This window comes from Haliotis cracherodii, unplaced genomic scaffold, assembly GCF_022045235.1.
Source record: "Haliotis cracherodii isolate W230 unplaced genomic scaffold, xgHalCrac1.p SCAF_9, whole genome shotgun sequence".
Classification (NCBI taxonomy): domain Eukaryota; kingdom Metazoa; phylum Mollusca; class Gastropoda; order Lepetellida; family Haliotidae; genus Haliotis; species Haliotis cracherodii.
Genome location: NW_027266343.1, coordinates 18,724,571 through 18,796,659, shown reverse-complemented (window position 1 = coordinate 18,796,659; position 72,089 = coordinate 18,724,571). Strand labels below are relative to the sequence as shown.

Here is a 72,089-nt window from a genome sequence, read left to right as displayed (position 1 = left end):
CAAGGTATTGTATTAACTCACTCAGTCCCTCACTCTGGCGTTGACAAGTTATTGTATTAACTCACTCAGTCCCTCACTCTGGCGTTGACAAGTTATTGTATTAACTCACTCAGTCCCTCACTCTGACGTTGACAAGGTATTGTAATAACTCACCAAGTCCCTCACTCTGGCGTTGACGTTTTATGTAAACAGGCTGCTGATATTGGGTCTAGTGATATATCTGTCTCTAGTTTTCACAGAAGAGTTTTTGAGAATCCATAGTGAAATCCGTGCCAAGTATTTGACCTTCAAACAATCGTCGATTCAGAGAGAGTTTCACTTGGCAAAAACTTGGCAAAACGAGAGAAACCTCTTTTCCAACGCGCGTCTTGAAATGTCATACATTATTGATAAGTTAATGTGTAAAGGAACAGAAACGTATATAAAAACTTTGCGGCTGCTTATATGGTTTTGAGTGATTGAGTGGATTATTATTGCTTAGCTCTGCATCAACAATCTTGCAGATATTGGCGGCGAGAAGGGTCACTACAATCTCAGTCAAATATCCCATCCAAAGGTAATTAACTGATAAATTAAGATCTACATTTTATCACACAGATTGATTTCTTATCAAATATGTTGAATTAGGTTGTTAGAAACTGTTTCAAAAAGGCCAGATAAGGCACGAAGGTATAAAGGCAGTATCACACTCAGCAAAATGTGCTTGATAGTAATTGGAGTATTTCAAGGGATACATGTATTCAGGTGGATCCTCTCGATATAAATGAATGTGTGTTATAAACTGTATTCAATACGGCATCGCCGCAGGACTTCTTCATGACGAGCTGGTCGAGAACATTCACAATGATGTAGTTACGGTTTAATGCCACGAATCTCAAGGGCCACCTGTTTATTCCAGTTATGCTGTCATTGATCTTTTATATGTTGTCTAATTGCAGATTTAGTGTCAGTGAATGGTAGTCGTTCATGTGGTTGTTACTGACGTTTCAAGAAATTATTTTAACAAACCATTATATTCAGGTGATAATTAATTCATAATGATGGTTTTCATTTGATCTAACAGATACATTCGAAAGATACAAAAATCACATTCAACTTTCTGAACCAATTACAGGATGAAAGGAAAACAAATCTTATTATGTTAATGGATTGACAATGTGAACTGGTAAAACATTCCTATACACAACATGAAACGTTCGAATCCTTAGGAATAATAATAATAATAATGATAATAATAATAATAATAATAATAATGTTTATCCCTCTCCTACGAAAAGCAAAGGTTGATAAATCTCTCAGATGAGTTGCAAGCTTCTCAACAGAAGGCTACATTGCATTGTATTTAAAAGGTCGTTGTGGTGTCAACTATTTATATTTAGGTTAAACCTTTCGCTCGGTCAGATACCATAGAAAGTCCACTTGTTTCGTAGAATGGTATGTAACAAGAGTGAGTGTGGTATTTTATTTATTATCCATGTTAGAAATGTATCTAAGTGTAAATACATAACAACTTTCGTTCATTGGCAGACCAAACTGAAACCGATTGCTGGTTGCGGGTGAATTTTGATGTGCCCAAATATGGGCATTGTTGACATTTCTATGCATATGCATTAACAACATGCGCCTGCAGTTGTGTTTGCAAACATAACAGCACCGACGCTCAAGATCTTTTTAGAAAGATTTCTTCAACTTATGGTAATTCAAGCGCCATATTGTTAGTACGCAGGACACCAATATGAAAATTTAAAAGACACATTAGCGCCGCTTTGAATGTCGGACAAACCGTCGGGGGGTCCCGTCTGTGCATTCAAAATGGTTCGGTTTCCTTGGTCTATCAGCTGAATTTATATCATGTCCGTACCATTTTTTGGAAGAGACAAACGTGATCTTCTCACAGCGTTTTACGCAAGAGATAGGGAATGTTATTGTTCACATTGGCATATTTTGGTCCACATAAGCTGAAATCAGGCAAACTTTTACGGAGTTTTCGAATGATTTGTATCGGAAATACTTTGAGTGATCTGGTTGTGCAGTCGTGAACAAACAAAGGTGCTACAAAATACGCTTCGAAAGGGACACTGATGGCACAACCGGATCATTCCTATACTTATACGTTAAATCAAATTGAAAGTTGCGAAAGTGGTCGGGTGCGTCTCTCTCCTGGAGGCCATCGATCTATTGATCGGTAGTCGTACATTGTAAATGGATATAGCTCGATTATAAAATGTCTGTAGAAGCTCAATGCATAACTTATATAGAGTGCAAACCGAATTTGATGCGTGTGACTATCTTGTTTGCTTTAACAAAGTGTTTGTAAATATATCTCGCACTCGTGAGATTGCTTCAGGCCAGCCTAGTAGTTGCTAAATGAACAAGGTGTTTATGAATGAAAAAAGTAGTCCCGGTGAAACAGAGGTCACGGTTATCCAATCAAAACAAATAAAACAAGGTCAACCTTGTACGACACACTTGTGGCGTACGGATTTAGTATCTTACCACCTTTATCTTCACCACTTGGGTAATAAAGTGCAAATACATTTGTATGTACGGTAAAACCCCGTAAGCTGAATCGCTCAATTGCAAGATAGCGAAGGAATGAATCAATCTTATTTATCACTATTGTCGTAATGGTAACAGGAATTGTTGTCCATGTCAATATTACGACATCCACCTGACTTAATCAGTCACAACGGTCACTGATACTGATAAAGTTTTGAAAATATCCATCATATCAAGAGAACTAATTTTATTTTTCGAGCTTTCTCGTAAACAGAATGTACCAAAACATGAATTGTGCACGAGCATTTCCCTTTGAATAATTCTTTTGCACTTTTTCCTTTTTTATCTTTAAGATTAATCATTAGTTTTGTCCATCTGTGTTGTTTCTGTCGTGACATCCAATTCAGTTAGCTGGTTGCATTGTTCTTCGCTTCTCGTCATTTATACACAGGAACAGTGTCACTCACACTTTATCTTGGCCGATTATCAGTGTTTCCTGGTAATTTCGATGGAAAAATTTGCTATAATTTTTCCATGATCGGAAATACTTCCTCACAAGAATAGCTCCAAATGTGGATTGCTTTCGTTACTAGGACTGTTTGATTGGTTGGTTTGTTTGTTGTATAACGCCGCATTCAGCAATACTCCAGGCTCAGTGACTTGGTTGATAATATGGTATTGATCTCATTTGAGAACAAATGTATATGTAATTGTTCGTTATCCGTGTTGTTTATGAATAAAGCATAAAATGTTGCAATGTCGTCAATTGTTATTGAAGAACAAACCCCAATGTCCACACAGCGATATTTATTAACATGAGTTAATCCTTGTGTTGACGTGTCTTTCCATATCAAAATATTTCCATCAACCACAAAACACTTCGCCCGTTAGAATATGTCATGATCTGGTTGGTTGCGTGTCATTGCGATCGTGGATTGTGGATCGTGGCTCACAATATCAATCACTAGATTGTCTGGCCCAGACAGGCCGCCGTTATATTAAATGGATATTACTGAATGCGACGCTACAAACAAACGATGCATCTAATGTCACCTCCTCCGAAAAGGGAAAAGTAGCTTGGAAATAGTATTTGTGTACCTCTCTCTCTCGCTGACTTGGTTGATGCATGTCATCGATCCCAATTGCGTGGATCGATGCTCATGTTGTCAATCACTGGATCGTCTGGTCCAGACTCGATTACTTACATACCGCCGTCATATAGCAGAAATATTGCTGAGTGCGGCGTTAAACAACAAACAAACAAACTCTCTCTCTCTCTCACTCTCTTTCTCTCTCTCTAACCTTTTTTTAACATTCACTGTCTTGTGTTTCGTGTTTGAATAGGCAGACATCTATGCGATCCACAGCATTATCCATTATACGTAAACAATTGTAACGTTTAATTCAATACAATACAACGGCCCACCTTTAGAATTCAGGGGTCTGTTCCACAAAGCTATCGTAGCGGAAAGGTGATTGTAACTTTAATACTTTAACATAATGTGTAATACGAGCTTTTTAATATTAAACGGGTGATCTCTTCAAGGGCGAGTAATAAATTGTGGTATACAGTCTTCAAACAAAAGAGATACGCACAGGTAGTATGTAGTTCACTGATATCCGGTGTGTATAAATTGGATATATGTTATTGGAAAATGTTGGTGGCCTGATTTTCGACAAACGGTGCGTCAAAACTTGTTCAAAAATGTCATGGAGGAAAACAGTAAAGCAAAATGCACGTGCAAGTTATGGCGTTCGTAACTCGTGGTTGTGGCTAATAAAAGGCAACTTCAAGCATAAGCCATTAATTTGTCATTCAATTGCCATCATGTTTCAAGTTCAAAAATGCCGAGACTCAACGCTGCCGATCGGAAGAAAGAGGGGTATCGCAGTCTTCTGTTGCATGCCACACCACATCGCCATTCGCCGCCTTTGTGACCGATACACACAGTTCAATTCTACTGCAGACCGTCCGAGAACCGGCCGACCAAGAATTACCACCCCTGCACAGGATCGCTACATCGACTGTTCCACCTACGTCATCACAATGCCACAGCTACGGAGACTGTGGGACGCATCCCTGGTGTTAGGCGGACATTGGACCAGACTGTCAGGAACCATCTTCGCGAGGCTGGAATCCGACCCAGACGACCACTTATCGTCCCTGTTTTGCAACAGATCAATCGACAGCGACGCTTGCGTTGGTGCCATACCTTACAGCCGGTGTGGTTTTAGCGATGAATAACGATTTCTTCACTGGTGAGATGGAAGACAACATGTATGGGCATTTTGCCACACATTGTGTACCTGAATTCGACAAATTCGGTGGTGATAGTGTCATGGTGTGTTTGACAGAAAATCGCTACATGAATCAAATTCTTCAACCTCACTTTCTTCCAATCATTGACGACCAGAGGGAGCTGTTTCAGCAGGACAACGCTCCACCACACACAGCTCGTGTCACGGTAGACTACCATTCGTAATACCAACATCAACCCCCTGCCCTGGCCGTCGAGAACTCCAGATCTCAACCCAATCGAACACCTCAGGGATGAACTCGATCGACGTGTACCTCCACGTCAACACGCCGCAGACACTCCCACAACCGGCCAACGCGTTGCAAGCAGAATGGCTCAGAATGTCGCAGGACAGAATTCGTACACTTATCCAGTCAGTGCCGAGGAGATGCAGAGCCGTGATTGCTGCCCGGGGCGGTCACACGAGATACCGAGTTAAGCGCCACCTTGTGGCCTTATGTGATATGACAATGAACAGTTTTCAATGCCGTTGTACAACGGCATTATGTGACTATCGAGCTCCAAAATTTCATACTTGTACATATGAAATTACATTAAATATATCAACTTTATTGGGTACAATAAATTTACTAAAAATCTACCTGTGCGTTTCTTTTTTGAAGAGTGTATATTAAAAAGGGGGTGGTAGAAGTTCCAGTTGCTAATGTACGGGAAACGTATTTGGTACATGTCTAAATGAAAGGTTTTGCATTTAACCCTAAATACGGAAGCCTTGTAGGGCCACGGTGAATTTTTGAGGATTATCTCCTATGTAGGAATTAGTATCTCCTACGTAGGACTTAGTATCTCCTCCGTAGGACTTAGTATGGCCTAGAATCACTATCTTCTACGCAGGAATTAGTCCTGCGTAGGAGATAGTAAGTCCTACGTAGGAGATAGTAAGTCCTACGTAGGAGATAGTAAGTCCTTCGTAGGAGACAGTAAGTCCTACGTAGGAGATACTAAGTTCTACGTAGAAGATAATAAGCCCCACGTAGGAGATACTTAGACAAAAACAAATGTCACCGTGGCCCTACTACGCTTCCGTACCTAACCTATAAGCTTCTACACATTTCATGAAATTATCTTGCTCACAATTTGAATTGACCAGTTGCCCTACCAAGAGAAATTATTTTCGAAAGGTCACGTCGATTGGAAATGGTGTCTCCTGACACTTGATTGAAGTCAGCCCAGGAGATTTCAATGAAATACAATTGATCCGAGCCCAGATTTGACATGTATTGTACAGAGGGCCGCAACTTGACATGAGTCCTCTTGCAGAGTAATGTCCGCGTTTGACAAAGTGTGTCGAACTAAGTCAAATTAGAGGAGAACATTCACTATTAACAAAATAGCTTGGAACAGACAAATACTAATCTATCACTGATCGTGTACATACTAAGATTATGAATACAGATTTTAATTGTTACACCCCCGTGGTTTATTTATGAGGAGAGGACACAGGAAGGCCCACTGTGCAAAATGTGTCTAGAAGACAGAACCATCCTACTTTTTAGGTTTAGTTTGCTGTGTTAACCTTTACTATGATATTTGTTGATTATTGATTGAGGAGACAGGGTAGTATTTACCCTTCATTGATTGGAACTCGGCCTTGGTGTAGGTCAAATGGATGAAATCCCTTTGATTATCAGCTTGTCGACCCACACGTGTGTATTCCGTACACTGGGATACGAGTGTTTGGTTGCACTATTAATTTACTGTAAGCGTGGTTAGGTTTCCCATATTATGAACAATGCATTTTATGTTTGCTATTGGGCTTTCCGGGAACACAGAAAGGATGATTATTTTTTATGCTCAGTCGTGGAAGTGATTTTGAGACGGTAGGCTGCCCATTGACCCGGTTTGTGAATACTGATTGACTTTTGCGTGGGATTATGTTTGTCAAGTTTGGGTTTTTGGAGTGGGTACCACGCCTACTTGACCACTTTGGTAATTTGGGTCCAGATTTGATGTCTTTGTCAGCTGTTGTAATACATTCATGAGCAATGTCGCGTTGACGTGAAGGAGAATGCGTTGTTAGTCTTCTAGATTATATTAGGTCATTGAGGGAAATAGGAGTGTGGTTGTGGTGACTCTAACACACGTGGCCAGCAAGGGCTAACGGCTTGCACTACGACACTGTGATATATTTGAAACACGATTCAAAGATCACTCTCCCACTATGGTTTGTTCGTTTGTTGTTTGTTCAAATTCCAGATATGGGCCGGCGGTCTGTAAATGATGGAATCTGGCCCTGACAATCCAGTGTTTGACATCATGACATCAATCCACGCAATTGGGATACGATGACATGCACCAACCAAGTCAGCGAGCCTGACCACCCGATCTCGCTAGTCGCCTCTGGCGACAAGCATTGTTTGCTGAAGACCACTACTAACCCGGATCTTCACGGGACAACTTAGTATTATATGGCTTCTTGAATGAAAGACATCGCCTGGTCTTGTGTCCAGTTAACGTCTAGTCTCATAGGCAGTAAAGTATATAATTACCGTTACGCGGATTGGAAGTTTAATCTTACTACACAGACCGTCATTATGTACCTTGACCATGGCTGATTACACAACATCTACTCGTACATGGTGTTCTGTTAAACTGAAGCGAGTACAGCGTTGCTTGAATGGCGTTACTTGGAACATCAAAAATGTATATTTTATTTTCAAGTGGTCGTTTAACTGGTGGTTAGTGGTAAAGACACAAGATCCTGACACAGGTATATAAAGTCCATCTATGGTCACGTAATTATCGTAAATCATGGACTAATAAGGTTTTTACACTTATCAAGTCGTGGCAACTACCTATTTTAGATATATTTAGATATATAACACCCCCTGACATGGACTACATAAAGACTTGGCTTATATCCAATGATTACCACGACTGGCTACGTCAGCTGTGGAACGATCGAGGGCTTATAAACGGTAACAAACTTAGAACATATAGACTCTTTAAGGGCTCGCTTAACACTCAACCATATGTTCAACTTATAATGGACCGATCTTATCGAAGTACACTCGCCAAAATACGTACAGGAACTTTACCTCTTGAAATAGAGACCGGTAGATTTTCACGACCGACTGTCCCCTTGGAAGAAAGGATATGTAAAATGTGTGACTCTAAAGCAATCGAAGATGAAATCCACTTTCTAACTGAATGTACCTTTTATTCTGATTTAAGATATGATTTATGGAATTATATTACCTCCTTGGAGCCCTCCTTCCCAACCTTTTCTCCACTGCAACAGACCTGTTATCTAATGAATACTACATGTATAAGTAAATCCCTAGCCTCCCTTGTCTACAGAATGTACAGGCGCCGTAAACTTTATATAAACTGTTAGCTTTTATTTTAATTACTTTTTATCCCATCCATAATGTTATGCATTGTCTTATATATGCACGTAGGTGTGTAGGCGGGTGTGTTTATGTACGTTAGTACACAGTGCCTCTCATTTATATCATCTGTTGTATTTAATGTATGTTCATACTGTATTCAGTACGACACTTGTATGGTTGTATGTGTGTATGTATATATGGATCGATATGTGTATGGATGGATAAAGGTATGGATGTATGGTTGTATGTGTGTTAGTATATTTGGATTGAGGTGTGTTTGAATGGATATAGGTATGGATGTGTGTTAGTATATTTGGATTGAGATGTGTTTGAACGGACTTAGGTATGGATGGACCTGTGTATGTATAATACGGATTGATTTATGTTTGATGGATATAGGTATGTATGTAGGTTGGTATGTTAGTATGTATGCTGGTTATACATGTAGGTGAGTATACACGATTGATGAATTAAGTTGTGTGTATATGGACGCATATGTGTATAGATGTATGACATGTATGAGATTGCCGTGAGTGTTTTGTATGAGATTGCTGCGAGTGTTCTGAATGAGATTGTTGTGAGTGTTCTGTGTGAAATTGTTGTGAGTGTTCTGAATGAGATTGCTGTGAGTGTTATGTATGAGGCTGCTGTGGGTGTCCTGTATGAGATTGCTGTGAGCGTCCTTTATGCTTACCTGTTTGTATGCTTACCTGTTTGAATGCTTTGAGCGGGATTTCAATGCGGATGTGTGTGTGGGTGTATCGGTATGGGTGTGGGTGTGGGTGTGGGTGTGGGTGTGGGTGTAGTAATATATAAAGTTGCAACTAATTTTTCCTTTCTTTTTTTATATATTTTAAATGTATCATTATGTAATTAGTGTCTCGTAGGCCAACTGCTGTTTTTTTAATGAAATGTTTATATGTTCATATATTTAGTACTGCAGCATGTGACACTTTAATAAAATAATTTTCTTCTTCTCTTCTTCTTCTATAAACTTGTGCACGGACCTTGGAGAGAACAAGCTCTCCTGGACCGCCGGGGAATGCAATAGTCTGGGGCGCATAGCCAAAGTGTGTTTCTTAACATGGGATTAGCAAACTAGGTGGGGTAAGGTGAAATGGGGTTTAACGTCGCGTTATAATGCACTTATATAGCGACGTGCATGCATGTGTGTGTGTGTGTGTGTGTGTGTGTGTGCGTGCGTGCGTGCGTGCGTGCCTGCGTGTGTGTGTGTGTGTGTGATTGTACTAGTCCGGACTGATGCCGATATATAGTGCCAGCTCACTGAGATACCATGCTGCAGTTTAACGTGATCGTGAATACCCCACTCAGACACGGTATACTGACTCCGAGCTGACCAGTTCTTGTTTTAGCCCCTTTATGCGCCGGACAGGGTAACAACAAGTACCATCTTGTAATGTCTTTTGGTGAGACGCGGCCTGGGATGAATAGCAAACTAACTACCACATCCATAAATAATAAAATAAAACTTTAAGATAATCATTTCCATGACATTTCCCCCTGATTGGGTTATTGAACATAAACGAAAACGATGTAAGTACTACTATTTACTCTAATACACATGGTCATGGAATATTATTGGCGTTCTTATCCCCGCCACGAACTGGATATTGGAAGGGAGTTCGTCCCTCCGTCCGTCCGTCCGTCCGTCCGTCCGTCCGTCCATCCGCTTCAAAATGGGGACACATTTTCTCAAAAATATTTTAGAGAAATGAAATTTTACACACTGATGTGTACTGGTCACAAACTCCGATAAGACTCTTCAACTTAGTGCATTCTGAAATTGGGAAAAGTTCTCTCAGAAACTACTGAAGTTAAATGAATGCAAACCTATCTGAGAAAAACAGTAAGATTTTCTCATGGCATAAAGCCACATTAGTGCCCATCACTACTTAAGGATACATAGGACTATTGTTTATAGCAGGCACGGGTGGACCTGTGGTCTGCAGGGTATAACCACACGTGATAAAAGCACACACAAAAATGCCACGACTGTCACAGGAGCAGAGAGAGAGAGAGAGAGAGAGAGAGAGAGCCATCGGTATTGCCGAAATGGGGGCAACACAGGTCCAAATTGCCAGAATGTTTTGGTTGTTCACCATTGACAGTAGCCAGGCTGATTCAACGGTACAGGCAGACAGGGAGGACACAGGACAGGCCTAGAACCGGACGACCCCGAGTGACAACACCACTGGAAGACGATCAGATACGGCTCATTCACCTGTGAAACAGATTCGTAACGGCGACGGCGACGGCGACAGCAGAAACAGCCTTGGGACACCGGTGCCATTAGCCAACGTACAGTACTACGACTTCGTGCTGCTGGAATCCGAGCGTATCGTCCTTTCCGAGGAATGGTACTGACTGCTCAACATCGACGCCTGAGACTGCGATGGGCGAGGCAGGTTCGACGCTGGCAAGTGATTAAATGGCGTCGAGTGCAGTTTACTGATGAAAGTCGGTTTAACTTGTTTCGAAATGACGGCAGAGAACGAGTTTATCGACGCAGAGGGGAACGTTTGGCTCCGGCGTGTATTCAAGAGGTCCATTCATTCGGCGGGGGAGGTGTCATGGTGTTTGGCGGTATTTGTGGAGATCAGAAGACTGATTTGGTGATTATACAGGGAAACCTGGACGCTGTGCAGTACAGAGACCAAGTGTTGCAGCCAGTTGTGCTTCCGTTCTTACAAAACCAACAGCAGGGGACACTGTTTCAAAACGACAATGCCAGGACCCATAATGCAAGACTGACTCGGAACTTCCTAAACCAGCAGAACGTTGACGTTTTGCCCTGGCCTGCACACTCACCCGATATGAATCCTATTAAACATCTGTGGGACCATCTTGACAGACAGATTAGAGCACGCCATCAGCCTCCTGTCAACAGACAAGAATTGCAGCAGGTCCTGAGAGACGAGTGGCAACGGATTCCAGTCCACGTCATCAGAAGACTGACGTCATCGATGAGGCGGCGTATCACAGCATGCATTGAGGCAGCTGGAGGTCATACACGCTATTGAAGGCAACTGTGTCGACAATGAACTTGTAGTGTGTCTGACAATTTTTTGGTGACATTTCAGACAACTTTTGAAAATGAAATTTCTTACCCCACCATTGTTTACCTTGAGCTTACATTACCTGTGATTGCACAATTTCATTCAAACTGTGGTTGATCAATCATTTGTTACCCCTCCCTTATATTATAATTCACAACAAAACCTCTTCTTGTTATTTTTGATAAATCATGGAACTCGACCTATAATTTCTTTTGCCGCCCAGTTTATGTTAAGAAGAAATGTTTCCAATGTGTACCACCTAATGACAAAACGAACAATCAGCCAAGTGTTACCACAGAGTGTTTGTATTTATTATTCTTATGCTGCACGTGATTTTCAAACGTATACAGTAATCCTGCACGAGGCAAATGGTGCCTCTCGAGTCATGGATCTATGACGTCATGACGTTCAGTTTGTTCATTTGTGCATCGAACCAATGTCATATCTCTGGAATATAAGCAAGTCTACATATCTTAAACACAATGTATGATATCCGCGTTTCTTTTGGCGGTGAGTATATTTTTTAGCATAATGATGGACTTCTTGATGTAATAAACTAGTGGGCAAAAGAAAGTATACACCAAGTTTGATGGTCAATACAATGAAAACAAACACGAGAATGATATCCAATGATGGTGTATTCGCTAATAGGGTCTTATGAGATAGTCCGTGCACAATTTCATTGCGAAACTCAAAACAGGTGACGCGTACAAGACGTTTACATGGACATGGGGGCAGGCAGATCACAGTTCACAGGAATGTTCAGAGTCAACCAGGTACTGTCTTTGTGGGCTTTAACGGATACCTGGTACGCTCAGAAACGAGTATGACCACCATGAGCACCACTGCACGCCCAGACTCACCGCATCATTGATGTTGTTAGCCGCCAAATGACGTAATCGGGAATCCGATTCCATTCAATTCTTAAAGCGTCGGCAAGCTGTGGCTGGTTTGCTGGTGGATGTGGACGTCTTCGGATCTGACGCTTCAGATGATCCCACAAGTGTTCAGTTGGGGCGAAGGAATGGAAGCACCATGGGTTGAAGAACATCATCTCTGCATCGCTGCCCGAAGAGGTTGCCACGGATGCTGATGAAGTCTTGTCCGTTGGATGCAACAAATTCCACCCCAAACCAACTTACCACCTCCACCATACAGATGAACTTCTTGAATGCAGTATGGCACCAAACAGAGCCCTCCCTCCCCCCCCCCCCCCCCCCCCCCTGCGACGGTATACTCATTGTGAAACAGCCGAAACCTGCTTTCGTCAGAGAAAAGCACTCTCTGCCAACCACGGACATGCCAACGCCCTACTGCCCACTGCAGTTTTCGACGTCGATGTTCCCGGGTCAGTACCATTCCACGAAAGGGACGGCGAGTTCTAATACCTGCGTCACGGAGACGTAGCATAGACGGTCCTAATGCCGTTCTGTCGATGCCGTCGCCGTGACGAACCTGTTGCTGAGATTATACGTGCACAAGTGCCGATCTTCCTGTTGCGTTGTCACCCGTGGTTTGGCCGATCTTGGCCCGTCTTGTGTCCTGCCAGTCTGTCTGAAGCGTTGAAACAGTCTGACGACCGTTGCCCGTGTACAGTTTAGGTTTCTTCAATCTGGGTGTGGTTGGCTCCCATCTGCTCCATACCCATGACACTCTCTCTTTGTTCCGCAGTTAACCATGACATCTTTGGTGGGTTTTTTTATTACATGTGATGTCTTAGCAACGGTTCTTCGCCTTTTTATACAAATTCAACACGTGCAATTTAACGAATACCTGGAAAAGCAGTTGCGTAATTTTTGGCCACTGCAGTGCATCTTTACGGCCAACGCTTTGTGTTTTGGATATTAATTTAGCAGTTCATGAGCAACTGTTTTAAGCCTCATACCATGTTGCTCACTTTGATAGTTTATTGGAAAATATCAATTTAAAAGTGTATACTTTTTTCCCATGAGTGTATTACACTGTAGCCGATACTCTGACCCAATTTAAACGCTATGCAATCATACAGAAATGCAATGGCATTTAATTTGTGATATGTTGTGAATGAGTTAGGTTCAACGCCACTTTGAAAGGTATTCCAGTTATGTAATATCACGGGGCTGTGGTGTGGCCAAATGGTTAACACGCTGGCTCGTCACACCTAAGGCCCAGATTCGATTCCTCACATGGGTACAATGTGTGAAGCCCATTTATGGTGTCTACCGCCGTGATATTGCTAGAATATTCCCAAAAGCGGCGTCAAGCCACACACACTCACGGTATCAAGGCGTGTGAAACCCACGAGAACTGCCCGGGCATGGTGCTGACAAATCTGAAGGCATAACCAGGACGAACCTGGAACTGCTGTCCGAGTATTGATGGGTGTAATCAAGCTGGAGACGTACACCAATATATGATGGCATCTAATTTAGCGTTGAATTGCTGGAACATGATTCTTCCTGCACAGCATCAGAAAAGTGCATTGGAAATGTTTGTACAGACCGAAGTTCTATTAATCCGTGTAACCTTTATGAAATACCTCGAGGTATAGAATAGTTCTCTAGGTGTGACAGACCGATAGGCAAATAACAATCCGAGAACTTTGGTCTGACTCGGCAGATCTATGGATATTTCAATTGCGATATTGCGATAACGTGATCTCGTTGACACGTCTTTAATAATATTTGTAGTTTCAAGCAAGACGAGTGGGTGACTCTGGTTCAACGCCGCTTTGAACAGTATTCCAGTTACATCATGACGTGATGTGGGAGGAGTTAAGCAGGTCGTAGATGTTTATCACTTTGGTGAATCCCACGAGCACGGGTATATTGTTGACAAATCTAGAAACATAATCGATGAACCGGGATTCGAACCCACGATCATAGGCTTGTGGCATGCCCAAGGTACGCAACTGTGCACAGCGAAACTGTTCAAGAGAATAATAATTTGGCCTCAAAATAATTGTTCAGTAACTCTGGACAATGTCTCTATCCAAGTAAAAACAATATTGCATTAATAGATGTATATCTACTTCGTTAAATGACATTATGTAGACTGGCAAGGACACAATTAGCACCACTGTCTGTGATTGATTTTCTGAACACAAAAAGCAAGACCTCGCACTGCTGGACTGGCATTAATTATATCTGGTTACTGAAGAAAATAGGTTTTTCTTTGCATCTTTCGCAATTAACTGTAGTCTTAAGTCGTTTTGTGTTCTTCGCTGTATAGGGTTTCGTTTAAAGACTTTTTCGTGATGTTGGAGATGTAACCTATGTGTATTTCAAGAACAGTCAAAGACATCAGATCCTTGATATAAACATATTTATTCACAAGGAGTGAACGGGATTGGGGGACAAGTTCTTCCAACTTAGAATGCCCTCTCCCTGGTATTTACAAAATATTCACAATTTCAAATTCAATATATATGCATAAAACATAAAACACTATAGATGAGAGAGAGAGAGAGAGAGAGAGAGAGAGAGAGAGAGAGAGAGAGAGAGAGAGAGAGAGAGAGATTGTTGAATGAACAGTTCTTTACACAAATCTTATAGTTGTACATATATAATGTTGTACTGCCTTAAATATAGCTTCATTTTCTGTAACAACGTCATGTGCAATGCCGTGCAACAGTAAGTGTACATCAATAGGTATGTTATGAACAATATTCTTAAGGCTGTTTAACATAATTTCACGCTGATAGCTAAACAATGGACATTCCATGAGATAATGATATGCATTTTCACATGTATTCGAACATGTACAGTTCGGATGATCTTTTATACCAATTCTATATAAATCATAATTCAACTGACTGCACATGTATCTCAGTTTTGTGTGTAAGATATTATATTTTCTTTTTCCATAAGCGAAGTACGCAGGTGACGTGGGGTGGTGCTTTTGTAGCGAATTTTTAAAACAAGAAATCGTAGAATTTCGGTCTGATAACGGAATAGAGTTCCACAATCGGATAGACGATGGGTAAAAGGATTCACACGAATGTCTTAGTCTTGTGAGAGGAACACTGATGTTTTCAGAGTTTCTGAGACTGTATGAGTTTTTTGCAGCAACGGTTTTGGGTAGAATATCTGTTAGATAGGAAGGGGCCATGTTATGATTAATTTTGAAGAAAAGACAAAGTTTACGTTTCTTTCTACGCTCAACTAAGGGTTCCCAACCGGTTTCGTAATGTAATGAATGCCTGGGGGCATATTTAGGTAGACCAGTTACAACGCGTGCAGCTTCTAATTGTAATTGTTCTAATTTCTCACTTTGTCCTTCGGTGCAACCATCCCAAACCTCACATGCGTATTCAAAGTGTGGTCTTATGAACATTTGATATACATTGTTAATAGTATTTCTGTGAGGTAGATGTTTGAGTTTTCTCATTGAGTAAATCATCTTGGAAGTTGTTTTAATTATGGTATCTATATGACAAGACCATTTGCCACTGGCTTCAAGTATAACACCCAAGTGCTTATGACTGTTTACAGAGCTGATTTCTTTTCCGTTGAAATATAGTTTTAGACCCCCGTTGTCTTTGCGAGAGAATAGAACCGATTTGGTCTTATCGGGATTGTAAGTTATGAGCCAAAGTTTCGCCCATTCACTTAAGATTGCTAAATTTGTGCTTAAGGAACGTTCCAGTACACTGTTACCATTGGATGACATGCCAATCGATGTATCGTCGGCAAACAGTCATACAGTCTAATTTATCAGCAATGTCATTTACATAAACAATAAAGAGTAAAGGACCAAGCACGGACCCCTGTGGCACGCCAGCCTTCATGTATCTTGGTTTGGATATTTCCCCATTCACAAATACGCTTTGGCTACGATTACTTATGTAACTGGTAATCCATTACAACAATTGGCCTTTTATACCATACCTCTCTAATTTATACACAAGCCCACTGTGCCATACACGATCAAAGGCTTTTGATACATCACAGAATACAATACAATAGTTTTCTTTGTTATCTAACGCTGTACAAATTTGGTGGTAAAATTCTATTAGTTGATGGACAGTTGAGTGACCAGCCTGAAACCCAGATTGGTACTTATACAACAATTTGTTCTCATGAAAATAATTATATAAATGTTTGAACACTACTCTCTCAAACAATTTTCCTAAACAACTAATGAGTGATATCGGTCTATAATTAGAAACGATGGTGTGATCACCTTTCTTAAATAATGGCATAACGTTTGCTTTTTTCCACACTGATGGAAATATACTTGATTGTAGTGACATATTGAACAGTAAACACAATGCTTCGCTTATAGAATATAAAGTTTTCTTTAATAATTTATGACAAATTTTATCCGGTCCGGAGGCTTTATTAAGAGGCAAACATTGTATTATGTCTTCAATTTCCTTTTTAGATATGATTATGTTGTTTATCTCTGTCTCTGTACGAAATGTGAAGTCGGGCATAGTTGTTCTTGTATCGTGGACATCAGATATAGATTGAAAATATTTATTCAGTTTCTCTGCCTTTTAAATATCAGTAAAAATTGTCGTGTGTTCGTCCGTATCATACTTTTTAAGAGCGGCTATGTTGTTAGTCAGATCCTTACTTTGTGAGAAAAAATATCTGTAATTTATTTTGATTTATTCGTGGACTTTTGTTTGAAACAAAACTTGTCTATATTCGTCTTTCTGATTGATATGTGAAGGTGGCAGTCTCTATCCAGTTCAAGTACAGTGTTGTGTACATGTGCACTTTAAAGTTGAAGAACCAGAAAAATATAAGAAGATGACATGCGAATTTCGTGAGGTTTTATGCACCTCATGGTGCTCTTACATTTGGGCAATGAGATTTTCTGATTTCTTCATATTATTCTTCGTAAAATTCTTGCAAACTATGAAATTATCTTTTTTTGTGTGTATCATTTTTAATTTGCACGATAATTAAAACAGTCTTGATCTTACAGATCTGATCCAGTAAAAAGATCGGTAAAATGAAATGAACCTCTTCGGTTCTTAATATAGTTATTCAAACTGCACCATACTCGTTTCAATTTAACACGAAACTTAGATGAATAACAGCGACTGAATGCTATATGCTATACAATGTATGAGACTCGAATTCGACTCGACACAAGGCAGAGGGACGAATCTCATTCACGATGCCATTCTATTTAGTCTCTCTTGATACCATCTCACGAATCGTTTTTTGTAAATTGTTTCACATCCTGTCAGCTTCATGTTGGAGGAACGCCCGAGGTATAGAAAGACTAAGACGTTGACAATTAAGAGCTAGAAGCATGGGTATGTTGCTGAAAAAAACATAGATTACATTAATCAAGCGGAATTTAGATTCGAATGATCAAATAAGAGGATCATGGCCTCCGACGACTGGGTTACATGGATAGTCCTATTACAGTGGTTGAAGAAATAGTAACATCCGTCTTCAAGTGTGTTTTCCTTACATGTTCTTTTAAAATCCTTTTGAAAGCGGAACAAAACTGATAATAACAGAACTTTATGAAAAGATTGGGAGAAAACAGGTCACTGTGATCTATTTTTCCTTGACGGGTCCTCGTGGTATATTATGGAGATTGACTTTTTATTGGTATTAGGAATTGTTTTGAACTGACTGAAGAAATTGTAACTTTGATTGCTCCTTGAGCTAGGGATAGTGAACATTTGTAAGGGTTGATGCCCTTGGTCAGATGAAGACTCTTAGTAATGTTGAAACTACATGTAACAGGGAGAAGGAACATACGAGGGGTGGCAGAAACATTCTGAGTCTTACTATAATTGACTGCATTGATGCAGTTGGTTGCAATTTATTTTCAACGTAATACCCTCCGAGCTCCACACACTTCGCCAACGATTCTGGAGTGTCTGGATCCCTCTGGTGGGATACGCTTTATCCTGGTGATGTAAAACATCCTCCTCAGCAGAAAAGAGAATCTTAGAAAATCGAAGTCATCACCTTGCCAGCTGATCGAACAGACTTTGCCTTCTTCGTCGGAGAAGACATTATATGTTTCCCTTGCTCTGGCCGTTGTTCTGTACCTGTTAATGTGAACCATCCATGGCTGTAAATCGTTCAACAAAATCAGTTGGGTCCGCTTCAAAACGACGTAGCTTCTTACGAGAGCGTTTCTGATTAGGAGTCAGAAGCCTTGGAACCAAGCTTGCTGGAATCTATGTCATGTCCAGCTCATTCCTTAGAATGTTCTCGTCTCTCTCAAGAGACGTCTCTCTTATGTGACGTGTAGTCAGTCGTCGATCATCCATACTCATATCATGTATTTATGAACATTTTCCTCATTGATTGCAGTGGACGGTCTTCCTGATCTAGGATAATCTTGGAGGCTCTCTTTTCCCCTTGGATGCCTACCTCTAGACATTGGCAAATGAAGGAGCAATATCCCCTAAAGGTGACATGTATGCATTGGAGTTCAGTTGGAGATACTGGATGGCATCACGGAAGGCAAATTAATTACGTTGTCCCTTTTCAACAACAACAAATAACAAGTCACTTTGATGATACCTGCGGAAATTAAAACTACTGAACACAAGTTCACAAATAAGTTCTCTATTACAATCAATAGGAGTGAATCTGTATCACATATAACAGTCATGAAGTTTGAGACAATAGATAGAATGTAATAGAAAACATTGCGACAGTAACTCTGATGATCTTAATCAACACACATGTCAATAGCACTGAAAGTCAAAGACATTCAACGTCTATTGGGCACGAACTTATTTTCGGGCAAATACAGAATTTAAACAGATATGCATTGCACGTCAAATATCAAGCATGAATATACAACAATGCATCCATGTACACTGGCCTCCTCAATACGTCACACAGACAACCAAAACAAATGTTTGGATTCAGACCCCAACACAATTAGCCCTCGCCGGAGCAAACATCATCTCAAAAGTGTAAATTCAGGAAAATGCAAAATATGACAGAGACCAAATTCCAACATAAATATCACGAAAACCCACAAACGTGCGCATACACCCACGCAAAAATATACATACGCTCAAGACAAGCAAAGACAAAATCAGAAACGCATGCGTCCGCGTTAGCACGGACATATTATCACAAACGCACACACCCGTGATTACACTTACTGACACAAACAAAAATGCATACACAACTTCATACTCATCTTAGCAGGCCAACAACTTTAAACTTTACTTTTCTCCTATTGACTGTAAAGCAACCCTTTCCATCGTCAGAAATCCGTGCCAAATGCACTCAAGTGTGCGATTCCGACTTTATCATGAGCATGTGCTGACGTATCACTGACAATTAGTGATGAAACCAGGTACTCGCGTAAAGGTGAATGTGTCCTGCCCAGGCCAAGTTGAAAAATCAAATGTTTGGACAGAAACAGGGGACGGACATCACGGTGGTCCAACTCAAAGTTTCCAAACGTATTTAATAGGCCATAATTATATTCTGTTTCTAGGGAAGGAAGACTCAAACACAGTAAGTTGTTTCACAATACATTGTATTTCACGTCCAGCAAACACATTATTTTGTTACAGTTTTTCTAGGGACAAATTACGGTCTTTTTCACCCCTGTTAGTTTGTGACTGCAGCACACTGATTATATCAAAAGAGAAACAAGCAGCATACGCTTTGGAAAATAAAAATATCGTTTTATAATTAAGATGCCATGATGGTTTCGATGTTGTATTAATGTAAACACAAACGCCCGGAGTATGATAGATTTTAAGACTACTGAAAGATCCAGACAATGGTTGTCCTACCTGTTCAGTTGTGTGTTACCTGTACTTCGAGATTTGCTGATTACTTGTTTTGAGAGGATAATATCTGGAAAACATCAGGAAACTGAATTTGCCAATAATATTTTTCACGGATTTGAACTCGGTTGGAAGCATTTAACTGAGCCGCTTGTTGACGCAAAGTTGTCCCTACCTTAGGACATGATTGTTTGGTTAGGATTAAGTTTTATGTTAAAAACCTAAAGGTTAGCTCTTTGCTGTTATTTGGAACATACATATTTAAACTGCTTGCATGCTTCTCAAGACACAATACAGATTACGATGTTTTATACTTAGACTTAGGAGTGCTTTTGGTAGAATGTCCACTGACCTGTCTGTGACTTTGCCTGAGATTGATGTTTGCTAAGTTTGGCATTTTGGAATGGATACCAAACCTGCCTAACCACTCAGAATAATTGGGATACGTTCTCCTGTTGAAACAGCTCCCTCTGACGGTCAATGATTGGAAGAAGGTGAGGTTGAAGAATTTGATTCATGTAGCGATTTGCTGTCAAATTTCCCTGAACCCCAACCAAGTCAGATTTCGTGGTGTAGGATATGGCCCTCACACCATGACACTACCGCAACCGAATTTGTCGAATTCAGGTACACAATCTGGGTCAAAACGCTCATTTCGACGACGATAAAGATGTTGTCTTCCATTTCGTCAGCGAAGAAGAACTCGTGATTCATCGATGATATTGTTTTAAAAATGTAACACTAATACACACGCATAAGGAATATACCTCCAAACGTCAATCGATTTGTTTGTTTGTTGATTAACACCGCACTAAGAAATATTCCAGCTGTATGACGACGGTCTGTAAATAATCCGAAATTGGATGAAACGTCCATATAGCTCCAAGGCATACATATTTCAGCCAATCAGATACTTGCCTGACCTTGACCAAGGTACACTAATCGCACGTTGAGCTGGCGCTACAAATGTCATTACCACATATCTCCGCGTTTAAAGATATCCCTCCAATAACTGTTGATATTGATGGAAGAGTGTCAGTGAGTTGGTGTAATGCCACCTTCAACGGTGTTTTATGTGTAACATAGCGTGTCAGCTTGACCTTGCAGGAAAGCCCGAAGTGATGCAGCTCTCAGGCGTTTACCACTGATCTTGACAAATAAGGACGATCCGGAATTCGTATTATCGATGAATGGTTTCTGGCACACCAGGGCCCACTTGCACAAAGCGATCTTAGCGCTAAGATGATCTTAACTTCCATACTTTAACAAAGGCTTACAATAGTCTTAGTGCTAAGATCGTTTTGTGCAAGTGGGCCCAGAAGTGTTAAGATTCAGATTCAGTTTGTTTCTAGGAAAAAACTTCTCAGTTCTGTACAGCAAATTGCGGTGCCTAAGACCCTTGGCCACTCGGGCCCCCTGTTGATACGAGGGCTGGTCAAAACGTTTTAAGCCTAACAACAAAACGAACAATTGTGAAAGTGTTTTCAATTTTATTTTTCGACATAATCTCCCTGCCTTTCAATACACTTCACATATCGACAGTGAAGTTTTCAAAAGCCACCCTGAAAAACCCATACGCGGCAGCTTTGAGGTCATCGTCGTCGTCATAACCCTTTCCACGAATGTGTTCTGTCAGTTTAGGAAACAGGTGGAAATCACTTGGTGACAGATGTGGCGATTATGGGGGGTGAGGAAGCTCTTCGAACCCACATTGGCGCACAACAGGCCTTGCAAGTCCAGAGGTGTGAGAAGAGGCATTGTCATGAACATGAACATGTAGAACTCCAACAGTCAGCATTCCTCGCCGCTTTTCTTTGATAGGATCTCTCAGGCGATGAAGCAAATGAACGTAGTAGCCACCGGTAATCGTCTTTTGACTTTCTACGTAATCAACAGGATTCACACCCTTTGCATCCCTGAATTCAGTGGCCATAACTTTCTTCACTGATCTTGAAGACTTGAATTTCTTTGGTGCCGGGGAACCGGGATAGTGCCATTCCATGGAATGACGTCTTGACTCGGGATCATAGTGATAGACCCATGTTTCATCACCCGTTACTAATCTCTTATTGAATTTGACGAAATCCTCCTCATTTAGCTCAAAATTGTCTCTGGTAATGTAGTTCTTTTTTCCTTAGATCAGAATTTAGAAACTTTGGCACCCATCGAGCAGATATCTTAGTCTACTGTAAATGTTCATGAATAATATTTTCAATGGATCCATGGCTTAGACCTGTGTCTTCCTCAAGTTCAACAATGGTAATACATCTATCTGATCATGACAGTATAGGTTTGTAAACCTCCTTGATTGATTAATCTTCATTGATAGAAGGGTCATAATCAAGGCTTGTTCACCCTACCTTCAACATAGCTGCCCAACGTTTAACAGTGGAATAGCGAGGGCACGTATCCCCATACACTTTTGACATGCGGTCATGAATTTCTTGGGGAGTACTTTTCTTTAAAGTCAAAAACTTCTTTTCCATTTCTGTGTATATTGGACCCCAAACAATGTACTACATTGACTAGTTCACTTTGTTATGGACCATAGATGAAGGTTAGTCAGGCTTAGAACTGTTGACCAGCCCTTGTATCACTAACGTAATACAATCAGGATAGGTCTGAATGAAAGAGTCGTTAAGTGTAATAGTAATGTAGTAAATACAAAATATGTATAGTCCAACCTTAAGAGTTAGCATGTATTACGTAAAATACAGCCCATGCTAGACTAACATCGATTCCCTGAAAAAAAATTAGACTTGCCAAACATTATAGCCTTTCATGGGCTGTATTGGATATATTTGTATCCGGGTCTGTATGACAGACCAAGCCTATGCTTACAGTCTGCTTTGGACCCAAGTACACAACCAGGAACAAAAGTGTCTCGGTATTCGCTATTGATGAAAATTGACAAAATTCGCTATTGATGAAAATGGACAAAAATTGCCTACAGCGGTGTCCTCAAGTAAATGAAATGGCTTACTCCAACCGCCATCCAAGCAAACATGATGTCAACCTCGGAGAATGATGCCCTCAGTTTGGGTTCGGTCTAAACGCCAGCGCATATATCGAAATTTAGTCATCACGTTGGGTTTAACGCCATGAACATTTTACGATATTTCAGTTATACCATGGCGTGTCTGCAAATGTGTGAGAAAAGCTCAAAGTGGAGCAGATGGTATACGTAAACGTTTACCTTTTTGGGGAAACCTACAAGCATGTTGCTAACAAATCAAGGATCATAATCGTGGCGAATGTAGTATTTGACCCTTATGGTCACTTGTGACTCTCCTAGACATGTAGTTTCACGATCAAAATAAGTAATTCTACATAAATAAGTTTCTTAATTGTACACTTGCTACGAGGGGAGGCTGAAATGTTCTGAGGCTAACGACTACGGTGTATAGTCAACCATAACAAGGTGCATGTTAAAGTGCAATAAATGTTTCCAATCCTTCACTGGCTGCATTTGATGCGGGTTTCTCTATTGATGAAAACAGACAAAGTGGCCAACCACGATATCATCAAGCATTTCCAACAGCCAAACATGCAGACATGGTGTCAACTAGGGGATAATACTCAGTTATTGCCATAGTTGAGTTAAGCATAAAAGACGACTCCGAGGGTTTGATTGAGAATGTAAACTCCACAGAGGTGAGAAAAAATTTTAATTCTCAGATTGTATATATTTGCTAGCATACATGAGGGGAAGTTATTCATCTGACTTGCGAAAGAAAAATCTTAAACAATAAATTTATGTTTTCAACACACTTTCCATGAACCAAAGGACATGTGCGTAGTATATATCTACGTTCGTGTACTTGAAAAAAGAGACACTTAAAACCACTCTCTGTTGCCTAGTGGTTCACTCCCTTGGCTACAATTACGAATATTGCAGGTTTGATCCTGATATAAGTAATATTTGCTGTTTCATATTACACTATATCGCATATTTCCTTTAGTTAGCATTATAATGTGTATAATGTAGATTGTGCTCACCAGCAAAATATTTCTAACTGGGGACATTGAAAACATGTCAAACCAACTTTACAGGTGTTACCTTCTGTAAGACCCCGAGACAGGGATATTCTGAAGAAAGTCCCTGCTTGCTGAGAGGCTATTAGACAAAAACAAGGACCCGTAGAAACAATAGGATGACATCACTCGAAGTTTATGAAAGGTATGCAGCGGAGTTCGAGAGGGGGAGTGAGAGCCTCGAAGATGAACCAAGATCAGGATGACCTTCACAACTGCTTCCACTAAGAAAAAGTTAGCTGAAATACATAATGTGAATAGGGGTGATCAACGACTCACACCATACGTTACCAACGCAGTAGAAATCTCTCATGCGAGAGTTGAGAACATTCTGAGGAATGAACAAGGCATAACAAAGGTTTCAGCACGCTGGGTCCCTAGGCTTCTCACTCTTGATCTGAAGCGCTCCAGGTCCATTGTCTCTCGCGAGAAGTTACGTGGTTTTGCAGCAAACTAGCTGGGTTTGTTAAGCGATTTGTAACAATGGATGAGTCTTGGGTTCGCCACTATCCGACAGGGGCTCAACAACAGTCAATTAACGGAAACAGCCAGCATCTCAGAAGAAGGCAAAATCTTTTTCATCCACTAGCAAAATTATGGCATCGGTTTTATGGATCTCCAAAGAAATCCTACTTGTGGACTACCCCTCGAAAGGTCAAAACATTAATGGCCAATATTATGCTAATCTGCTTAGAAAAACTGTGTGGGTTGGTTGGTTGGTTGTTTCACCAAGACAATGCACCTGTGCACAAGTGTCCGTCGTCGAATTGGCAGCGTCACATCTCCACCTCTTGCCAAACTTGAAGAACGAATTGTCTGACAAGTACACACCATCCAGGTACTCCAGCATCGTTGGCAGAAATGTGGACCTCGAAGGGAGATGATAAACGTCCGAGACCTGCATCACTTCGGGCTTTCCTCCCACATTAAGCTGACACGCTGCGATATAACTGGAATAATGTTAAAAGCGGTGTTAAACCCAACTCACTCACTCACCCACTCAGTCAACGCTGTCCATCATAGTTAGGCTCAGAACTGTCCAGCCAACCCGCTTTTTTGTACACTTCTTTAGAAAAGCATACATCATTAATGAATGTACTATGATAGAGTGAGTGAGTTTGATTTAACGTCGCTTTGAACAGTATCTATGTGATATCACTGCGTGTCAGATTAATGTAGGAGGAAGGCTCGAAGTAATGCAGGTGTCAGACGTTTACCACAAGCAATGGTATGGTGTTGACAAACCTAGAAACATAATCGGGGCGAACGGGGATTCGAGCCCACAACACCGAAGGGACGCAGCTCTACAAAAGTAATTGCGGAGTTTTAGACGACTGGGCCACAAATGCCCCCCGAGTGTATTGTGCTTTCGTCGAGCTTGTATGCAATAATACAAATGCACCACAAACCAATCGAGAACTATACTAGAGAATGGATAAGGCAAACAAATTACCGCATGCGAGTCGGAATTCATTGTGAAGGTTAGCTCATTGATGAAGTCAGAAAGTTCAAGACTATGCCATGGTGGATGATAAATGATACAGTCATGAACTAAAATTACATTTGCTATAACGTGATAACATTAGGTTCTGTGAAATGGGATGATTTCACTTTTTATAGTGACGTGCACGCACGTGTGTACTGCTGCTACTTGTCCGCTCTAATGACGGTTTTAAGGTGCTGACCCAATAGAATACCATGCCCCAGTTTAACATGGATACCCCATTCAGATTCGGATTTCTGACGAGCTCAAGGCAGGGTAACAACAAGTTATTTATTTACACGTCTTTTGGTATGGCGAAGCCGGGATCGGGGCACCGACCTTCCGCTCTTCGGGCAGACGTTATGTCCGTTACACAACGGAGGCGGCCTCACATAAGGGAACGTGGGTGTGATTGAATAAGTTAGGTGGATCTCCTCAGATTGTTAGAGAAAAGTTTTCTTTTACCGTTACGATACTAATAAATAAAGCGGATTCAGCAGGGACCATAAAAGAACTGAATTAACGAGGTCTCACTGTAAATACTCGCAGTAGTTTTAATCAAAAGATCTCTCGATAGACTGCTTTTAATTAGTTCAGCCGAGCACCTCTCGGGGTGACAAACGAATCTGTTGAATACAATGCAAATGTAGTCTTCAGTTTCGAAACTTCATTTCCGAGATTGAATGACCAATGCTTTGGTGCTAAAAACATTGGAACTTAGAACCCCATGGGGTCATACATTATTTACATGGCACATCTTATGTTGCCACTCTGCATAATATCAATGGTTTAACTTTAAAAAACTTTTATTCATCGTGTAATTGATTCGGAATGTAGGAAGTGGTGTATTGTGTATCTTATCAAATACTTTGATTCATTCAAACGAAAACCGTCATATTGAATTAATCATGATGTAGATTTTGTGGCTCGTTCAAAATGATTCAATTATTCCACTGAAAACAGCCAAGAACATTGTACATTACTTTCTTTTACTTCATCAACTTTTTAAAACCCATCGGTACAGGACATTAGCTTATCAACGAAGTGTAACCTTTCACGATGCACGCTTGAAAAGACGTTTCTCTCGTTTGGTCGCGTCTTTTCTCAAACTGAAAATGAAACTCTCTCTGAAACTATCATTCCTGTACAGCCCGAGACGCCTACTTCATTGATTCTTTAAAGCGAAAGAACTATGGATTTCTGATAATTCTTCTGTGAAAACGGGAAAGATATATAATTCAATCACGACACCCAATAACACAGCCTATTAAAACAAATGAAACGATAAACCTTAAAGGCTTTCTCTGCGGAGAGTTGCGTCCCTTAGGCGTGTCCGAATCCTATGGCCGTGGGTTGGAATGTCAGATTTGCACTGATTTAGGATCCTTGATATGTCAGCACCATACACATGATCGTGGGTATCATCAATGTGGTACAATGTGGTATCATCAAAATATTGCTTAAAGCTACGGTAAACCTTACTCATTCAACACGTTTAAATCGGCATCAGTCCGGACTAGTACAAGCAGCCACACACACACGTGCATGCACGTCGCTATATAAGTGCAATAATCTTGGATGCGACGTTAAACACCATTTCACTTTACCTCATTCGTAACATAACTTTAGCGACAAGTGACGAACACGTTGATGTGTGGGCTTTGAACCGGCTACTGTGATTACTTCACTCAGCGCATGGTTACCTATTGTATAGGGGCTCGAAGACAGGTCACGTGAGGATAGATAGATGCCTAAATTCTAATTGAACATGCTTATTGTGTGAAATGATTCACAAATAAATGACCTATACAGTATGTATGAAACTTGAAAACAGTTTCAACAATTTTTTTACGAGAAATAGAACAAGGTTTTAATCATCATACGAACTAAGATCCATATTTTGTTTGTTGCTGAAAAGTTATTTTTTAAAGCGGTAAATGCTTCCTCCTAATGTTGTATTGGTTCTTATGGTTTTGTCTGTTTTGTCTGGTTGCTGGTTTCAAAAGTTATTTATCCTTCCGATGGTGAATAAAGATTGGCAAATATCAATGAGTGAGTGAGTGAGTTTGATTTTATGCCGCTTTAAGCAATATTCTTGTCCTAGAAATGGGCTTGTCTGGAATCGAATCCGGGTCTTCGGCGTGACGAGCGAACGCTTTAACCACTAGGCTACCCGACCGTCCCTCAAATATCAGTGACATGGAACACACCAGAAGACACCAGAAATGGGCTTCACACATTGTACCCATGTCGGGAATCGAACCCGGGTCTTCGGCGTGACGAGCGAACGCTTTAACCACCAGGCTATCCGACCGCCCCTTGTCGTACTGTGAAGCTCATGTCATATTATATAAAGATAAATAAATAAAATCAACAAAACCCTTTCCATATCGCATATCCATTAAAGGCGAGTCGAAACTACGATTCCAATTATGTATTAGCATGTGTTTATGAATCACTGTAAAATAGTGATGATACCAAGTGTTCGCGAAAGTAAAGAAAATTAATATAATCAAGTGCTGAGGAGTGACGCATTTGTACACATATAAAGATGCTCTAAACAATCTGGTGTTGAGTTGTTCTGCCTGAATCCTTCAGGTAAGGGGAAGGGAACAGCCCTGCAGTCAACCCTGTCCTGTGGATTCATTAAGGTGTGTGACAAATGGGAGGATACCCTTGGGACACTCGTATGCGTCATATGCATACGGGTACTCATCTTAGCCTAGGTTTATTCATTTGCGTCCGGGAACCGATAGACACAAAAAACAAGTCACAAAACAATAAATGACAACACTATTCAATACATGAGCACAAGCGACATGAAGCCTCCGGATAAGGAACGAACAAACAAAAAAACAAATAAGTCACTGTAGCTCACCTTGATATGACGTTAAAGGTTTACATAAACGAAATATCATCGAAAGAATAAACAGCTTCCTCATTCTGGCAATTGCAGAGATGTTTACAGAGCCACAATGCATTTGGAGAGAATTTAAGAGCATGGTCAAACACAAAAGTCATCATCCGTGCACAGATCCTGCTACCCAGTCCTCAGGAAAATGTCGGCGTCCAGGAACTTATACATTGTGTACATGCTGCATCCTGGTCCTACACTGGATCATTAGTCATGCGCCGCTAAATGAGTTTCATTGGCATAATTACACGAGGCGGCGGGGAGAGTGGGTCACTATATCTAGTACTTACGCTAAATATAAACTGGTGTTGTCAACAGAGACTACGCATCGTAGATATGTCAAGTACTACCTCAACATATTTACTTAACAACAAACCAAATGTTGATTAACAGAAATCCAAATGAACTGAATCATCGACCTCAGGAAAAAAGGCGAACTGTGGGTTCTTCTTGTGGACATTTCCATCAAATGTCAAGAGATCTATATGTTTCCTCATTTGAATAACGTAACCTTTTAAACAGATTGTCTAAGTCCTACTGATGGATTAAATCTGTCCGCTGGATCAATAGCTATTTTTACCAAAACAGTTAGTACGCCCACGGGATGGAGAGGGGAAACGATTAGTTGTGTCCATCCATTGATCGACATGACATTTGTTGTATATGCCAGGACCAGTGCACTGAATGCTTTCCGATCTGTTTCATTAATATACCTCATCCCCGTTTTCATATCAAGGTGATTCATTAAGGTATGTGATGTCTTCCAGCACGAGGACAGATCGACCACGAGAACTGACAGATGTTGTCAAGAGAGGACAGAACATTCGCCCAAACACAAACATTCAGTCATTGAACATTATCCGAAACGCAACTCCTACTTTTGTACGTAGTGCAGGGAACACCCGTGATATCAGCAACGCTTGATTTCAAGTAAAGAATTCTTACTCAAACAGCCGTTGAAGGATGATGCATATGAGTTCGACGTGTTGCTGTGCACTCTGACAATCGAAGAGTGATAAGGGCTTAACTTTTGGTTTATGTCTGTTATTAAATATATCGATTTGGAATTCGGTCTTATTCTATACAATCATAACATAAACTTTTGTCATAACACACTAACAGTGTTTTTTTTCGTTTAAACAATAGTTTAGTTCAATTGTACACTTGCATCAGTGATTGAGTGTATGAGTGAATACGGTTGAACACCTCACTCATATGTATTGCGACTTTTACGATGGTCTGAAAGAACGTTTTGAAAGTCTGTCATTAAGACCCTGAAACAAATATATCCACTACAGCCCATGCAAGTCTCTAGTATTTTGCAAGTCTGGATTACTGCAGTATCAGGCTGAAAACGAAGAAAGTCTCTGGGCTCCTCTTTATCATATGTTAGAACTACAATTTAACAACTGTATATTTGTGTAAAATATTTCTTTCCAGAGACTAGATGTTAGCCTAGGACTTCATCACCAAAGCTTTATAGTTATACCATATAATAAAAAGGTGCCCAGAGATTTTCTTCATGTTCATTATATGTTATATCTATAAATTAACATCTGTTCATTTCAGAGACACGATGTTAGTCTAGGACGTCATCACAGGTAGGTAGGTGGTACATTTTTGTTATCGATTTGGACGTTGTATCCAACACTACTGAACAGTATCCCGATTTAAAGACAAATACTATCAAAACAACTTCTGACTTGCCTTTGCATGTGTTTGTGACGGGTGCCACCGATGGGCAGGATACGCTCCCCTTACATACCTGGTATCATCACAATGTGATCACATGATCATGGTATAGTAGGAATCGTACAATCGGTTTGGCAGACGCTTCTGATGAATATGGAAAGGGTTTTATTTACAGTGTTTACTAACACGTCATTCGCATCAACATTTGGCGCAGGTGGCCCTGTCGTCTGAGGCGCCACGAGAAGGTGCGGAGAGTTGTCCTCTGGCGTGTAAAGAACTAAGATCATGGTCACCCAGGGTTTCACCGTGGCGGTAAATGTACAAGATGTGCGGCACCTCGGGCTCTCCTCTCGCATTAAGCTGACATGCTAGACACAACTGAAAAACTATTCAAAGAAGCGTCTATTGACAGTCGCTTTTATTTCATCACTGTAAATTACACAACAGTTTAAACAATGTATTTTCTGAAACTATATGTGTGAAGATGAAGGACCTTCTGAAGTCACAGACTTATTGGGAGCATTCTTGCAAATGTTTGGCAAACTTTAGAGAAACGGGACACACGGTGAATATCTGGCCTATTAGAAATCCCCAATGCATTTTAAATGCTGCAGGAATGCTGGAGTGAGAATATTGATTCTACTATCGGGGGATACATTCGCCGAGGGTCCAGGTTGATCGAAGTTTCAAATCCTCTTCTTTGGAAGATTATTCAAGGTCTTCAGCCGAAGGCTCATCTCTATCCAATACCTGAACCCAAATAAATGTCTGTTATTGAAAAGCAAAGAATACTCATGCATATTTGCATCGCAAAGTTACATCTGTATTGTCATATACGCCTTAAAAACGAAAAGCATGTGAGATATTAATATACATGAGTGAAAGACTTTAGTGCATAAGCGAAATGAAGTGCATGAAAATGAAGTCATTTATGAAAATTTCAGTCCTACCAAAGCCTCATCTTTGCAGTTGAACGATTGCTTACAGACATTTGGGGTACCGAGATATTCATTTTTCGTCTTTTCTTTTTCTTTCAAATCAATCAAATATTGAGCTCTAGGCTTATGAGCACGCGTGGTCATGCACATCAATGTGTAATTCCAGTCTTATTTACTTGTACCGCTGTGTACACTGATATGACTCAAGAGTTCTTAAATTAACTGCCAAGACAAATTAAGTAGTATGCCGGATGTGTAAGATTACAAGAGGTGCCGCCAGGCAGTACTTGGTGCAACTGGTGGACACATGAGATATTGAGTTCTCATTACCTTGACCTGTGCCATTTTCAGCGTTATGTCTTTAGACACTTGTCTCCTGTTGTCCTGTTTGCAATATACCATCTCTCATGAAGCGTATAGATACATGAAGCAGGAAGTTTGTGTTACTTTAACTCCCGCACCCAACATCTGGCAAAGCCTTTCTTTCTGTGACCCGTGAAGATCCGGGGTAGAATAGGTCTTCAGCAACCTATGCTTGCCGCAAAAGGCGACTATGCTTGTCGTAAGAGGCGACTAACGGGATCGGGTGGTCAGGCTCGTTGACTTGGTTGATGGATGTCATCGATCCCAATTGCGTGGATCGGGCTCATGATGTCAGTCACTCGATTGTCTGGTCCAGCCTCGATTATTTACAGACAGACGTGCTGTTTTGGTATCAATTGAGAAGCAGTAAGAAAACAAACAAACAAACAAACCCATCTTTCTGGAGGAGGTCTAAAGTTGTAGTTCAACTGGTCACAGAAGTCATGAAAACTGGTTGCATTACCTTTTGGAAGCCTCTCTTCCAATGGGAATTGTCAACAGTTTCGACTGTGTCCTCAGACCTAAACAAGGAGTCTAGTTGTCATTTTACTTGGCGTGTTTAGCTGTCTACGCAATTGATTACAAATTGCCTCATTACCTTTGCTTACAGCGACCGCCTCCGTGGTCTAGTGGTAGAGCGTCTGACCGGGGGTTTATCCCTGGTCGCCTCATACCAAAACACGTTGAAAGACGGCACTTGTTGTAACCCTGCCTGACGCTCAGCATTAAGGTGCTAAAACAAGGCATGGTCGGCTCGGAGTCAGTATATTGTGGAATATTTATGTTAAACTGTGTCAGTGGGCCAGCACTATCAAATAGTCATTAGTCCGGACTTGTACAAGCGGACACACACACACACACACACTCTCTCTCTCTCTCTCTCTCGTACACACACACACACACACTCTCTCTCTCTCACACACACACACTATCACTCACTCACTCACACACACACTCACACACACACTCACTCTCACACACACTCACTCACTCACTCAATCACTCACTCACTCACTCACTCACACAATCACTCACACAATCACTCACACGTTGCTTTTGACAGTTTGTTTCAGTTTCATTTATTTCAAATTTAAAGCAACCGGCCTCATCAACCATCTGTTGGATATCACGTACATGTACCGTCAAATCATTGACATATACAAGCATGAGGAGTGATAGGATGTAACAGGTCATGTTCCATTCCCCCCTCCCCCCCGGCCACACACACGTGCATGCACGTCCCTATTAAAGTGCAATAATCTTGACGCGACGTTAAACCCCACTTCACCTCCCCTTGTATTATATTGCAAACGCTAAACAAATTCAACACCGGTCAGATACGGCTAACTTATGTTAATGAGGAACAGGGTACGAAAAATGGAACGATCGACAACTCATACAAAAGCTTGTCTTTGACAAAACACTTTGAAAACGCATAACAGATTTTGACTTTTGATAAGTAACAAGCGACTGGAAGCGTATGGCCAGGTTTGACAACGTGAATGAGGATTCAAACACAGACAACATTACTGAATGTTGCCAGCCATCAGACCGCGCTATCTCATACCAATTTCTTTGTTTGTTGTCGGTTCGCTGAACATTATCTTCCAAGTTCCACTATGAGTTTTCCTGGTGTGTCAGTATACAATAATTGCTCCAACAAGCATTATGTGATAGCGTACCGTCCAATGTCGTTTTACAAGGCACATCTAGAGAATTTTATGGACGCTTTAAGATAACCTACGCGCGAAGTCTAACCAGCTGTGGAATAATTCAAACATAATTTTATCCCAACTACGATAACACAATGACTCTGACACAGTAACACTCTCAGTCCATGCAACGGCTAAACAAATTAGATGTGATCTATTCATTAATCCAATACTTGGATCAGGGATTTTCACTCACTGCGTCGACGAATGCCGCATCACTAACATCGCCTTGTGTTGTTAAAGTTAAACAAATGTTATATTTGGGATAACACTTTCTGAGTAAAGTACAGATTCTATACTTTTTTGGGTTCAGTCCCATCCGGGATTCGAACTCACACTGCCAGAGTGAAGCACATAATCGCCAGCACTACAAAGTCAGCGATCTTACCCGCTCAGCCACCGATACTTCCACAAAAATGAAAGTCCGACAACTTGTAGTTGTTAAGTTGTTTAAGGGTTAAGGGGTTTACATGGTCACATCACTAAGGTCGCCTTGTGTTGTTAAAGTTGTTTTATGCTGTAGTCAACAAAATTCCATCTACATCACCAGGGCCTGTAAATATTCTCAATTGAGCAAGTCAAACGTGTGGTTGACGGCATGAGCAACGATCTATGCCGTCAGAATGCGATGACCTGCACTCAGCAATGTCACACTCTATAGTAACACGATTTACAATTAGTTAGTTGTAACTATACGTGTCGTACTCGGGGTCCATCACGACTTGGTATCAGTATGGAATCGAGAGTTAATACAAAAAGCAAACCACAGTCTCACAAATCGTGACCGCCTCCGTGGTCTGGGTGCCGTTGAACAAAGCAACCCTAGCGCTCAGGTGAGCGTAACTCCCATACCTTAACTTAGTGAGTGAGTGAGTTGGGTTAAACGCCGTTTTTAACGGTATTGCAGTTATATCACGGCGTGTCAGCTTAATGTGGGAGGAAATCCCGAAGTGAAGCAGGTCTCAGACGTTTACCACTTCGGTGAAACCCACGAGCACGGGTATGGTGCTGACAAACCTAGAAACATAATCGGGGCGAACCGAGATTCGAAACCACAATCATAGGTTTCTGGCGTGCCAAGGGGACGCAACTCTGCACAGCGAATCGCGGCGCCTTAGACGACTGGGCCACCCGTGCCCCCCCCCCCCCCCCCCCCCCCTTTCCCCTTAACTTAGACGTGTGCACACTTGAATATACGTTGTTAAATAAGCCTCTAAAAACCTTGAACGCGGCTTTAAACCCCAGTTTACTTCACCTCTTACAAACCGTAGTTGCCCAGTCGACAACATGTATAGTCGTTTTAACAAATCCTCTTAAACGCTGACGATTCAGTACGATGATTAGGACGTAAAATGCCTGGAGCAAATTGAGACGGACGTCCCGGAAGTCAGCGCGGATTCCAGGTGGTTGTAATTAAACTAATTCAGATGCCTCGAGTCAACATCGCCACAAAACACGACAATCACCTTCTATATTCACAGTGTCCTGTAATCAATATCACTCATGTTGGCAGCTGTATTGAAACATTCGTCGCATCTCTTCCGGTAACCCGGGGCACGGATGGTCAGGTCGTCTAATTCGCCACAATGCCATGTGCAGAGTTGCGTCCCTTGAGCACGCCAATGCGTAGGTCAAAATCCCGGTTCGGAAGGTATCTGACGTGAACGCAGATGATTTTGATTATTATCCAATCAGGGAATTCTAAAACATTAACCTCCTCAGCAACGAGCCCCAAGCGGTACGGTTATTCCACCAAAGAAGTTATCAATTTGCGGTGGCCTAATCCGAAACTATCACAAAACGTTAGTTCACTGGATAGGTCGGTTTACTTGAATGTCTAGGTGTGATGAGCGGGAAGTAATGTCTCTGTTTCAGTTTAAATTTCCGATGTATACAAAATGTGTGTTCAGGCACACAGACTCTAAAGTGTTAAACCTGGGCTAGAATCGAGTATTTAATTCGTTCACTAGACCAGACGCGACGCCAACGTCGGGTAATCCACTGATGATGTAATCGACTCCACTGCACCCGCTGAAGTCGATGACGTTGTGGTAAAATAACATCAGAGGAGAGCCCTCTTGCTTGGAATGTGGCAGCTCGTAAACGGATACGGACTGTGTGTGCAGACGTGGCACGTAAACCGAGAATATGTGTTGCAGTTTACGTTGCAGTGAGTGTCTTGTGTTGAAGGTGGAGGACCCGGATGTAGCGATTCTGGTGATGTGGTGATGTTGCTATGGTGCTGCACGGTCTCCTTGACGTGATCTGTAGTAGTGCCATGTTGTCGGCATCGTGCGTCCTTTGGTCTCCTTCACCAATACCAGGAACGAAGGGGGACAGAGACACACCTTCACACACTGGCTGGAACTGGCGCACTGAGCTGCACTGGCGCACTCAGCCAAGCTGATGCATTGAGCTGCACTGACGCACTGAGCTGAGCTGACGCACTGAGCATACGCATTGAGCTGCACTGAAGCACTGAGATGAACTGACGCATTGAGTTGCACTGACGCACTGAGCCGAGCTGACGCATTGGGCTGCAAGGACGCACTGAGCTGAGCTGACGCATTGAGCTGCACTGACGCACTGAGATGAACTGACGCATTGAGCTGCACTGACGCACTGAGCTGAGCTGACGCATTGAGCTGCACTGACGCACTGAGATGAACTGACGCATTGAGCTGCACTGACACACTGAGCTGAGCTGACGCATTGAGCTTCACTGACGCACTGAGATGAACTGACGCATTGAGCTGCACTGACGCATTGAGCTGAGTTGACGGATTGAACTGCACTGACGCACTGAGATGAACTGACGCATTGAGCTGCACTGACGCACTGAGCTGAGCTGACGCATTGAGCTGCACTGACGCACTGAGATGAACTGACGCATTGAGCTGCACTGACGCACTGAGCTGAGCTGACGCATTGAGCTGCACTGACGCACTGAGCTGAGCTGACGCATTGAGCTGCACTGACACACTGAGATGAACTGACGCATTGAGCTGCACTGACGCACTGAGCTGCACTGACGCATTGAGCTGCACTGACACACTTTGATGAACTGACGCATTGAGCTGCACTGACGCACTGAGCTGAGCTGACGCATTGAGCTGCACTGACGCACTGAGATGAACTGACGCATTGAGTTGCACTGACGCACTGAGCCGAGCTGACGCATTGGGCTGCAAGGACGCACTGAGCTGAGCTGACGCATTGAGTTGCACTGACGCACTGAGATGAACTGATGCATTGAGCTGAGCTGACGCACTGAGCTGAGCTGACGCATTGAGCTGCACTGACGCACTGAGATGAACTGACGCATTGAGCTGCACTGACGCACTGAGCCGAGCTGACGCATTGGGCTGCAAGGACGCACTGAGCTGAGCTGACGCATTGAGCTGCACTGACGCACTGAGATGAACTGACGCATTGGGCTGCAAGGACGCACTGAGCTGAGCTGACGCATTGAGCTGCACTGACGCACTGAGATGAACTGACGCATTGAGCTGAGCTGACGCACTGAGCTGCAAGGACGCACTGAGCTGAGCTGAGCTGACTTGTGAGATTTTGTGTTTGTAAACAAATGAAAGAAATACAGACTGAATCATGCAGAAAAAAACATATTTTGAAAAATTGAAAAAGGTCCAATGTGTGGGTTTTAAAGAGACGCGCCTATGGACAAGGGACGTAATCAACACCATAGCAACACTGATTATTTATCATTTATGGTATGACCACGTCAGTTCAAAGTTTGCAATAAGAAGCAGATAAGATGCTATTTTACATTTTTAAAAAGACACTATGAATATTTCATATAATCATGTAATCTGCATCTACATACATGTATGTGTCTTTTATATCCAAATATTATAAACAGAACTTAAATGTTTGCATACTATTATATTCGTGAGGGACCGAGAAGACAAAAAATACGTAGGTCGCGTTTCCAGGCATTTCTCTTGAAGGGGTCGAACAAACGACCGAGCCTGATGGTTAACACAAACAATATTGTTAAATTTAACAAATGAACAATATTGGGATCATTCGTCAATGCTCTGCTATGAGACCCATGAAGATCCGGGGTAGAACCTTTGGCAACCCATGCTTGCCGTAAAGGGCGACTATGCTTGTCGTAAGAGGCGACTAACGGGATCGTGTGGTCAGGCTCGCCGACTTGGTTGATGCATGTCATCGTGTCCCAATTGCGTGGATCGATGCTCATGATCACGGTCAATCACTAGATTGTCTGGTCCAGACTCGATCATTTACAGACTGCCGTCATACAGCTGGAATATTGCTGAGTGCGGCGTTAAACAAGAAAGTGAGTGAGTGAGTGAATATGGTTTTACGCCGCTTTTAGCAATATTCCAGCAATATCACGGCGGGGGACACCAGAAATGGGCTTCACACATTGTACCCATGTCGGGAATCGAACCCGGGTCTTAGGCGTGACGAGCGAACGCTTTAACCACTTGGCTACCCGACAGCCCCTAAACAAGAAAGAAAGAAAACAACCTTGGCTATGAGGTATATGAAACCACAGTCACAAATAGCCCTTTCATTAATACTGGACACTTTACATTCATAAGCAAAGATAACGGCTACCGTGTTATGTTACGCATAAACCAGAACCATCAAACCCCGTGCTGTATATGTGCAAGTATAATTATGTATATGAGTGGACATTAGTAAACGAAAAATCGATACTGGTCATTTGATTCATCCGAGTAATCCGTCTTGTCTCAACATTAGGGTCAATTACAACCAAAACAGCCAATACAATTGCCATTATCATACACAATGCCTGGCCTAATCTGATCGATCGACTGGGCCCGGGGAGGCACAAATGTTGTATTGGAAGAGCATGATACAAAATATAGAGAGAATCTCGGCAAAGTGTCATTAGATGTATCAACACGAGTTGACATGTTTGATATTAAATGAGATTCTCCTTATCCAATATCATTCTTCCAAATGTTTCATTAGTAACCGGTAATTACCAGTGTCTTGGCCAACCAGCTTCAGTACCAGGGCCCGTGGAGATCCGGGGTAGAATAGGTCTTCAGCAACTCATACTTGCCGTAAGAGGCGACTATGCTTGTCGTAAAAGGCGACTAACGGGATTGGGTGGTCAGGCTCGCTGACTTGGTTGATGCATGTCATCGATCCCAATTGCGTGGATCGATGCTCATGATATTATTCACTGGCTTGTCTGGTCCAGACTCGATTATTTACAGACCGCCGTCATATAGCTGGAATATTGCTAAGTGCGGCGTTAAACAACAAACCATTCATCTAACCAGGGAGATTAGTGATGTCATTTGATTGTGGTGTCGTGGAAACCGATGATGTCACAATGGTCTGCAAATCATTTGTGATTCAGTTCACTGATCTCGTGGTATCTCCTGTGGATGTTTCAAGGTTTGTCAGCACCATGCCCGTGCTCGTGGGTTTAACCAAAGTGGTAAACGTCTGAGATCTGCTTCACTTCGGGCTTTCCTCCTACATCAAGATGACACGCCGTGATAAACTGCAGGGCAAAAGAAACTATACCCCTCAGTTGATTTTAGCGTATGTTTTATTTTCAATTGAAAGTGTCTTAAGTTACCGATGTGATATCTACCGCTTAGTCAGCACTCAAAGAATACTAGTGAGTGAGTTTAACTGTAACGTCGCATCGGCATTATTTCACCCATGTAGCAACCAATCAGATCTGGTTTTATTTTTAAAAATATAACTGGATTTAGAAATTCGTAAAAAATACTAAATAACTAAGGTTTTTCTTTTGCATAATACACAACTGGCATCTTATCTTTGAAAATCAATAAAAAAACAAAACATTTGGAACGTGGTAGGGGTCATGTTGTTTAAAGTTGATTTCTTACCCCAGACTTCATTGAACCATTGTATATTTACACAAAATTACACAGCAACAGATTACATTTTACAAACTGTTGCAGGAATGAGTGAGGGTTAAATACTTTTAACAACCGTTTTTTCTGTTTTCAATTACATTTAAAAAATCCTCGGTATACTTACTTTTGTCCCACGGCTTATAACTGGAATATTGTTCAAAGTGGCGTTCAACCAACTCTCTTACTCGTTCACTCCTACAATCAGCCGGCACACAGTGATGTAACTGAAGAACAGGTCAGGGCGACCGTGAGCCTTTTCGCTGCGTTTTCGTAGATGTGAATCACTTGATTTCCTGGTCCACAGTCGATTATTTACACACCGCCGTCATAAAGCTGGACTATTGTGAGTGCATCGTTAATAAACAAACAGGAACTGTCTGAGATTTTATCGAAATACAAAACAAAATTGTTCCTGAAAATTCGTAAAAAAAAATGCTTCAGACCTTTGAAAATAAGATTGCCTGCTACAAAAATTACATTTTCTCAAGGTGTTTTCTTAAAAAAAAAGGAAGAAAAAGTATCCGGTTAAAGAATGGTAAACCTACCAGAATAGATGATACACATCAGAGGTGTTAAAAAGAGTTGTTAAAGGTGTTACAATTCTGTTTAATACAAAACAGAAAAATAAAAACATACTGTTTACTTTTGTTTTATTTGTCTACCTTACAAAGACATGTGGTACTATATAATGACATTGTTTGTGGCACAAATTTAAAAAAAAAATTAAAAAAATATTAACTGTCATACAGTCTTTATATGTTGATGTTAACTGCGCGGTTTGAGTTAAAAACTCTCTCATTCCAAACTGTTGAGTCTTAAGCAAGAATATATTTGATATGTCCAAAAAATATTAAATTCGAGGAGAAAATTAGAATTGTAAAAAATGCCTGTGACAAATAAACTTTCTCTCTTTAACGAGACTTTAAACCTCTTTTCGCATCACCTAGCCTGTGTGTCGTCAGTGCTAATGTTCCAATGACGTGGAAACTGAATAATTTAGAGATCACTTTCCTTGGTTTCTGTAGCTCAACATTATCAATGTTACTGGTGCGAATATGTTTCCCTTACGATCTCCTAGCATATCGATTTTAGTCACGAACCCCGAGCAAGAAATACTGTTCAGAAATTGTCAGAGTAAGAAAATATATACTGCCGGGCAAAAGAAAGTATACAAGCATGTTTGATCGTGGCTAAAAATGAAACAAAAAACGGTTATTCGATGGTTGGTTGGTTGTTTTTTTGTTTATCGCCGCACTCAGCAATATTCCATCTATATGACGGCGGTCTGTAAATTATCGAGTCTTGACCAGACAATCCAGTGATTGACATTATGAGCATCGATCAAAAGCAATTGGGATCGATGACATGCATCAACCAAGTAAGCGAGCCTGACCACCCGATCCCGTTACGACAAGCATAGTCGTCTTTTACGGCAAGCATGGGTTGCTGAAGACCTATTCTACCCCGGATCTCCACGGGTCTTATTCGACGGTGATGTATTTGACAGGGGTATCATAGTTGAGTTTGTGGCCCTAAGTTTGCAGTGTTTAAGTAACTGTTGTCAGCCTAGTAACGCGCTGATAATCTTTTTTTATTTTTTGGGGTCAATAAATTTATCAAGAGTATACTTTCTTTAGCCGGCAGATTATTTAAATAAAGTATACGGTTTTCATTAAGTCCGACATTGAAATGTTCAAATGTTCTTTCTCGTAATTCTTCGTGCGCACCTGCATATTCCGGGGTGTGGTGATTAGCCAGTGCGCCATTAGGAGTGAGTCAGCGAGTGAGTGAGTGAGGTACATGTAGGTCATATTGTGGCGTTGGTCCATGGACGCGGCTGTCTACTCGATAATATGCACCTTGACTGTAAGAAGTCCTTATTCCAAAAGTAAAACATAAACCAGTTCAGTACTTACCTGATGTGTTAAAAATCCACGGAGATATATGATCAGGTAACAAATACATCATGCCTTTGAAACAAACCCTAACGTCATTTGAGCAAACGTTAAAAGTAACCCTAACGTCATTTGAGCAAACGTTAAAAGTAAAACAAGGGCAACAACTCTTTAAAATAATTATTCTTGATGGCGGTTATCTAACTTAAAAAGAGGCGATGTTTTCAAAATGTCATCAATAGTGCTCACTGAGAAATTGGCGGTACACGTTGAAAAATCAAACAAGGGCCATAAGTCTGTAGTACTTGAACTTTCAATTATGCTTTTCGTACACGATCAGCATATATATCCCCAAATGATGTGTCATCCTTGTATCCATAACTGTTTGCCCGACAATCTGTCTTGTTGGGGTACAGTGCGCCGTGTCCATAAAAAGAAGACAGGGGTAATAACTCTGCAGAGTATTACTTTCCGATGCTGGTTTTCAACATATGTATCCATTAATGTGAAATGTCATCCTTGTTTCCATAACTGTTTCTGAGAAAACGTTGAAAAAAACATGAAAAGATTTGGAAAATATCTGTTGACAACGAGTTGGCGATGCACACGCTTTGCAAATCCTGCAATCGACCGAACTCTGCATGACATATTGCGAACCGGATGTCGATTTCGTTGCGCGATTTTGATTGGACTCGTTAGGCCAGCCAAAATGTAACTCCATAATCCCAGCCTAGTTCGGAAAGGGTGGAAACTGGACTTTTATAGTCAGTTAACTCTCTTGCCTCGGGAAGATGGTCTTTGAAAGGCATTTAGAAGTGATACACATAAGGAAGAGAATGATTCAACTGACGAAGGACTAAGGATATACTCCGAAACCTTGTTTTCCTCATAATAAAACAGTAGACACCCGTATAATTTTCTTTCCTATTGCAGTTCTTTTCGATGGAAAGAGGCGACGATTCTGACAAACTAACCAGTTTCTCGTCGCCTCAAACACGTTTCAAAGCCGTTTTATAAAACAGGATTTCATTCATATTCGATTAAGATTGTGTTTCATGATATATAGTTTGAATTTATTCCATTTATGTACGTCTTGTATCCTGGTAAATATCATTTGAGAGACAAACTAATGAAATCAAGGTACTCGTTTGTCTCATCGAAAGGTTTAAAATTTAGGTTTAGGTTTAATTCGTGAAACACAAACTGATATCCATCAGGACCACGGGACATAAAAGGTGAGTCGAGGTGAAATTGGGTTTAACGTCGCGTCCAAGACTTATATAGCGACGTGCATGTACGTGTGTGTGTGTGGCTGCTTGTACTAGACCGGACTGATGCCGATTTAGAGTGCTAGCCCACTGAGATACCATGTCGCAGTTTAACATGACTCAGACACAGTATACTGACTCCGAGCCGACCAGTCCTTGCCTTAACCCTTAATGCCGAGCGCCAGACAGGGGAACAACAAGTACCATCTTTTAACGTCTTTTGGTATGGCGCGGCCGGGGATCAAACCCCGGACCTTCCGCTCTCCGGGTGGACGCTCTATCACTAGACCACGGAGGCAGTCACGGGACATAAAAACACCAAATACATGTACATAGTTTATTCAAAAAGAGTAATAGATAAAAATTTGACAAGAGGAAAGAGATTAAAATATGACGAAAATATAACATAATACACCTCCAAGATTATTACATGACAAGTGACGTCCCGAAATGAGACTTCGATTTTCACAGAATATTTGTCAAGCTCCGCCAGTCTACTAAGGGAGATAGCTGTTTTACGAACGTCCTTTATGGTTGTACACAGATCGTGCTTGTTTGTAACTGATCATAGATATTCCAAATACACAAATCAGCGTTCATGCAACACACAAATACCATAGATAACACATATGACGTCTTTATGGCTTCTTGACAAGCGTGTCTCGAGGGGGTCTTCCGATTGAAGGCGGAGAAGAGTGAACTGAAACCGATAAACATTTTATTTTTTAAAAAGGCATTGAAATTCAAGCGTCGTTTGAGACCGTCGAACTTACAAGTCAGGCGTTCATATTAGTGGTCGTGGTGGGGATCACGGGTGGCTCAGTCGTCTGTGACGCCGTAATCAGTTGTGAAGAGTTGCGTCCCTTGGGCACACAAGAAACCAATGACTGGGTTCAAGGTTTGTCAGCACTATACCCGTGCTCGTGGGTTTCACGAAAGTGATAAACATCATGCATTGCCTCGGGATTTCCTCGCCGTGTGCGTTAATGAGTTCTGAGCGAGTGAGGTTTAACGCCGCTTTCACGCGAATATGATTAGTTGTTTGATTTATTGTTTAACGCCGCACTCAGCAATATTCCAGCTATATGACGGCGGTCTGTAAATAATCGAGTCTGGACCAGACAATCCAGTGATTAATAACATGCGCATCGATCCACGCAATTGGGATCGATGACATGCATCAACCAAGCAAGCGAGCCTGACCACCCGATCCCGTTAGTCGCCTTTTACGGCAAGCATGTGTTGCTGGAGACCTATTCTACCACCAAATTAAAAGAATTGTTCGTGGACAGACATTAAACATTTAACCAACAAACACCTTAAGTCTTAAACATAACATAACATGTGAGATGAGTGAGTGAGTTGGGTTTAACGCCAATTTAACAGTATCCATTTATATCACGGCGTGTCAGCTTAATGTGGGAGAAAAGACCCGACATGTGAGATGAGGAGAAATTGAATATATCGTCGCGTTTAAAACCTCAGTCACACATCGACGTGCATGCACACGTGTGTGTGCGTGCGTGCGTGCGCACGTGCATGGGTGGGTAGGTGCGTGCGTGCGTGGCTGCTTGTAATAGACCGGTTTATGGTGCCGCCGTTTGACATGGATACCCGATATTCGGGCAACGCTCTCTTCATCACACCACGGAGGAGGCGGTCGTCTTACTGAAGAACAGTTCAGATCTATATTAAAGGAAGTAGGAAGGTGAAGGTCCGAGTTTGAGTCCAGAACCTGTGTGCGACTATAGTTGATTCCCTGTTGTAATTCTCGAGGTATATTCTTATACTGCTCTTGATGTTATAGTGCTGGCCCACTGAGATAGCATGCCGCAGTTTAAAATGAATACCCCACTCAGACACAACCTATTGACTCCGAGCCGACCAGTCCTTGTTTTAGCCCCTTAATGCCGAGCGCCAGGCTGGGTAACAACATGTACTATCATTTAAAGTTGTTAAGTATTACGCGGCCGGGGCCCCGACCCTCCGCTCTCCGGGCAGACGCTCTACCACTACACCACCAAAGCAGGAAGAGCCGTAGTATTATTGAAATACTGTACAATATTTTAGAAGGTTTTCACGACCTCGTGTGCTCTATGTAAATGAGTTGAATCAGATGTCTCGTTCATAGACAATAACTCATAACCGCCAAGCTAAATCAAGCCCGCGACGTTAATAATTTCCGGGTTTCAAATCGCCTAGGCATGAATTTCACACCGCGAGAAGAATATGACACATGACTGGGTTTCCTGAAAAGAACAATATCAATGCAAAGAACTGAGATTATCTTGGAAATGGTGACGTCTGTGTCTACGCCACTGCGCTACCAGGATATTTATGGATTTTAATATCATTCTTATTGAAAATCATTTTTTTTCCCAAAGGGCCCGTCCTTCCATCGCATTTCTTATTAATAGCGCCAAGTCACAATTAGTTCATCAGGTACAATTGGAGTGAGCAGGGCTTAAATCTAGCCATCAAGTAAGGACAGTGTTGCTTTTAATCGGTTTTGTAATTATCATTATTACATTGTTATCGTAACAGTGAGTTCAGTTTAACGCCGCTGTGTAGGAGAAAACCTGAGGTGGTGCATGTCGAACGTCAATGGGACGTTTGTTTGTTTGTTGTATAACGCCGCACTCTGCTATATCCAGCTACATGTATATGACGGCGGCCTGTACATAATCGAGTCTGGACCAGGTAATCCGGTGATGGATATTGTTAACAATGATATTGTGAAGACGCAATCAACCAAGTCACCGAGACAGACCACCGATCCATTTGGTCGCCTGTTACGACCAGCATAGGTGACTTTTTCTAAGCGAAATTTGACCTTAAAACTTGGGACTGCAGGAAATACAAACAATAGTTATTTTTAAACAGAAACCGGAGACTCGAATTTCTTGTTTCATAGCGAAGTAGAATTTAATATTTATAAGGCACAAAAATAATGTCAGATATCATTGCTGTTAAAACATCCTGCAAAATAACATGACGCACAGGAAGGCTAGATGGGATGCAGAAAGCGACTGTGTAGATCTTGCCATGAAAATATGTTAGTGCTTGGTTGTAACACGGCGTTCTGTAAATAATCGAGTCTGGACCTGACAATCCAGTGATTTACATCATGAGCATCGATCAACGCAGTTGGGATACGATGACATGCATCAACTAAGTCAGCGAGTCTGACCACCCGATCCCGTTTGTCGCCTTTTACGACAAGCTTAGTCGCCTTTTACGGCAAGCATGGGTTGATGAATACATATTCTACCCGGATCTTCACGGGTCTAAAAATATGTTGGTAGTAGATAGGCATGCAGAAAGATGTATAGAACATTCGGTTAATGCTGAGAGGCAACGTGCGTGGAATGATGTATGCATGCCTTTAGCTTATAGACAATCTGCCTCACCACCTGACGCCACACATACACTATGACCACAACTCTGTACCCAGAACGCTCAATTAAGTCCAACAAATCTAATAGCTATGCAAAGTATGTGTTAAAATTCATTATTTACACATTATTATACAACACCATTTAATCAGTTAATTATTCGTAACATCAATTAATCAATTATTTATTTATAACATGTTATGGTCAGTATGAGAGTAGAGTCTACGTGACTTCTATGAATAGAGGTTGAGTGAGTGAGGAGTATCGCCGCTACGAACACAATTCAACCACCAGTGTATTATATCTTGAAACTATCACAATAAATACCCTGCGCCCATTCGCCAGCCTACATTCGTCCGGGACCAACGACACGAAACTAAATCTAATATAGCCATTCAATAAGTTACTCTCATTTGCGAGAGAATACATGGCCCAGTTTCACAACGACTGTCGTAAATCTATGCTTGTATTAGTGAAATCACTTGGCATATATTTTAACCATGACTATGTTAATGGAATTGGTGTCTCATAGGCCTGTTTGGCCGGGTGTTGCACACCATATGCGTACCACGTGACAATTTATATATTAATGAAACATTATTATTATTTTATGTTAAAGCGTGGGAGTTACGACCGTCTTAGCGCTATGATCGCTAAGTGGGACGGGGCAATAAAGATGGATGATGCCATTTCCGAAACGAGAATGTGGAGAATGGGCTCAGGGTTTGTTGGTTGGTTTGTTGTTTAACGCCGCACTCAACCTGCATCAACCAAGTCAGCGAGCCTGACCACCCGATCCCGTTAGTCGCCTTTTACGACAAGCATAGTGACCTTTTACGGCAAGCATGGGTTGCTGAAGACCTATTCTACCCCGGAATCTTCACGGGTAGGGTTCAGGGTATTTCTCATAATATTTAATAAAATGGACATATAATGCACTGGATAAGCTAGGGTGTAACTAACAGTATCTATTAAATTCGCATCTCTACGTTATTTGCGCTGCCTCCCACTACATCGATTCCAAGGGATAAGCGTTTACGAATTGTCTGCCAGTTCGGAACGAATGGGATAGTATAAAAAGATAACACAACGACAACAGTGTATTAACACAATGAGAAGAGCGTAGTAACACAATGATAACAGCGTAGTAACGCAATGAGTATCGTACATTAACACAATGAGAATAGTTTGGTGTTTAACGCTGCACTTTGCAATATTCAATACTGGAATAGACAAACCAGTGATTGACTTCATGAGCATCGATTCACGCAAATGGGATACGATGACATGCCACCAACCAATTCACCGAGCATGACCGTTGCTGGGGACCTACATACCTCTTCGGTACACTAGAATAGTGTATGAACACATTGCGAAAAAATAGTCTGTTAGCACAATAAGAATAGCGTTCGAACACATTGCAAATAGCAAGCAAGCACCTACAAACCCACCCTCTGACGGGGCATGGAAGCGTCCATCCCCGAAAAGCGAGTAATGTCTCAATATCGAGAGTCAAATAAAATTCACCTAACAAAATGTTAACCTATCGTTTAAAATATCCTTATGGGGCACATTCTAAAGGTTATGTGTGCATATTTTCACAGAGCGTATATGTTGGTACATAGTGGGGCCGACAATTTAATCAAATATGCTTGTTTGCTTGTTTGTTGTTTAACGCCGCACTCAGCAATATTCCAGCTATATGACGGCGGTCTGTAATTGAAACACACACACACACACACACACACCTGCTCCCACCAGACTATCAAATTATCGGTCCCACAGAGTTATATACGAGCTTTATCTAATGCTGTGGTAGCATGCACTTACTTGGTCGCAGAGCCAATGGTGTCGATGGCACGGAACCTGTACATGTAGGTTTTGATTGGTGAACGACTCATCATTTTCAAATTAACAAAACAATATTCAGACCAACTTTAACAACAGTATACAAACAAAATATACGGGTTGTGTAGTATGTATTTTTTAAATTGTATTAGTAAATTACAATTTTACTTTTGACACACTTGACACACCAAGCAATGTGTCGTCACATGACATAGTAACTGAAACCTATCGATCATACACTCATGGTGACATGTCTTGAGAGTACAACATGTACAGTTTTCCAGCAAGATTCAAGAGGCAAGTTTTGATTCAACAAACAAAACTGTATTGATTTAATGCTGTGTCAGCATCATAATTGTATCAAAACATGAATCAATCAAGATAGAGAAAATGTTGTTGAAAGCCCCTTTCATCAATATTCCATCTGTGTCAGGGCAACGTGTTAAAGTCAAGTGAGTCAAAACAATTTCGGGTGACATTTCTTTTCTATTACTCACCATAATCCGTGTTGTTAGTGTCTGGCGGTGGCGTCAACTTGACCTTGACCTGATATAGCTGAATACAGACAAATACTGGCCTTGCCAGGTCAAGGCCGTGTACAGTGGCACTCTTCTTAACAGTCATGACCCTGTAGGTCACGCGTCCGTCGCCCTTGATCTGCAGCTTTACGTCGAGGTCGGCATCGACGTCAATACTAAACAACGGGAAGAGCCGGCCCGTTGTGTCCACACTGCTGTTCAATGTCAACAGAACCGGTATTATATTTGTCAGAAACACTTTCACATAGGCGACCGAGGTGAAATTCATTTGAGCAATGCTGAAGTGGATTGCCTCCCCTTTCTTGAGCGGATGATCTATTACACAGAGGGCGCCACCGTAAGGCTTGACGAGACCTGCGCATGTCGCGCCGTTAGAGATTACAATGTTTGGTCCCGAGGTCTCGCTGAAGGCAATAGTACGTGGAGCATTCATTAAGAAGCCACAACCTTGGTTCTGGCTGGTTTCTGAAAAAAAGAAATAGTAAACTTGTCTAGGAACCGTTCGAAAGTGACTGATCACAAACTAAAAACGTATCAGCCTAAATCATTCCTGTAATAATTTCTCTCAACAATGTAAGGCTATTACGGTGAGTGTCATCATACATAGTAAACATGAAACAAGCTGCAGGTAAAACGTCTTCACGAATATTGGTACAGTACACTACGGTTATAACGAACACGCTTATAACGAACTAACGGATATAACGAACTAACTTTTTAGTCCCCACTATATGCTCTAGTTATGCTGTATATATGCTTATAACGAATTCCGGTTATAACGAACTAAAATTAGTAGTCCCTTTGAGTTCGTTATAACCGTAGTTTACTGTAGTTTGCGCTTATCATATTCCAGTTATAGCACGGCGGCCTGTAAATAACCGAATCCCGGCGAGACAAACAAGTGGTTGATAACAGGAGCAAAGTCCCAAGCTGTCGGCGTACCATGACACACAATTAACAAAACCGAGTTCTAATAACTTAGTCGCCTATTAGGATATGCATCATTGCAAAGAACCCATATAACATCTGTGTCATCTAATGGTTGAAGACAATTGAGTGACAGAGTTGCGTTTAACGCCGCTTTGAACATTATTTTAGTTGTATCAGAGCGAGTAAGCCTAATGTGGGAGGAAAGTGATGCAAGTCGTGGAAGTCACCATGACGGGTGGTACCCAGCGTTCGAAATAAGCAGGGCCGTGACAGACAGAGCTCGAGATGAACCCGAAGTTTTAAATTTATATTGACCGCCTCCGTGGTCTTGTGGTAGAGCGTCCGCCCGAAGAGCGGAAGGTCCGGGGTTCGATCCACGGCCGCGTCATACAATAAGACGTTAAAAGATTGTACTTTGTTGTTACCCTGTCTGGCGCTCGGCATTGGGGGGCTAAAACAAGGACTGGTCAGCTTGGAGTCAGTATACTGTGTCTGAGTGGGGTATTCATGTTAAACTGCGGCATGGTATCTCAGTGTGCTAGCACTATAAATCGGCATCAGTCCGGACTAGTACAAGCAGCCACACACACACGTACACGTGCATGCACGTCGCTATATAAGTGGAATAATCTTGGACGCGACGTAAAACCCAATTTCACCTCACCTCACCTCACCTCACCTCACCTCAAATCTATATAGGCCCTTATGGCCTGCAATGCATTTGCGTGTCAATTCATTTTACACAATAAGCTACAGTTCTTCTAAATAAGGGCCTGGAGAGTTTAGTCAGGGTCTACCGCTCCTAAAGTCTGTGGGTCCTGCTGGCAGCTTGACATTAGTTTGTATTTCAAACACTTGTGGTACCCCTTCTGAAGTATCAAACATCTCAAGTCTTAATAAATATACACGTCACGATATGGCGATTCTCTATATTCTCCAGGACTCGCATTTCGGTAAACCTACACTTTCTCCTGGATCCATTCCCGTGAATCTCGCGATTTCAAGTGACATGCCAACGGACCAATCGGAATGCGAGTTACAAACCAGCCTCAATGTAGGTTTGGCGACATCAACAACATGGTCTACGAGTCTGCGACAAATTCTGACATTGAAAAACTGACTGAAACGCAAAAGAAAGCCCCCATCAATGTTTTTGATGAAAAGGGTGTCTTCACGTCCATCAAATCTGGCGGTGTCTTTGGTTTCTAGGCCATAGGAGTTACCACCCTTACAATTTCCCCCTCATCTCGGCGTATTATTGGTCGGTAAAATGTTGATGAAAATCAAGGGCGGGTAAATTTGAGATCGCAACCACGTGAATGAGTCCAGGGGTTAGTTTAGGTTTAACGAAACGCGATACTGGAGATATAGAGGATGGAATATTGTCGATGTGCCGTTACATTTTAACCCACTCACTAAATATACATAGGTAATACCGTGAGTAAGCAATATATTAGTTATATCACGGCGTGTCAGCATGATCTGGGGAGATACGTCTATGTCGCCGATATGAGATGCTGCATGCCACACACCACACATTGGTACCCTTCTTATACATCGCAAATGTACCAAAGTCTAAATAAAAATACGTGTGTACCTGCAGTGTGAATTGGATTGTTTTAACGCCGCTTTGAATTCCAGTATTTGAATCATATTAAGGCGTGCAAGTTTGATGTGGGAGGAAAGCTCAAAGTAAATAGGTCTTAGACCTTTACCACTTTGGTGCTGACAAACCATGAAACATATTTCGAGCGATTCTGGGATTCGAACCAACTACGATAGGTTCACGCACGCTTAATGGGCGCAAGTCTGCAAAGCGTGTGTACATATAAACATACTCGTGTCCAAATATGTATAAAATAACATGATAAATAATAGAATAAATAAATAAAATAATAAATGAATGCTTACCAGAATCTATCTTGATTTTCATATCGCCTGATTGAACATCCAGGCATACCCATAGCCCAGCCCCTTTGCTCAGATGGCGATGCTCAACTGTATCAACGAGTTCCTTCCCTTGGTGCACGGTCACCGTCTGGGCACTGGCGCGTTGAAGGGAGATAACTAGGTGGTCCTTCTTGAACCGGAAACGATGCCAGTGGACGCCTTCTTGCAGCGAGCCACCATCGCCAGTACTGATCAGATCATGTGGCAGAGTCTGCAGGAAGCCGATTGCAAGATGGCCACTTCCTTGTACAGTTAGATTTACAATATCTTCCTTCAGCATGGGTTTGTTGGTAATGCACAGTCCCTGGTGTTGCTTCAGGAGCCATGATGCTACAGAGTTGTTCTCGCTCAACACAATGTTGATTCCATGGTTTGATGAAAACAACATTGTGTGAACTCATATCACATTATTGCCTGTAAATAGAGAAAGAGACACAACTAATACAACGCTCAATATATTTTTTATCCTTTAGGTTGGGCAATTACTCGAACTTTCTTTAGATACTCAAAATATACATCTCAAAAGAAATTAACGAACAACTGATTCTTTCATAGAATGGTCAATCGGCCTTGCCATGAACTAATCGGGTGGTCTTTGACTTCTTTCGAGTAGTATTCATTATCCCATTGGATCCTGTCTTCGTGGGAATTTTAAACCAATGAGTGGGAAAAAATCTTCTTATATTGCTTTTCAGCTGCATGTGATTTCTAATGTGCATCTGTCCATGTTCCGCCAGTGTGGCACAAAAGCGATGTACGATGCATATCTAAGTTACAATAAACGAGATGTGCATTATTCACTGCAGTGGCGTTCATGCACTGAATACCTGCAATGGGTAATTACGCAATGTGTCAAGTAACTCAACATTAATTGGGTAATGGTGAACGTCTCTGCATATTTAACGCAAATACTCTGGCTTATCTGGAGCTTTGAACAAGAAGGGTTTCTAAAATAAATCAGCTGACGTGGTGGCCTTATGGATTATCCTGTCGACTTGAGGCATTAGGCATTTCGTGGTCAAAGGAAGCAACTTGAAAACAGCACCCTTGGATAATAAATCAAAGCCAAATGTCATATATCAATTTGTGGTAATAAATGTCTAACAGAGATAACTATAATGTACATCACACAACGTTCACGTGGGTATCTGAACGTAGCTAGGAGATACTTCCAGGGAGCGGATGACAAACATTACTGCAATACTATTTTAAGACTAACATTTGGCCACATAAATGAAGTTCTTATAATAAAATATATGAAAACACAATGCCACTTAGAAAGTGGTAAAATGTAACAAATGTTATATTTGGGATAACACTTTCTTAGTAAAGTACAAATTCTGGTACGTTTTAGTGTTGGGTCCCATCCGGAATTAAAATATATATATACAAAATAAAAAAAATATAAATAAAAATCCATATAGAGTCCAAAACAATGCTTAATTTCAGCAGAGGCAATCTGGACTTGCCATATCATTCTAGACTTGACTATACTTTTTTTAAAGAAATTTCATATATCGGGGTACATCTGTGGATCGTTGCTCTTAATATCAGTCATTGGATTGTCTGGTTCAGACATGATTATTAAAAGCCGCCCTCATAATACAGCTGGCATATTGTTAAGTGCGGCGTTAAACAACAAATGCAATGCATAAATAGCATTTTAACTTAGAAAGTCCAGCGTTATATCGATATCAACTACTGAAAGTGTAATCAACGTATTTCCATATACTGAATAAAAATGAAAATGCATCGATTGTATTCGATCAATTGTCATACCCCTGAAAGTGATCCAGTATAAAGCAATATGGATGCTGTGGCTGCCAAATTTGCCAACAAAAGAGGGTGCTATAGAGAAGCGCTAATAATTAATAATATATAATAATTATGTATTATATAATTTCTTACAGCTAGTCCCAAGTCTGTAAGTGAGAATAAGTATTAGGTGTCCAGGCTACATAAACTGACACTTAAACACACAGGAATGAGGTCGTGTAGCTCACTTTCAGAGGAAGAAATTTGTTACTCACATTAGATAAAATTCAAATAATTTGAAATAAACGGACGGACGGTTCAATGACCGACATCGAATTTGAAGAGGCTTCTGAGAAAATACCAAAATGTAATATAACTTGGCGCAAGTTGATAAATTATGTGAAAGGGAGGGAGACCCATTACCAATTACGGTGCTGACAGACCAAGATCAGCGGATCCTGGCATGACTAAGTGACGGCACTCTGCACAGTAAAATGCGGCCCCTCGGATGCCCCAAGAAGATTAATTGACGATTATTATGAACATTAACGTGGCGTTTCAAACCCAAACTCATATATGATGGACCCGTGAAAATCCGGGGGGAGAGGTCTGCGGCAAGCCATTCATACCTGAAAATGCGACTATGCTTGTCGTTAGATGCGACTAACGCCATTGGGTGGTCAGACTTGGTTGATGCATATCATTGCATCCCTATATATAGGTCGATGCTCATGATATCAATGACTGGATTGTCTGGTCCAGACTAGATTACCTACAGACCGCCGTCATATAGCTGGAATACTGCTGAGTGCGGCGTAAAACAACAAACAAAATCATATCTAATGAGCTAGAGACTGAGTTTATGTCGTCACCACTATTTCCGTTGTTTCAACGCTCAAGTAAGTGATCAACCAGTGGTTCATACCATAGCAACCACCAGCAACCATCACCAACGTCACATTTGGAAAGCAAACATTCCTCATTCTTCGGCAGGCATGGGGCTGCTGCAGGGGTTAAAACCTGCTGAAAGGTACCCACGGGGGCGATCGAAAACAGTTACAACTAGTACTAAAGTCCAACGAAACCTACTTTTTGCTTTATTATATAAATAATTATTCAAAGAATGCGGTTAACTATATATCAAAAGTAAATTGTTTTCATCCTGAAGCGGAAAAGCATCCCTAAAAATATCACTCAATTAGTTTTAAATATACTTTTTACACAGCACCATGTTCTGACTATATACTGGCGCTTATCTAGACTCGCTTTCAAAAAGAAATCTAAAGGGTGGGGGGGGGTGGGGGGTGGGGGGGGGGTGGGGGGGGTGGGGATTTTGTATGGAGACAATATATTTTTGTTCTTAATTAAAGCTATGTGCCTATATGGTTGGGGTTTTTTTAAAAACCAGTCTGAAACATATTATGTTCAAGCACGTTCTGGGAAAAAAATATTTCCCGATAAAATCCCTGGCTTAAATGGTTAGAGTTTACAATATTAGGAAGCTAAGGTTCTCTGCAGCTCGTCCATGAGTGTGATGTCCAAATTAATTACACTTCATCCTATTGTGGACATTGTCCCAAATTCCGTTTCCGATAAACGCCATCAGGCAGGAAATGAAATAGTGAATTAAAGTCACCAGGAATCGACAGGAACGTATGACATTCAATGATCTGATGTATAAGTACGAAGTAAATGACTTCAGCTCAGCCCCTAGCTCCAGGGTATACTAGGTGCGGGGTTGTGGCACACACACACTGTGTGATTGAGCACGTATTAGTAGCTGCATTCTTGCCAAATACTTGCCTCAATACATGCCTGACTTCTGTTAGTTTGCCTGAATACATGCTTGACTTCTGTTGAGTTATTTCCCAAATAATCACAATGAATGGGCCGTAATTAAAGATGTCAGAGATATATATAGAAATTATAAAAAAAAAACCAACTATTTTTACATCTCTTTTCTGACGCTTTGGTTTGGTTTGTTTGTTGTATAACGCCGCACTCAGCAATATTCCATCTATATGGCGGGGGTCCTTTTCTGATTTTCTTCACGCCGTGTACACTGCGTATAGCTATACTTACATATACAAACAATCAACATTGAAATATCCATATTCATGTTTGTTTGTTGTTTAACGCCGCACTTAGTAATATTTCAGCTATATGACAGTGGTCTGTAAACAATTGAGCCTGGACCAGATAATCCAGTGATTGACATCATGAGCATCGATCCACGCAATTGGGATGCGATGATCGACATGCATCAACTAAGTCAAGGAGACTGACCAACCGATCCCGTTAGTCGCCTCTTATGTACGACAAGCATAGTCGCCTTTCACGGCAAGCACGGGTTTCTGAAGACCTATTCTACCCCGGATCCTCACGTATCATATACATAAACACTCGCTATACAAATGTAGCAGCAATTATTATACTACATGAACAACAAACACAACGGTCAATGTGCATTCCATGTCTCATTATTAAATATAAATACCTTTCAGCGCTATCTATACATCACGAACTAATTGAATAACAATAGTCGATATATAGCAAGAATCGCAAATTTAACACATGTTACAGTCGAAATATAGGAAGTTAAATTAACATATAGGTCAATACAATCGTGATATTAATCTAAAGTATTACACTGACATTTGATATTTTAATTGTAGTATAACATAAAAAACAATTTGAATGTATGTACGCATTTTAAAAAAAATCCGACAGTGTGTCTTTAATGCCTTCATAACAATGAATCATGGGTCCCCGATCTTATGATAAGGACGAGACATAGCCCCAGTAATTGCCGTGTACCGCTCTACTCGCTCCTAACGCTGCCTATACAGCATGGGCCGCAGTTTTAAACACTGGCGCCGAATGCTACAAATGAAAGGTGTCATACCATATCCCTTTCGTTGAATAACAGCTATCATTTTGTTAGGTGCAACCACGTGTGGTCCCCTCGCACTCGCTTCAGCTGCTTGTGTGCCATTAGGCATTATATGCACGCATGATCCGTCGCCAAGTGATTATCGGAATACGGATATATTCTATCCTACACACTTACCTAATGGAGCTAGGAGTCCTCTATAGCTCTGCTGCGGTTTGACGACGTTGTTGATACATTGCCATACCATCAAATTCGCGTATATTCACTCCAAATCATTGTTGATATTCGGTCCCTTATCATTTCCGGGTTGCTCTCGTCGAAGTGGATAATCTCCCTTTGGTCCGGTCGTTCCGCATCGTTAAGTAGCTAGGCTACCGTTTGGCGAGCTAAGTGATGGCTATGCGGGAAATGCTTTGCCTTTTTTCTAGAGCTTTCGTTGACAGGGGCGAGATATTTGGGGTCGTATTGGTAGAGAAATATAGAAACATCCTCTATTTCTCGTTGGCATGTTGCTTTTACCTTGATTGAGTTTACACTGTGACGAAATATTGATTTTTTAAAAGTGGAAATTATTCCCGTTCGCAATGCAACGGAACAATTTCCCTTTTAATTCACGTTTAATTTGATATTTTCTTAACCAAATATTTAGATTTAATTGGAAGTATGGATTTCATTGAAAATATTTGATTGCATTTTTGTAAATGCATTAGTGCATTCTCTGTGTGGATTGTGAGAGTTGAACCTTGGCTTGAGAGGCGCATGTATGCATGAGAGGGGACATATTGATCATGTATTCATAAAGAGAGGTGTTATTGACCTAACTGTTTATAAATAGGAAACAGTAGTGAGAGCTGAATTCACTACACCAGCAGAATTTCTTTGAACTATTGGTGGGATATTGAAAACTTATAAAACGTCTCGTGTTTCAATACAGAGCACAAAAGGACTTGAACGGAGAAATGCAGTTGAAATCAATACGTCATTCCTGCTTCGTCAATGCTAGAGAATTAAGGGACCTAGCTAGTTGTTGTGTATGGCACTGTACGGTATCAAGAGGCAGGTCCAGGGTAATGAAAAAAGAGGGTGTTGGGTTGTTGGGTCTCGGTCGGAGGATTTAGGGGAGTGGGAAGAGGGGGTAGGAATTGTAACAACTCCCACCTCTGGATCCGCTAGTGTGTACCATATGGTATTGTGTGGTGTTTGGGGTGAGCGGGGACCATATAATCTATTATATGGTCTCTGGGGTGAGGTGGCGGTGGGTGGCGCAACTCTCGTTCCCCCGGGGCCTATGTAACTAATAGTTGGTGACCCCCTTTGCTACCTACAACTTCCAAAATATCGAAATCATTCTCTCAACTATAAAAGGGTAAACAATAGTTGATATATGTTGTCACCCACATTTGAACTTATGCGACACTCCCTTATGACTCCGGCCCATACATTCCTACAACAAATGACCGCTCCCGAACTCGGCTGTGGCAGTGGGTGGTCTAAGACACAGCATACCATATATAGGGCTAAACTTCTCTCTACACGGCCGTTTAATCCCATGGAGATTGCTGTAAAAAACAGGTGCATGAGAATAACATAACCGCAAAAATCACTCCACTTACTTTTATGGCTGGATTAATTCAGCGAAATAGCGTTTGTCTTATAACGAGGTGTGAATGTATAGTTACCCGTTTTAACGATCTGTAAGTGGCACGAACACAAACACATAGTGTTGTCTCCAGGTGTGGAGAAGTTTTAATGACAAAAGAATAATCACATTATTATTGTGAGTATTCGATACCACAACCATTTGAAAGCCTCCCCATGATTGATACCTCAGAAAGGACTTTGATCTCTTTGATTTCGTTTCTAAACAATTATTAAGTCCACACTATCAAGGTTATGTTTCTGTTTTAAACTTGCTTTATAGTTCCTTGTTTATTGTTTATTCATGTCATGACTAATTTGCATCACAACTTTCTAAATCAACGTCCGTTTGCCGGTTTTCGTTCCCTGTACATTCCTAACGACGGTCACGATATGGCTGAAATACTGCCGATGTGACGCAAGGCACTCACTCACTCCTACCGACGGTTCATCCTGTATAATGTTTACAGGGGGGCACGGGTGGCCCAGTCGTCTAAGGCGCCGCGATTCGCTGTGTAGAGTTGCGTCCCTTGGGCACGCCAGAAACCTATGATTGTGGGTTTGAATCCCGGTTCGCTCCGATTATGTTTCTAGTTTTGTCAGCACCATACCCGTGCTCGTGGGTAAACGTCTGAGACCTTACATCACTTCGGGCTTTCCTCCCACATTAAGCTGACACGCCGTGATATAACTTATGTACTGTTAAAAGCGGCGCTACACCCAACTCCCTCACTCACTCAAACACTAATGTTTACTGTAATGTAGTGTCTTCCCGCATTAGGATAATATCAAACTTAGACCACTTTCCGACTTTAATTCTTATATTCTTTGTGACGATAATTATAAACCGTTTTTCCCGTCCTTAAGTAAAGTGAGACCCTGTTAAACCGGACGGTAAGCTCCAAGTAAATTCATACGGATTAATGAATTTAGTTCCTTTAACGAATAGAGACGTTCTCAACAGTAATTACCAGAAGGGATGTTTCCGGATTAATCGGGTCCGTTGTAACGACGTCTCACTGCATTCCACAGTACAATGAAACCCATAACCTTCTATGTTTGTTTGATTGCAACAAAAAACATGTCAAGTCCATATTTCTCGACGTATTATCCTCGGGGCATATGAGTGGGTGTCAAATCTAAAACACACGTATGATTACAACATGTCATGAGTTCTTTCGTTTTAAAAGCTGTTTATGTGGGGGAAAATCAGCACACGCCACTGTATGACAATATAGAAGGAAATAATGCCCGCCGGTAAAGTAGACCTCGAATACGTTACAAATGTCAAATAAAATTGAATCTCTGAAAGAAAATATTTTAAGGTTTTTTTTGTTAAATTGTATTTTAATGTTTAATAGAAAGGAGCCCAGATAAGTTAGCTCTTCCTGAAACTGTTGACATTTTGACTTGCGAATTTTCTGACATTTTGGTTTTATGGTATGTATGAGAGACACCAATCAAATGCAGGGAAGTATTTTCATGACATTTGTATTGATATTTCCTCGATGTCAATGTCAATTTAAGACAATTTGAATATAGAGAAAAGCTTTGGAAAATAATTTTGCTCGAAAGAAATAACATAAATGTCGTCGTCATTGTGCTATGTGAATATGAAAGCTCCCGGGCTTCAGATACTGGTGACAGATTGTTGGCTCCATCATAGTCGCTAGGTCTGACCCTGAACACAGGGCTCGCTGTTGTATTGACACGGATAGAGTGGGATTTGTTTACTTTGATTTCAGCTCTTGATAAAGATTATTCATGGACTGTTCTCATACGATGTGTGTCCTAATATTGACTTACAGTCGTGCTGAAAGAAAAAAATATTGATTGGCATGTTTGGAGTCAACCGTAAACGTCCTCGGAAAGAAAGGGGAATATTTTACGGGCGGTTCTGTCGTTTTTAATACCGCTACACGCTTCATGGTTAAAGGTAGGGTGTGGCAGCACAGTGGTTAACGTGTCCGCTCATCACACTGACAACCAGGTTCGATTTCACTCATGGTACAAAATGTGAAACTTATTGCTATTACTTGTCCCCGGCGTGAAATTGTTCGAATGTTGCTTAAAATCGACGTGAAACCGACTCACTTTCTAAATGGGGGCACGGGAGACCATGTCGTCTGAGTGCCGTAATCCGTTGTGCAGAGACGCTTCTCTTTATCGTGCCAGATACCTAGAAACGTGGGTTCGAATCCCACATTTGGCGTAAATGATGTTTCTGGGTTCGTCACGACCACATCCGGGGTCGTGGGTTTCGTCAAATTGGCAAACGACTTAGACCTGCATCACTTCGGGCTTTTCTCTCACATCAAGCTGACACGCCGTGATATAACGCGAATGCTGCTAAAAGAGGCGTAAACCAGACTCATTCACTTACTGACTGTGTTATCCTAACCGCATCGTTCAGAAAGGATACCTGTTACAGTTTAAAGTGTAGCTAGATTTTTGTAATATGCTCCTCTACTTATAACAGAAGCACTATTAATGTACTCAATACACAATCTTGGTTAGTTGTTAAATGCCGCATTCAGCAATATTCCAGCTATATGACAGCGGTCTGTAAATAATCGAGTCTGGACAAGACACTCCAGTGATTGATATCATGAGCATCGATCCACGGAATTGGGATACGATGACATGCATCAACCAAGTCAGCGAGCCTGACCACCCGATCCCGTAAGTCGCCTTTTACGACAAGCATAGTCACCTTTTACGGCAAGCATGGGTTGCTGAAAACCTATTCTACCCCGGATCTTCATTGGTGCAATACACAATCTACTACAGGTCAACGCATATAGCAAAAGGTGATGTCTCTTTTGGTTTTGTTTGTTGTTTTACATCGTAACTGACACTATCCTACCTACAAATGTATATCACGGTAGCCTATATACAATCAACAGAAACCAGTGGTTGAAATAATGAGCAACTTCAGGGAACAAAGGCATGTAAAATAAATTCAACAAAGTCACCCAGTCCTTTTCAGTCGCCTCTTACAAGCATACTAGGTTTCTGGAGACATATCCCAGTGCGCAATCCCCGGGGATACAGGCAAAGAAAAGCTACAGGTGACTCCACAGCCTCCTCGACAGACAAAGAAAGGCAATGCTTTCTAGGTTCAATCAGCCATAAGCAACCCATTCCTGTCGTAAGAGGCAATTAACGGAATCGGGTGGTCGGGCTCGCTGACTTGGTTGATGCCATCGTATCCCAATTGCAGGATGCTCCGGATGTCAATCACTGGATTGTCTGGTCCGGAATCGATTATTTACAGACCGCCGTCATTTAGCTGGAATATTGTTGAGTGCGGCGTTAAACAACAAACAATCCATAGAGGCCATGGGAGGATACAGAGGGGGGTGCACACTCCAACCCCCCCTCCCCACCACCACCCCCTTTTTATTTCGAAAAAAACTCTTTATTTCTGTATAAATTACCACCAAAGACAATAAATATATCTTAATTGTGCACCCCCCCCCCCTCCCTCCCTCCCCCCCCCCCCCCCCCCCCCCCCACCATCCCCCTTTAAAAAAAAGCTGTATCCGCCCATGGAGTGAATGTGTTTGATTTAACACCGCTTCTTCAAATAATTCAGCCACATCTAGACAGGGGAAACGAAGACTGTGCTTCACACAATATGTTGTTGACAATGTTATACATCACACAAACATCAATCAGCCATCATATATTGCACGCTGAACATATTAACGAACAAAATATGTCACTGGTTATTGCAGATTTAATTTCGTCAGTAGTCAAGTATATATATTCCCTTCCTTTCTACCCGGTGCCCTCTTTCAAACAACTTGGGCTCAATATATTTTGAAGATCTTAATTCACTCCAACATAATACCTGAGTGTCTCATGTTGCGTTTTATGCAAACAACAAAACCATAATCAGGCATCAGATCCTAATGTTTGGCGGTTCTTATGATAAACTTGCATTTGGAGTCCAAAAGACATTTGTAAAAACAAATACAAACAAAAGCCTTTAGGAAAAAGCAATGAGGGTAGAGCAGTACATTCAATCGGTAAAGGGAGCGGCATTCAAAACAAATAATTTAAATCTCAGTGATGCTGCATTTGCAATTACGCATTTTCGTGACGATTCTGGTTCGCTGGTCCCAGCGTGTCCAATGTAATAATGTTTCTGCCGATAATTTTGGGATATATGCAGACTAGTAGTTATGGGATGTTATCAGATATTATTTTAAACTTCAGAACACAAAGTTCATCGTTCTGATTCTAATTGATTATTCTGTCAAATATATTTCTTCAGGTTCTTTAGGTGCTTGAACATTGCATGTTGTCGCCTCTTTGGTGTCCATTATTCGTTCACCTTGTCAGTGATTGGTTTAGATGAACACAGCTGTTGTTAGACATCTGAAAGGAAACGTACCAGTAGGAAGGAGTTCACCAATATGTCATAATACATATAGCATGAAACCCAAGCAAAACAGTTCAGTCATATCACGACGTGTCAACTTTATGTGGGGAAAACGTCAAAGTGATGGAAGCCTGAGATTAAATTCACACCACGACCGTTGTATTATGCGTCATTTAATATGATTTTGTTTAAGAAAAGACAGGAGTGGGTTGGCCTTACACCATCTTCCCGAGGCAAGAGAGTTAACTGACTTTAAAAGTCCAGTTTCCACCCTTGCCGAACTAGGCTTGAATTACTGGGCTCGATCGTAGCGCCACCAGTGGCTATTACCGGTTATGTCCCTTCTAAGCCTCTCCTATGGACCAATCCGATTCCATCACTTGCATTTGTTTCAAACAAAATTGCGGCGCCCAGTAAAGAAGATCTGATCGATCATCAAGATCTATGTTGTGATGAAACGGGTCTTACATCGCGAAGTACATCAAATCACGCGAGCATCTTGATTAAAAACACGAAAAGGTTTTGAAAATATCTGTTGACAACGAGTTGGCGGTGCACATGCTTTGCAAATCCTGCAATCGACCGAAATCTGCACGCCAGTTTACGAACCGGATTTCGATTTCGTTGCGCGATATTGATTGGACTAGGCATAGACTCGTAAGTCCAGCCAAAATGTAACGCCATAATACCAGCCTAGTTCGGCAAGGGTGGAAACTGGACTTTCATAGTCAGTTAACTCACTTGCCTAGGGAAGATGGCCCGTAGGTATGTAGGTCTGTTCAGTTTACAGTGCAGACCCCTTGTAATAACAGGCATTTATTTCTGGCACAACCAATTACATGAGAGTTTGTTAAACGTTTTCTGCACTTCATTACGATGTCTGTAATAATGACGACGAGTTGGTATAAACAAATAAACCACTTTCATGTCATTTAAGACGAAATGTTGCTTTCGGATTTATATCTATTTTGAATTTCATCGGTACGATTTTGCGACAAACGGACTGAAGTTGGACTTAGTATGCCAAAAGAGTACCTTTTAAAGCATTGTTGTCATTGAAATAGACCTACCTCTAATTTATCCCCTGAACATCCGACAAAGTACCAACAATTATGATCGGTTTTGGTGCACGGGTGGCCCAGTCATCAAAGAAATTTCACTTAGCTGTGCCAGAAAGAAATGTTCGTGGGACCAAATCTCAGATTCGTCCTGATTAAATATGTTTTCGGCTTTTAGAACCACACCCTTGCTCGTGGGTTTCACCGAAGCGGTATACGTCTCAGACCTGCATCATCTCGGGCTTTCGTCATCAATACCGACAGTCGTCATACATGTAATACTATTCAAAACACCCGTGAAGATCTCAGGTAGAATAGGTCTTTAGCAACCCATGCTTGCCGTAACAGGCGACTATATAATTCTTGTCGTAAGAGGCGACTAACGGGATCGGGTGGTCAGGCTCGGTGACTTGGTTGATGATGCATGTCATGGTATCCCAGGGGCGGTCGGGTAGTCTAGTGGTTAAAGCGTTGGCTCGTCACGCCGAAGACCCGGGTTCGATTCCCGACATGGGTACAATGTGTGAAGCCCATTTCTGGTGTCCCCCGCCGTGATATTGCTGGAATATTGCTAAAAGCGGCGTAAAACCATACTCACTCACTCACTCATGGTATCCCAATTGCGTGGATCGATGCTGATGATGTCAAGTACTGGATTGTCAGGTCCAGACTGGATTATTTACAGGCCGCCGTCATGTTGCTGGAATATTGCTGGCATTAAACAACAAACAAACAAATACTGTTAAAAAAACTCATTCACTCGCTATTACCTGTTTGACATGATATCTCGTACACGTTGTACCCCCGCTCATAAACTGCAGCATTGGAATATACTTGGGCAGATGCAAAGGAAAGCAGAAGGGAACCTGCCATACAAATACACTCCCCTGTGACACTCTGGTATCCAAAATACTGACGCTCGTTCAGAGTGCAGGGAGCGACGCTCAGGGATTCCATACGCGGGCACGCACCAGCCGGGGGAGCGCATGCTATGGCACATTCAATTCGGCTGACTGTGGACTGTGGCGTTAACGTGACTCCCTTCTTATGTTTTGGTCTCATATTTTCAAAGCCAGGTATCTGCGTCATCTTACACGTGCGACACGTTTCAATACTGCTGATACAGCCTACAAATAGAACGAAGATGAACCTTCCGACCATGTCTACCTCTGTGTTGGTGACTACGGGTCTGTTGTTTAGTTGTCGGCATCACCACTGTTTCCAGTATCTCCTATAAATACTGAGTACATTGTATGGTTGTTGCGCCTGTCTGATTTATTGTTATCGGACATGTAAATTGAAAATGTGTTAGCGGGTGATTCATAGACACACTTTTCATCTGTCAACAGCGAGTTCAATAAATCTTGAGTTAAGTGGCAAAAGGCGTTACGCTGACCCTGGGTTACGCGAGGTCGATGACAACGTGGGGATCACGGGTGACCCAGTCGTCCAAGAAGCTGCAGTGTGCTGTGATGTCTCCCTTAGGCACGCCAGAAACCTGCGATTGTGGGTTCGAATCCCGGTTCGCCCCGAATATGTTTCTAGGCGTGTCAGCGCCATACTGACGCCAGTGGGTTTCACTGCATCACTTTCAGGCTTTCATCCGACAGTATGCCGACACACCGTGATATTTCTGGAATATTGTTAAAAGCGGCGTTAAACCAGACTCACTCACTCATTCGATGTCTAATATCAGTAAGGATTGACGTTGAATTGAATGGGGTATATTCTAAGTTGTATGTTTCAACATGGGTATACTGTTTGACCTATATAATTACTTTTCGGTTTGGCCCAAAAAATTATTTTGCACTTTTGACATGTCCCACTTTACTCACTCGCCCGGGGGCGATTGCCCAAATATGTGAAGCCCATTTCTTGTGTCCTTCACACTGACATTGCTGAATTGTGGTAAAAGCCTCGAAAAACTTAATTCGCTCGCTCAGGCCTTTTCGGGTGTTAAGTATCTTAAGTTCTATATTTTAAACTTTACATAGGGCACGAGTGACCTCGTGTTCGGCAGTTCACTAAGTTATGTCAGAATCTCTGAGATTCATCCTGAATATGATCCTTGGTTTGTCAGCATCATATCCGTTCACCCTGGATTTTTACCAAAATGGCAAATGTCTGCTACTTGCATCCCTTTTTCCTTTCTCTCAAATAAACGTGACACACCGTAAAAATTAATGTTCAAAGCGGCGTTGAAACCGACTCACTCACTTTATCAGAACGGATACACCTTCTATGTAGACTGGCCTGCAACATATGTGCACAAGTATGAGATAGCTAAATCGCAAAGAACAATGAAGAACGAAGCGTTGTTTATTTCAAGATAAACCATTGTTTTATCATGACGTCATTTCTGGAGATACGAACATGCGCTCGCAACTTGATAATGTCGTAAATTGGACGACGTTATGTTTGAGAGGGAACTCCAAGCCTCTAGTGAGTTGTTCCGCATAGATGTAGCTGGACAGTGCAGATGAACGCAATGGCCGAACGACAGTACCCTAAAGTGGAAGAAATTTGACAATTAGTAAAGGGAGAAAAGGTGCAGATAGTCGATCTGAAAATTGTGAGACTACCAAAAATGTACATCAATGGAGTTGTCCGACATTGCCGAGGTCGGATTTGTATTCAGGGAGTCATCATTATTTAGATATGGATAAAGGGTTGTAAAGCTTGTACAATTTATTGACATCCTAAAAAAGCTGAACAAAATGTTGATATCTCAGATAAGAAATAAACAACTCGTGGTCGTTGTTTATCGCACAATAAAACACTGCAGGGAGAATAAACAAATCGGGTCTGCGCCCATCATGGTTTATTCTCCCTGCAGTGTTTTATTGTATGATAAACAATTCCCACTCGTCGTTTATTTCTTAAATAGAACTGGTGAATTTTACTGTCAATTTATCTGTGCAGGTACACGTGTTTCGAAAACACTCTCAGGTTAAAATGACCCGATGCGAATTCCGAATAGGTTCCCAGCAACATCAATTGGAAGGCGACTTAATGGCGCGAATGGTCCGACATCGATTTTACTCTTATGAGAATAAAACGAAACAAGAAATACGAGTCTCCGGTTTCCGTGTAAGAATAACTATTGCTTGTGGTTCCTGTAGCGCTCAATAAGTCACCAGCAACCTATGCTGACCATAGGAGGCGACAGACAGGTGGTAAGACTTGGTGACTTGGTGGTGTGCGGGTCATCGTGTATCGCGACGCGGGGCGTTGCTCACAATATCAAATCACTGGATTGTCTGGTCCAGACTCGATTATGTACAGGCCGTCGCAATATGACTACACAGCAATCCGCCAAAACATGGTGCCAGTCCACCCGATCCCCATTGTACTCTGACAAACATGGCGTACTGGGAACAAGGCAAAGGCGGTAGGTTAGTTTAATCTATCAGCCGAGTGGAGTTCACCTCGCATCCAAACGTGGTGAAGATGACTTAAGTCATCCTTTGTCATCAACATGTATGGGTATTTAAAAAAAACCTGTTTACTTCTAATAATGACCCGGGTTCGATTCCCCACATGGGTACAATGTGCAAAGCCCATTTCTGGTTTCCCCCGCCGTGACATTGCTGGAATATTGCTAAAAGCGGCGTCAAATCATACTCACTCACTCTAATAAAGAATCATGTTAGAGATATCGATGTTTTAAAAAAACATCTATCACTATAAATCTATCAAGGTCCATCAGGTCAAAATTGTTGGACAAAATGGCGGATTCGGTATCACTTTGGGCTTTCTGATTGGTTAATCATATTGCTTGATTGACATGTGACGAGATAATTGTGAGGACTGATACAGTCATGCGTGTATGCCCAAGATTGGCTGGACACAGTAATATTGACGTCATTAAATCCTGCTTGTTACAGCAGTGACTCGTGTAACCTTTAAACAAGTACTTGAATATATGTACGAGTGATGAATGTGACGTTAATGATTACAGTTGGTGTATATACTGTAAACTATTTACTTTTGGTCATTGTGTACACGAAACACGACCTCCCACGAGGTTACTGTTGTTGCACGAATGTGTTCATGTCACGGCAGAATCTATTTGGAGAGACATGGTCATGTTGGGAAGTTGTTAGGCACCACAACCGCTAATAGAGCGACATTGCTGATAATGTTGTGAGTGTACATGTTTTGGAGAATAACCAACACTGCGGGGAATTACGGAATATATGTCCCGCTGACATAAACGTACAAGGTTATTTTCAAGAGGGATTCATCCCTAAATCCAAGTGTCGAGTGTTTTTTTCATATTACATCCTGTGTGTTCATAGATGCTCCGCACCTTCGTGGTTTAAAGACACGCGTTTAGCACAAGGTGAAGATTCTAAGTTATGTAAGGCCACATAGATAAAGATCGTGTTTCTCGTCTCTTAAAAGAGACACGTAGTTGCTAAGTTGCAATTGTTGAGTGCGGAATTAACTAAAACATCCAAAATAATAATTTCACATAATGTTCCAGTTAGCCAACTCAGTATGACAATGTGCTGCTCTCTTTCTGATACATTACTGAAAGGTTCAAGAGCCATGGGGTAGATATTGGTTAAAGTATTAGCTCGTCATGCCGAATACCCCGGTTCGAATCCCAACATGGATACAATGTCTAAAGCCCATTCTTGGTTTCATCGTCACGTGGCTTGAATATGGCATAAACTCAATCCAATGAAATAAAACAAGAAATACACATCCAGATTTTTTATTTCTTTACAATATGTCGGCGCGCGAATATAATTTATTTTTATATGAAAAATATCTCTTCATTTCTTGTATCATGTTTACATCAACACGTTGACGGTTGTCAGTATCCTTTCGTTATCTTCCTCGGACACTTGTCGAAGACCAGCTGAAGAATAAATGTATGTACATGTACATTTAGGAGTGAATGATGAAACAATACAACACCATAATGTCATTACTTTGCCTACGTCAGGTGATGTTAGAAGATGCGGGTGTTCTTTTTATAACTTGAGGTTAAACGTTAAATAAAAGTCTAACAAGTAAAAACGTTAAATAAATGTATATACACACTAAACTTCTTATTAAAACGAATCATAATCAACATTATATTAAAATATTAATAACTGCATGTTAAAGATTTAACATTCATCACATAAGTATAACTTCGTTGTTCATCACAGTTCTGTTAAGATAAACACCAAAACACTCTTCTGGTTTGACGAGTGTGAAATGAAATTTAACTGGAAGCACTCGTACAATCTCCAACAGCAGTCGTTGTGGATTCTGTGTCGCCTTGTTACAGCTGAAACATTGCTGGTAGTGGCGTAAAACAACACTCACTCACTAACCCCTCAAAGCTGAGGGTTACTGAGAAGCATGCAAGTTCCATGGTAACATATGGTTTTAGGTAAATAGTTTTCATTATTTTGTGTCAGTTATTACCGAATCAATTTCCCCATAGTAATCATCCAGGTAGCCAAGTGCACTTGCTCCGGCCCCAATGTAGAGGGGTTCATTGCTCACTGCAGGTATCCGCCCATAGGCTGTGGAATAGCAATCAATGTGTTTAAAGTCATGTTGGGGCGGTTGGGTAGCCTGGTGGTTAAAGTGTTTGCTCGTCACGCCAAAGACCCGGGTTCGATTCCGCACAAGGGTACAATGAGTGAAGCCCATTTTCTGGTGTCCCCCGCCGTGATATTGCTGGAATATTGCTAACAGTGGCGTAGAACAATACTCACTCACTCACTCAAAGTCATGTTTCATTTGATGAACAACAAACAGTATATCAAACTCACGATAATACAACAAAATATAAAAAAAATAATGCATACTGATAATAATGTCAAAATATACATTTCAGCACAATATTTTTTGTAAACAAAATATATATCCTTTCCAGGACGCATGTTAAAAAATAATATATTCCAGCATGATATTATTTTTCTATTCACCAGAAAAATAATTTCTAGGGATTTAATTAAAACTTCATTGCTATTTGACACTTCTTGATTTACAATAAAATTGCATAATTCATGAGGGTTGTGAATTTAAATGTGATAGTCTCCGTCCAGCCCAAACCCTCTTCAAAAGCCTTCCACCTTACAGCCCGAGGCTCTCTCACCGTACACCGCCCTATCCCCGACTGTCAGCTTCACCGTGACATCGTCTTGCTCCACCGAGACGTACGTAAACGATCCCTGTAATATATGTACATAAAATATCACAGCTGTCGCCCATCGTTTAATGCTTTGAACAACTACTACACTGTCGATTTACAAGAATCGCGGGGTAACGTAAATGCACATTTGTTGGTGAAAACGTGTTAACATGGGGTAAGACTTGCGTTATTGGGCTGGGCTAATGTTGCTGTAGAAATGTAACCGACAATCAAATGCATTGTAACATCCAGACATCGCCGAGATCGATTGATAGTCCCTTTCGGAATAATGACGCAACCATTACAGCTCCACTTTTATTGATTGCTGGCTCTCGGTGAATATTGATATGGCTCGAAAAGAGTTGCAGTTAGGTGCATAGGTTGCGCTGTAATTTTTTGCTCCAACTAAGGCCATGGATTATGTAAGACACCTTACCTTGACTCTTACCAGGAGCTTATGTTCAAATGACCTGGGCCCTGTTTCACGAGGCGACTTAGCTGTATGACGAGCGTAACTTTCAATCTTTAATGCTGTTTCTCGACACGTTTTTTTCTCACTCCTTTCAGTGCAATCAAGCAACTACTGAGGTCAGAGGTCATGACTTCCAACCCTCGCTCATCCCCTCGAACTCAATGTTATGAATAAGCCCGCAGTGTTTACCGTTTTAGCGCGTGTAGACGTAATTATACACGTGAATTTGTGGAAGGATCTCAGATCACCGGACTTTCTCTTTATGAATGGGAACAAAAAACTATTTCAAGCGATACATTCTTCAGCAATCATGCACCGCAAATAATTAAGGTAAGGAAAGATAACTCTTTGGTAAAGATCCGGACAAACCGAACTGTTGTTAATACCGGACAGAACCAACTATTGACCGTACTGAAATCCTTTACACTTTTGGTTGGTTGGTTGGTTGTTTAACGCCGCACTCGGCAATATTCCAGCTATACAGCGCTCTGTAAGTAATCGAGTCTGGACCAGACAATCCAGTGATTGATATAATGAGCATAGATCCTTGCAATTTGGATCGATGACATGTATCAACCAAGTAAGCGAGTCTGATTACCCGATCCCGTTAGTCGCCTTTTACGACAAGCATGGTATGCTGAAGACCTATTCTTCCCCGGAATCTTCACGGGTCTTTACACTTTTGAAATGACCCACACGATGATTAGTATAAAATATCTTTCACTGTCAAAATGGTATTGTGATTCTTCCACTTCATGAACTTACCTGATTGATCGGGAGGGATAAAACCACAGGTTTCCTAGTCTGTTTATATCTATATTTCTTCCCGTATCGTGGTATTATAACCAGTTGTATTTTGTTGCCAATCAAAGCCAGACTGAAGGTACTTGATGTCCGCGAGAAGCTGTTGCTGAGGATAACTTGGTTTGATGACTCTGAAGACTTTGCTTTCACCAGTAGAGTGAGGCGGTATGCAGGTCGGAGGTCATTTCCGGTGAAGAATGGAATGAAAAGAAATCCCCCCTGAAAGGCGGCAGCTCCGTCATGAGTAAACACATTTCCTTCACTCCCCATCCATATCCTGTTGTAACGCTCAGTAAACGGACTGTTTCCTTCGAAGTCAAAAGAGAATTCCGGTTGACACTTCTTTGCTGAAAAGAAGAAGTTTAATTGAGAGTCATGTCAACATCTAAAGTTGACGAAACATGGACAAATTTATAAAAATATAATTTTATTACCCAACATTGTATTTTACACGTTTGCTTTATCTAACTGACCAAGGGAACTGATAGATGGGTGTTCCAGCTATCTAAGTCCTCGTACTTTGCATGTCTCAGTTGCCAAAATAGTTGATCGTGGGTTCCAATGCTACATGTTAGCAACGCGTATTAGCTTAGGTGTGTCAGCACAATGCCAGTGAGTTTTTCCATACACATATATTGTTACATTGGACGATGTCACTGATTTTGTATTGTTTTCTACAGAACGTTTGTGTTAATGATAAATAATAAAGTCTGTGTTTTTATTGTTGACCTGTTTATTCATAAGAATTGATTTTAATATCTTTTTTCCATGTGGCGTTATGAACGCAAAAGAAGGTCCATACTGAGGTATGAATGACGTTAGTCCGAGGTGTGCGTGAAATTCGTATTTGGTAAGGAATTTTGTCTATTTACAAATTTTGATGACTACTGAAAGATATATATACTTACCTACATGCTCCTTGACTAATACACGGGGAGACGCCAGGTGTGGGTAAGGGCTTGACTGCGTCTGGCTGTTGTCATAGTAACCCAGCTTAATGGGAGAAGTATCATAACTCTGACTGTCACCGCCGTAAGGATTGCCGTTGTCATGGTAATCCTTGCCACCACCAAACCCTCCACTTTTACTGTCTGTGTTTTGGTTGGCAAGGTTGTTTTCGTCGTCGTTAAAGCCGTTGTCAAGGTCAATGTCGTTGAAGAAATCGTCGCTAGGAAACAGATTCAAGGGCCATTCTGAATCACCACGACTGGGAAATATGGAGTTATCGTCGGTGGTGTCATCGCCTTTCGGTGAAGGGGCCTGTGGGTCGCCGAAAATAAAATCCAGATTGTAAGAGTCCTCGTCGTTGTCATTGAACGGGAGGGCAGATACACAGAAGGAAAGATAGAGTGTGAATATAGCGGTGATGCATGTGCCTGCCATTGTGATCACCAGCTAGTCCTGGAAGGAGATAATGCAACTCAGTCACTGGTTGATACATTACGTATCTGCTCGTTGTTTGTTGTTTTACGCCGCAGTCAGAAATAATTCAACTACATCAAGGCGGCTTGGACATGGTTGAGTCATGGCCAGGAAAATCAGACAAATTTGATATACATGGTATCTTAAAGTCACTGTATTAATTTCCAGCTACAGATATGACAACCATTTGGTGACATCCAAAGTTAGTGATCCATAATCAACAAAACCATGGGCGACCTCGGCTCGGGAATAAATCGGGTTTGTTTCCCCCGGGGTGGCGGCACCTTGGACGACTGGACCACCCGCATGGTCCAGGCAGGTCCAGGCAGGTCCAGGCAGGTCCAGACTCGATTATCTACAGACCGCCGTCAAATAACTGGAATATTTCCGATTGTGAACAACGAACCACAACAACTGAACATAACCATGTGCCTGCATCTACAACACACACACACACACACACACACACACACACACACACACACACACACGCACACACACACACACACACACACACACACACACACATACACTAAGATATACAATAACAATCACTTCAAAACAATTGCAGCACCTTATATCAACCTACCTGAACTGTCAATGGATGAACCGCAATAGAAAGGCAACAAGCGATCCCTTTTATATCCACCTTAATTGCATGACTCGTTTTGATTGGTTACCATAAAT

At 41.5% G+C, this 72,089-nt stretch overlaps 3 protein-coding genes across 4 annotated transcripts; all 3 read right to left on the bottom strand.

Moving 5' to 3' along the window:
- Positions 1-35,319: 35,319 nt before the first annotated feature.
- Positions 35,320-36,696, bottom strand: LOC139451781 (streptococcal hemagglutinin-like). Its single transcript, XM_071233089.1, has one exon. It carries the CDS (start codon positions 36,694-36,696, stop codon positions 35,320-35,322), a length of 1,377 nt encoding a protein of 458 aa, XP_071089190.1.
- A 5,804-nt stretch (positions 36,697-42,500) lies between these two features.
- On the bottom strand, positions 42,501-55,785 carry LOC139452520 (uncharacterized). Of its 2 annotated transcripts, XM_071234028.1 has the most exons (5): positions 55,654-55,785; positions 50,790-51,242; positions 47,907-48,413; positions 47,392-47,427; positions 42,501-42,866 (listed from the first exon to the last, which is right to left on the bottom strand). In XM_071234028.1, exons 2-5 carry the CDS (start codon positions 51,214-51,216, stop codon positions 42,805-42,807), a joined length of 1,032 nt encoding a protein of 343 aa, XP_071090129.1. In that variant the 5' UTR covers positions 51,217-51,242; positions 55,654-55,785; the 3' UTR covers positions 42,501-42,804. The 2 variants fall into 2 exon arrangements, with proteins under 2 accessions (XP_071090129.1, XP_071090130.1); XM_071234029.1 differs by lacking the exon at positions 47,392-47,427.
- Positions 55,786-67,387: 11,602 nt separating this feature from the next.
- On the bottom strand, positions 67,388-71,363 carry LOC139452246 (uncharacterized). Its single transcript, XM_071233645.1, has 5 exons — positions 70,889-71,363; positions 69,942-70,327; positions 68,669-68,744; positions 67,990-68,090; positions 67,388-67,432 (listed from the first exon to the last, which is right to left on the bottom strand). Exons 1-5 carry the CDS (start codon positions 71,361-71,363, stop codon positions 67,388-67,390), a joined length of 1,083 nt encoding a protein of 360 aa, XP_071089746.1.
- Between the last annotated feature and the right edge of the window lie 726 nt (positions 71,364-72,089).

Excerpts from the sequence above, each read along its gene's own strand:
- LOC139452246 (XM_071233645.1), bottom strand. The coding sequence starts at position 71,363 with ATGGCAGGCACATGCATCACCGCTATATTCACACTCTATCTTTCCTTC. Across the intron at positions 68,745-69,941 it reads TATCCCTCCCGATCAATCAG|GGATCGTTTACGTACGTCTC; the intron begins GTAAGTTCATGA and ends CATATATTACAG. Across the intron at positions 68,091-68,668 it reads CGGGGATAGGGCGGTGTACG|CCTATGGGCGGATACCTGCA; the intron begins GTGAGAGAGCCT and ends GCTATTCCACAG.
- LOC139451781 (XM_071233089.1), bottom strand. The coding sequence starts at position 36,696 with ATGATTCAGTCTGTATTTCTTTCATTTGTTTACAAACACAAAATCTCA.
- LOC139452520 (XM_071234028.1), bottom strand. The coding sequence starts at position 51,216 with ATGTTGTTTTCATCAAACCATGGAATCAACATTGTGTTGAGCGAGAAC. Across the intron at positions 48,414-50,789 it reads GAAAATCAAGATAGATTCTG|AAACCAGCCAGAACCAAGGT; the intron begins GTAAGCATTCAT and ends TCTTTTTTTCAG. Across the intron at positions 42,867-47,391 it reads ACCATTGGCTCTGCGACCAA|TTCACTCTTCTCCGCCTTCA; the intron begins GTAAGTGCATGC and ends TATCGGTTTCAG.